This window comes from Zeugodacus cucurbitae, chromosome 5 (genome assembly GCF_028554725.1).
Source record: "Zeugodacus cucurbitae isolate PBARC_wt_2022May chromosome 5, idZeuCucr1.2, whole genome shotgun sequence".
Lineage (NCBI taxonomy): Eukaryota > Metazoa > Arthropoda > Insecta > Diptera > Tephritidae > Zeugodacus > Zeugodacus cucurbitae.
Genome location: NC_071670.1, coordinates 25891272 through 25963360, shown reverse-complemented (window position 1 = coordinate 25963360; position 72089 = coordinate 25891272). Strand labels below are relative to the sequence as shown.

General features: G+C 33.4%; 6 protein-coding genes and 2 long non-coding RNA genes across 11 annotated transcripts in view; 4 read left to right on the top strand and 4 right to left on the bottom strand.

The window, feature by feature from the left end:
* The window catches only part of LOC105219432 (autophagy protein 5), a 17826-nt gene extending 1131 nt beyond the window's left edge, over nucleotides 1–16695 (top strand). Inside the window, exons 3-6 of the mRNA XM_011195558.3 lie at nucleotides 3556–3661; nucleotides 3719–3941; nucleotides 15588–15693; nucleotides 15763–16695. Coding sequence (XP_011193860.1) covers nucleotides 3556–3661; nucleotides 3719–3941; nucleotides 15588–15693; nucleotides 15763–15884 — 557 coding nt within the window. The 3' untranslated portion in view covers nucleotides 15885–16695. The remainder of the gene's footprint in view (nucleotides 1–3555; nucleotides 3662–3718; nucleotides 3942–15587; nucleotides 15694–15762) is intronic.
* On the bottom strand, nucleotides 2418–3536 carry LOC128922269 (uncharacterized). Its single transcript, XR_008471494.1, has 2 exons — nucleotides 3021–3536; nucleotides 2418–2913 (listed from the first exon to the last, which is right to left on the bottom strand). It is a non-coding gene; the product is annotated as an uncharacterized LOC128922269 (long non-coding RNA).
* Nucleotides 16560–19232, bottom strand: LOC105219434 (uncharacterized). The gene has a single exon (XM_011195559.3). The coding sequence runs from the start codon at nucleotides 18801–18803 to the stop codon at nucleotides 16800–16802; it is 2004 nt and encodes a 667-aa protein (XP_011193861.1). The 5' UTR covers nucleotides 18804–19232; the 3' UTR covers nucleotides 16560–16799.
* A 13017-nt stretch (nucleotides 19233–32249) lies between these two features.
* LOC105219435 (mediator of RNA polymerase II transcription subunit 18) lies at nucleotides 32250–48374 on the bottom strand. 3 transcript variants are annotated; one of them, XM_054232186.1, is made up of 4 exons: nucleotides 48041–48248; nucleotides 41689–41772; nucleotides 40373–40659; nucleotides 32250–35942 (listed from the first exon to the last, which is right to left on the bottom strand). In XM_054232186.1, exons 1-4 carry the CDS (start codon nucleotides 48163–48165, stop codon nucleotides 35704–35706), a joined length of 735 nt encoding a protein of 244 aa, XP_054088161.1. In that variant the 5' UTR covers nucleotides 48166–48248; the 3' UTR covers nucleotides 32250–35703. The 3 variants fall into 3 exon arrangements, with proteins under 3 accessions (XP_054088161.1, XP_011193862.1, XP_054088162.1); XM_011195560.3 differs by lacking the exon at nucleotides 41689–41772 and having other exon boundaries at nucleotides 48041–48242; XM_054232187.1 differs by lacking the exon at nucleotides 40373–40659 and having other exon boundaries at nucleotides 35724–35942; nucleotides 48041–48374.
* Nucleotides 48375–49924: 1550 nt separating this feature from the next.
* On the top strand, nucleotides 49925–52630 carry LOC128922093 (uncharacterized). Its single transcript, XM_054231581.1, has 4 exons — nucleotides 49925–50153; nucleotides 50224–50426; nucleotides 50483–50609; nucleotides 50673–52630. Exons 1-4 carry the CDS (start codon nucleotides 50130–50132, stop codon nucleotides 51006–51008), a joined length of 690 nt encoding a protein of 229 aa, XP_054087556.1. The 5' UTR covers nucleotides 49925–50129; the 3' UTR covers nucleotides 51009–52630.
* A 6177-nt stretch (nucleotides 52631–58807) lies between these two features.
* Nucleotides 58808–61045, top strand: LOC128921957 (uncharacterized). The gene is made up of 3 exons (XR_008471258.1): nucleotides 58808–59002; nucleotides 60569–60672; nucleotides 60737–61045. It is a non-coding gene; the product is annotated as an uncharacterized LOC128921957 (long non-coding RNA).
* Nucleotides 61046–64924: 3879 nt separating this feature from the next.
* LOC105219436 (uncharacterized) lies at nucleotides 64925–66702 on the top strand. Of its 2 annotated transcripts, XR_008471257.1 has the most exons (3): nucleotides 64925–65719; nucleotides 65775–66242; nucleotides 66316–66702. XR_008471257.1 is itself a non-coding variant. In XM_054231037.1 (2 exons), exons 1-2 carry the CDS (start codon nucleotides 66201–66203, stop codon nucleotides 66484–66486), a joined length of 213 nt encoding a protein of 70 aa, XP_054087012.1. In that variant the 5' UTR covers nucleotides 64942–66200; the 3' UTR covers nucleotides 66487–66702. The 2 variants fall into 2 exon arrangements, 1 of the variants encoding a protein (XP_054087012.1); XM_054231037.1 differs by having other exon boundaries at nucleotides 64942–66242.
* Nucleotides 66703–67774: 1072 nt separating this feature from the next.
* LOC105219437 (uncharacterized) lies at nucleotides 67775–71358 on the bottom strand. Its single transcript, XM_011195564.3, has 2 exons — nucleotides 71073–71358; nucleotides 67775–69722 (listed from the first exon to the last, which is right to left on the bottom strand). The coding sequence occupies exons 1-2, from the start codon at nucleotides 71160–71162 to the stop codon at nucleotides 67953–67955; spliced, it is 1860 nt and encodes a 619-aa protein (XP_011193866.2). The 5' UTR covers nucleotides 71163–71358; the 3' UTR covers nucleotides 67775–67952.
* Nucleotides 71359–72089: the final 731 nt, after the last annotated feature.

The window sequence follows — 72089 nt, the reverse complement described above, 5'->3', positions numbered from 1 at the left end:
ATTAAAACCTTTCCAAATATCAAAATAAGAGCTGGAGTTATAAATTTATTTTATAAGCAATCCAATAATAATTTTTTTTTAAACAATTGTAAGAGTTTTAAACTGCATGTTTTTTTTTACACTTTACGACAACTTGTAAGTCCTCCAATATGTCCAATATAACTTACTTATATAACACTCGTTTTTTTGTATAGGTGACCTCAATGTCAATTTAATGTGATTTTTCTCCCCAAACAGGGGTTAGATAACAGTTATAACAACAATAATGAATATTTCCACATCAGTTATAGAGATCAAACGCAGTATTGCCGTATATCTGCAACTTCCTTATTGTATTAATCCGTTCTAAAATATTAATTTTATATATAAAACATTCTTATCTCCAATACAATGCTGAATTTTATATTTGTGGTAGGTTCAAAATGTTTATCATTAGTGTTAATATTTTATCTCGAAACATTTCAATATAATTCATATATTAACCGATATAGGCGGTATAAAGCACATCGGATGTTTGAAGAACTTTATATTAGGTAGATGGGAGAAAAATTATCCCTCTGAATTACTATAAAATATCTGCGAGATTTATCGATGTTTTCGGTAAAAAATTATCCTGTTGTTGTTGTTGTAGCGGTTATCTATCCCTGCCTGAAAAGAAGAGCATAAATCTAGTTGTCGTACGTAACGGGAGGCCCAGGAAACGTGCTGTTTCGACAGGGTTTGACCAAAGGGAAAGGGGTGTCAGATGAGAAGGGTTCATTGGGCATACAAAGAGGTGGTTAGAATCATGCGGGGACTCGTTGCATGCGGGACATGTATTTTGTATGTCGGGTTCAGTCTGGATAAGTAGGAGTTTAACCTGCTACAATATCCAGATCGAAGTTGCGCAAGGGTCACTCTGGTTTCACGTGGTTTCTACGAAAACACCCAAGTAGAAACTGCTTGGTAAGCAGTTCATTATGCTCCTTAATAGACAGCATAATGGCCTCACTATGAAGGTATGTCATTGGTGACATCAAGAGACATCCTGTTGCTGTTCGGAGTGCAGTGTTCTGGCACGTCTGTAGCTTCCTCTGCTGCGTGTCACTGCATCCAGGCGACCATACCTTGTAAGTGGCCAGCAACGTTTCTTTGTCCTTTCCCCAAGTGCTACCGGCTAGCGACTTGAGGATTTTGTTGCGGCTCTGTACTTTAGTGACTATCGCAGTCGAGTGTGGAGTGAAGGAGTGCAGACTGTCAAATGTGACTCCCAAAATTTTGGGATTACTGACTATTGGAATTGGTGTGCCATTGACATGAATGTTAAGACTTAGTCTGTACTCCTTCGTCCAATTGGTAAAAAGGGTCGCCGTCGATTTAGTGGGTGCGAGTGCTAGGCTCCTCGCACAGAAGAAGCGAGAAAGTTCGGGGAGGTAGCTTTTCACTTTCGAACACATGCTATCGATGCCCTCCATTCAAGTCTTCGGAGGCGATGGCAGTAAAAATTTGGAAATGATTTTACTGCTCAAACAGTTCACAAGCACTTCTCAAAGGCCAAGCTACCAAATCGAATAGCCAGGAAGCTTCCATTGTTGCGATGCAAAAATTTTATAATGAGGTTAAATTTAGTTTTGAAATCATGTATATTGGCCAGGAGTAAAAAAGTGGAGAAATAAAGAAATAATAAATCGGACATGGAAATCCTTTCATTATGGGCGAAGTACACTTCTCTCACAACGGTTTCCAAACAAAATAATTTTTGTTTCGTCTTTCCAAATTTTATTTCTCCACTTTTTTGCTTCCTCGTGTCTTGGCCAATAATTTCAAAGCAAAGTTTGACCTCATATTACAATTTTTTTAACGCAATAATGGAAGCTTCCCGTTTATTAATTTTAGTAGCTTGACCTTTTAGAGGTGTCCTGTGAATGGTTTGAGCACTAGCTTCATTTCCAATTTTTGCAGTAATCGCCCCGACAACTTGCAAAGGTCTTTTTTGAAAATAGTTACAATGCACAGTGGTTCGGCTTGTATGAAGGGACAGTCATAAATACTTCCCGTTGAGATATCGCTATGAAATTTTCACCAAAAATCTAGAAAAATATTTTAAATATATAGTAAAAAAATTGGCATCGGACTACTAGATCCTATATAAAATATTTAGGAAAGCGAGAAAAAAGCTGAACATGATTTGTCGTTATATATATCCAAACCCCATATTCAACCTATAAGAATAAATAACAAAAATCATGTAGGAAAACAACAAATTATCAACCAATTTAATAAAGTTTATTTTTCACAGTCATTCAACAACCATTATAATTAGAACAAAAACTTATAATGTCTCCTCTCGTAAACTGTACACAGAAGCTTTCTTTGCCCAGTTATAATGAGTTTATTCGTAAAAATAGTGAATTCATAGGGCATTAGTACTTTGAAGATTGCAAATACATCCGCAAATTTCCGCACCTAACTTTAAGACTTTTATTACCTTAAGGCTCTGATAAAGATAATATAAAATAAACCTAAAGGTGGGGGGAACACATTTAAAACTTTATGTAAACACATTGAAGACGCACAAAAATGGTACAAAAAAATTGTGATATTTTCTTACATATTTCACAAAAAACACAAATCATCACCGTAGTCTTAATTAATTTCACAAGTTACCTATAACTTCAAAATCAATTAAAATTAATCTTGATTCGTTAAGGGCCTATACCAGTGTAACCCATGAAAAATTAGTCGATTTTCGTGATTTTTTTTTAAAGAAAGCACTCGACCGATTGTTTCGAAGTTTTTCGCACATAATAAGGTATATTTTCAGCTACCTTTCAAAATTTTTTCTTTACAAAAATATTGAAAAAATAACTGAGTTATATGCTGTATTCGGAGGTGCCAAAAAAACTGCTGACATGATTCCGGCCGAATGAGTTGCTGAAACAAAAAAATTCAAAAAGGTTATTAAAGTTAAATATATTTTTTATACAATGACCTACGATACGATATACATTTTGTCAAAAAATCGTGAGGTGGGAACTTACTGAACTTCTTCAACGGTGGAGTGTGACTTGCGACCCATCTAGAATGTCCAAAAATTTTTTTTTAAATCCGAAATGATGGTGGATATACTCTCTATTAACTAAATAATGTTAAATATACAACAAAACATGTGTATTAGAATTTATTTTTCAATAATAAATGATTTATCGAAAGTGTACTTATTTTTTGAGCAGGCTGATTTCGGCTATGTAGCATGCTTTGATCCACATTTCTTTGTTATGGTTTATTTAAATGTGAATTTTTTTAACTTCACTTGTGAATATCTAAAGAATTGAATTACATTTGCACTTTTCTTAAAATTTTGATTGAAAATTATTTATGATGAGTTTTGCTTGAAAAATTTTGGTGCACCTATTATTTTGAACAGTTGTATATATATATATATATATATATGCAAGACTTTTGGGGGGGATCACTTAAGCGGGGATCACTGTGTACCGTGTAATATGTTGCGAGAGTCATCATAAATATACATATATGTAGCATACGTAGTAATATTGTCCCTTTGTTTTTAAGGTGTTCTATATGATCAATTGTATCCCGAAGAAGACAGTGTGCCATGGTATCTTACAATACATTTTTCTAAATTCCCAGAAGACGTCTTGGTAAAGCTCTCAACGAGGTTGGCGTTTTTTTTTGTTCTAAAGTAAAACTTGAATAAACAATATAATTTTTTCAGAGATCTCTTGGAATCACACTTTATGTCATGTTTAAAGGAAGCTGATGTTCTTAAGCATCGAGGGCAAATAATATCTTCTATGCAAAAGAAGGATCACAACCAACTCTGGCAAGGATTAAGCAATGATAAGTTTGACCAGTTTTGGGCAATTAATCGTCGTTTGATGGAGCCAAATGGCGACCAAGAAACTTTCAAATACATTCCAGTTCGATTTTATACTGATGTGAGTATAGTTTTTCTTTTGAACCCGTAATGTATTTTTGTTGATTTCAGCACAATAATCTTAATGTTTCAAATTTATTCATATTATAAAAAAGTTTTAAATAGTTATATACTATAATTTAATTATGAAAGGTTTGGAAATTAATGACAATACGTTGGAATGCTGGGTTGTATTTCTAAGGAAAAAAGAACAAATAGGAATGAGTTCGAGTAAAATCGAAAATTTTATATCCTCGCAATGTGAATGGTTCGAAGGTAAAGCAACATTTTCAGGTATTGGTAAAATGGTCTATATTCAAGAACCTTTTCCCATGGAATTGTAATGGGTGTTTTTTCTAAGGAAAAAAGAACAAATAGGAATGAGTTCGAGTAAAATCGAAAATTTTATATCCTCGCAATGTGAATGGTTCGAAGGTAAAGCAACATTTTCAGGTATTGGTAAAATGGTCTATATTCAAGAACATTCTCCCATAGAATTGTAATGGGTGTTTTTTCAGGCATGTGGTTTTCAAGAAGAAACGAAACGCATATAATTTAATGTTTAGGCCAGAATTTACATTTATTATAGAGATAAGGGAATTTCCATAACCCAAAGCTATAATTTGGTACATAGGATAACTTCTGATAAATTTCATTGGGAAAGTGAGCGAGGTTCCTTTGCACGCATGCTATTTAAACTATATCAATCAACTTATTGGGGACATTTCTCAAGAGTACCACATTAATCTTTATGAAAATGGGTAAAACATATGTAAAGTGCGTTAACACAGTAAACCAAAATGCCAGGAGTAGTAAATTGTATAGTAGCTGTAATCGATTGGTCACTTCTCTGCTCGCTTGTCAAACTTTTTTTCATGTGAAAGCAACAACAAAGTTATCCAGTTGAATTCGTGCAAGAGAATACGCGGATACCTCATTAAAAATTCTATCGCCGCTTGTTGAGTGCTGCCAAATTTTGTCTTACATATGTAGTCCATTCAAAATGATAAAAATGGCTCAAAGGACAAATTATGGTCAAAAAGGACAATATAAATATAGATTTTTAATATTTTTATCTCTATATAAATTATTAGCAGACCCGGCCACACGTTTTTGTGGCTAAGGTATACATTAAATTAAGTTGGTCCAATCTTGGCTTCGGCGACGATATTGATTACTCTAGGTTGATTTATGTTACGCAGCATGATGACAACTCACACTACTTTTAATTGCAAAGTGAGTGGTGATAGTACAGGCAATTTTAAATAGCTTGGGATAATTGACTACGTAATCCTGGTTTGTAGCTGTGTCAACTCTCTTAGACCGAAATTCTAAAATGTCGCATTAAGATCATCGATATCTTTTTTTTTTACCACCAATGTAGGTCATATAATCAGTCATTTATGGTTATCATATTGAGGTTTCATGTCAGGAAAACTTCTCTTTCAAGTCAATGAAGTGACAGAAAACTGTTGGAAATGCTATTAATCCATCGAGGTGTTAACTGCCAACTGCTTCTACAATCGCAGTTTGATATTGTTGCAAAAACACTCATATGTTAGTTGTTAATTGGCGATTCTATATGTGTTGCCAAAATTAAATGATTTTAGGCATGCGATTAGCCCGTCAGCAACAGTTGATCCAGGAATAATTGGAAGAGTCTGGCGTAAATCACCCGCTAACAGAATCCTGGCTCCACCAAAAACGTTCATCGACAATCAAGATCTTTTAAAGTCCTGTGCAGTACCTCCAGCGACTTCTTGAATATTTGGAAAACCTTAGTTAAAGCGCTATTTTTGGCAATTTTGCCGACTGGTGTTTCGTTCATTTGGAGTAATTTCAAGGCCGAATGTGCCGTTTGTTTGCCTACTAACAGGTGCCAAGTTGCCCCTATACCCGTTAACCTTGGTGGTGAAAATGAGAGAAATTGGTTCTGGAATTACATCAGCCCTCATATACTGTATATGATGATTTCCTATTGGACTTTATGCCGAATATATAGGCCAAATTGTGTGTTTTCTTAATAAAATTTCATCAATAAATTGCGAGAGTATAAAATGTTCGGTTGGACCCGAACTTAGCCTTTCCTTATTTGTTACAAGTTGTTTTGAGCTATCGACACAACCTTATACAATTGAACAATAACAAAAATATTTTAACAAAGCAACAATGATAACCTTCAAAATATTATTTTTTGTTTTCTCTTTTTATATTTTTCTTGTCAACTCGAATAAAATTCTCTTATTATTATCTTCCTCGCAACTTTTCCATATTTACTCACTTTCTAATCTTTTTCTGGCTTTCCACGAATATTTCAAGACTAAAATTAGCCAGATCGGTTTGGCCGTTCTCGTGTTTTTGCGGCACAAACGAACAGCAATTAATTTTATATTATATTATTATCAAGCGAAATTTTATTTTTTATTAATAGTTAGAGATATGATGTCGCGACGTTTTTTGTAGATAATGATAAGTTCTACAAAATTGTAGTACATAACTTTGTTATATCTTCAATCGTTTTCGCAGTATTTAAGACAGATATTTTAGCACAGTGTTGCACCACAAGTTCTGCCTGTTTGTTGGAATTATTGGATAGTGTGTGTTTTTGCTTATCTATAACGCTTAACCAATCAATGACAGCTAATATAGATCTTAGAGGAGAGCTGTATTGACACTGGACAATGGGCTTGATATCGCCCAATTAATGATAACATTTTTTCTCTCATCAGACAAAATTCAACGAAATTTGGTCCGATATTAATTCCCAATCACGCCTGTTCCCCACATAACAAATTTTAAATTCCAAAATATTATTGTATGACAATTTTTTGCTATTCATATTCCTGCAGAGACCGCATGGTCATTTTGGGTAAATTAGCAAATAATTTTCAAACAAAAACTCTGACTATTTGTAAGTAAATACATATACATATGTATGGCATTTCCGTCAGAAGATCCACCACAGACAAAATATTAAAAATTATTAAAATTACCAAGATTTTGCTTATTTCTATATTAAATAAATTTTAAATTTCTCCGTTTTTAAATAGAGAAGCATTCAAGGTGTACGGACGTGCTTTTTAATTCGCTCCGTGAAATCTGTTGTTTTTTCTTGTTACAAAAGCAAACAAACATCAACATAAATAGCATCGATTAAATTGTCAACAGACAATAAAATCAAAATACAGTGCACACAAATTTACATAAAAAACATAAACAAATAGTGCACAAAACAAAAATATAAAAACAATAAAATCAAACAAACAATAATGAGTGCTGCGCAGCCTCACCAGCAAAGCCGTAGGTATTCCTTAAATGCCTACTTCAGTTTTGTGTAACCAACAAAAACAACTCCTGCCAACAAAAAAAGCAACGGCGGTGATGAGTCATCGCAGCGATCAGTTGAATTGGAATCGAAGCAAAGGACGCAGTCGGCAGAAGCAGAAGTAAACAGCAATCGCGCAACAACAAATGCGAATCCAAATTGAGCAATTTAATAGGCACGAACAATTTTCATATAGTGCCTTTAAAAAAAGGTAACATAGATGAAACGAAAATACAAACGTACACTGAAAAAAGTTTCATGGATGTAGTGAAATTCTTATCAAATAATAACAAGAATTACTACTCGTACCAATTGAAAAGCTCTAAAGGTCTGGAGGTAGTTATAAAAGGTATAGAGTCGTCGGTAGACTCTAACGACGTTAAAGAAGCTCTTGAAGAAGGTGGTTTTAGTATTAAATCAGTAGTAAATATATTTAACAGAAACAAAGTACCTCAGCCAATGTTCAAAATAGAATTGATGCCAAATAATGAACAACTAAAGAAAAATGAAACACATCCAATTTACAAGTTAAAATATTTGCTCCATCGCAGAATCACCGTCGAGGAACCACATAAAAGTAATGGTCCGGTCCAATGCACCAACTGCCAAGAGTATGGGCACACGAAAGCATATTGCACTCTACGCAGTGTCTGTGTGGTGTGTGGTGATCTGCATCCTACATCAAAATGTACTCTTAAAAAAGAGGATTTAAATAAAAAATGTAGTAATTGTGGTGGAAATCACACTGCAAACTATAGGGGTTGCCCTGTATACAAAGACTTAAAAACTAAATTGACTGTTGGAATTCGATCACGCCGTAATCAAATGATAAATATTCCTTCCAACGAAATTATTGAAAACCCTGTCCATATTTCAAAACAATGTATTCTTAAAAATAATGCTGTACAAGGGAGCTATGCAAACGTGGTAAAAGGCAACACAACACAAATGCAATTGCCCCAAAACCAACCAAATGGAAGCATTGAAACAATGATTTTAAACCTTACCCAATGTATGACACAATTTATGTCAACAATGCAAAATATGATTCAAGAGGTAATCAAAGCCCAAAACCAAATTTTGCAAACTTTTTTAAGTAAAAAATGAGCGTACTTAACATTTGTATATGGAATGCTAATGGTGTTAACCAACATAAATTGGAGCTTATTAGATTTCTGAATGAAAATAATGTAGATGTAATGCTGTTGTCAGAAACCCATCTTACGAATAAAAATAATTTCTTTATACCGGAGTATAGACTCTATGTTACAAATCACCCAGATGGAAAGGCACATGGTGGAACAGCAGTGTTAGTTAGAAAACGATTAAGCCACCACGCATTAGAAACTTATGCTACAGCGCAGTTACAAGCTACAACAATATCTATAAAAAATCGTTGCGGAGACTTAAACCTGACGGCTATATACTGTCCACCTCGTTTTAAAATTGCAGAGAGTGAATTTAAAGACTTTTTTGAAACGCTAGGTCATAGATTTCTAGCAGGTGGAGATTACAATGCAAAACATATGTATTGGGGCTCACGACTTATTAATCCGAAAGAACGACAGCCGTATCATACTATTATAAATAGGCGCAATAACCTTGATATAATATCCCCGGGTAAGCCGACATATTGGCCTACTGATCGTAAAAAAATACCAGATTTAATTGATTTTGCAGTAATCAAAAATATAGATAAATCGCACATAACAGTAGATACATGTACTGACCTATCTTCTGATCACTCTCTTATACTAATAAAGTTATGTGAACAACCCATATTTATTGAAAAGAAAGTGGGCCTAACATCTCACAAAACGAACTGGCTAAAATACAAAAAATACGTGAGTAGCCACATTAATATTGAATACAAAATAAATAAAGAAGGAGATATTGACGAAACTATAAGGGAACTCAATGATATAATTATTAACGCAGAGGTCTTAGCAACACCAAAGAAAAGCTATAAGCCACTTGGTCTCAGGAAAATCAGTAATAGAGAAATAGAACAGCTTGTAAATGAAAAAAGGCGTGCTAGACAGGCAGATAAATCGCTCCCCTTCCACTCAGCTTCAATTGAAATCTGCTGTACGCAAATTAAAAAAAGCGCTTAAACGCGAGGAAGAACTCAACAATGAAATATATATAAAGAAGCTGTGTCCAAACACAAACAAGCAAAATTCACTTTGGAAAGCCCAAAAGTCCATGAAGCCATCAGTCGACTCCAACATGCCTATACGAGACTTGGGGGGAAATTGGGCTCGAAGTGACGAGGAAAAGTGTACTTGTTTTGCAAATCACCTAGAAAAGGTATTTCAACCAAATTGCCCAAAGAATAACTTTAAATTGTCAATCTTGCCTAACACAGCAAATGAGTCGCCCGAGTCCTTTAAGTCTTCACCTTCTGAAATTATTGGCATCATAAAAGAACTTAATCCAAAAAAGTCGCCAGGACATGATAATATCACCCCAAAATTGCTAATTGAGTTACCAAATATTGCTGTAGAGGTGCTCTCTTTGCTCTTCAATGCAATTCTAAGTTTCGGATACTATCCAATTTCGTGGAAAAAGTCGCAGATTATCCTGATAGATAAACCTGGGAAAGACTTGACACAGCCGTCTTCATACAGACCAATCAGTCTTCTACCCTGCCTTTCGAAAATATTTGAAAAGGTGCTGCTATCAAAGATGTCTCCTTTCCTCCACGAAAATAATGTAATACCAACGGGTTTCGTGCAAAACATAATACAATAGAACAAGTAAATAGAATAACTAACGAAATAAGAAAAGCATTCGAGCACAGAGAGTACTGTTCAGCTATATTTCTAGACGTAGCTCAGGCATTTGATAAGGTGTGGCATGAAGGGCTTTTATATAAGATTAAAAACATTCTACCTTTAGAATTGTATAAAATATTGGAGTCTTATTTAAAAAATAGACAATTTACGGTTAAAGTGGGAGACTTCATATCTGATGAACGACAAATAAGGGCTGGTGTACCACAAGGCAGTGTTTTAGGCCCAACTCTGTACATCATATATACCGCTGATCTTCCAACAGCTAATAATGTTTTGACATCAACTTTCGCGGATGTCACAGCTTTAGTGAGCCGTAACAAATGCCACATTATAGCATCAAGAATATTATCGGAGCACTTAAGATCTGTCGAAGAATGGCTAGCCAACTGGCGTATAAATGTGAATGAACAAAAGTGTAAGCACGTTACATTTTCGCTAAGACCAAAAATGTGCCCGGCAGTAAAAATGAACAATATTCTAGTGCCTCAAGTGAATGAAGTTACCTATCTTGGTATTCACCTAGATAGAAGGCTTACATGGAGAAAACATATATCTAGTAAAATAACGTGCATGAAGATAAGAGCTGCAAATTTAAATTGGCTTTTAAATAAAAACTCTAAACTTAGCCTAGACAACAAAGTGCTTTTATACAATGCGGTCATAAAGCCGATTTGGATGTATGGCATTCAACTGTGGGGTACGACCTGTGCAACTAATATTGATATAATACAAAGGTTCCAATCGAAAATGCTTAGATCAATCACGTGCTCACCATGGTACATTCGCAATGAAAATATCCATAAAGATCTTGGTATCCCTATGGTGAAGAAAGCAGTAGAGGACAGCAGATTGAAATATATATCTAAACTCCGTGATCACCCAAACCCATTGGTTAGTACATTCCTGCAATCAAACACGCCTAAAAAGAAGGGATATGCCTGCGTACTAAGGAGCAACGTTTCACCAATACAGCTCAATCACTTGTTTGAGTTTGTCTAGTTTTTTAAATAGTTTTAAGATTTTATAACTTATTGTTAGGCTTAAAGTAAAAGCAGATTCAATAAATAAAGAAATATTGAAAAAAAAAAAAATTCTCCATAACCATTTTCGAGATATATGAAGGCCTAGTCACACAGGAGGTAGTTTTCTCATTTCCATAAGAAAGTGTGCGATTGCAAATAACTGTAAGTTTTTGCTCTCATATTATCCAATATTTTAATGTCCCGCGCGACATCAAAAAGTAACACTTGTTACTACTGCATCGGAAATATAAGCAGAATGCTCAAAATTTTTAGTATAAACAGTTAATTTTTATACAATTCAGATAAAAAAATCCTTATTAAAAAATCAGAATTTGTGAATTTGGTAACTATTTAAAATTGGTGTGGAATAAAAATTGAAAATTATTTTTTGCCTTATAAAATTGACTTAAGTATTTAAATAGATACTTTTACATTATTTATTTACTTATGAGCAAAAACCGCACTTCAAATTCCACTGAACTACCTATTCAAATAGATTTTGGCAATCTTGTAGGCTTACAAATCAAAATAAGAATGCTCATTTTAACAAGGTTGTCAGGAGAAAATCATTTGATGTTATAAGTGATAAGCTAACCCATAACATTTTAATTTCTTGATGAATCTCTTATCAAAAATTAAGCAATCCTTTAGTTGCGTTTCTAAAATATTTATTTTTTCTGATAGTAAGTGCTCTCAGATTAAAAACAAATTTATATTATCAAGGCGGGTTTATTTTACAAAAAAAAAAATGAAAATACTCTTCAAAAACAAAATAGTACAACTGTGCTTAAAATGACTTTTATGTCATCAGATTGAAAATCATTCCTTAATATATAATTTAGATAAAAAATGGTTAAATGCATTCCAGGTACAGTAAAACCTATCTAAGCTGTACACCTGCGGTTCAGCACTTTTTGTCCAAGTTACGCGAGTGTTCATGTTATAAAGAAATTATTTTTTTTTCATTATATTGACTTAATATATAATAAAAAACATAAAAATTAACAAATTTTAAAATATAAATATGTATTAGCTTATATTTTGTTCCAATTTCGTTTTTAATTTTAAAAACTCCGGCAGCAAAGTTGGTTGAGGGGCTAATACATAAAGAATGACATCATTCATGTTTGATAAAGCCTCCTTTGCAGTAGGAAGATTATAGTTTTCAGTGCTCTCATCTTCACTTTCACTTGAAGAAGTTCCTTGGGAGATGTGTTTTACTTTCTCTACAACGTTTTTAAAAATAGTTTCATGAAAATCACTCACCTGTTCGTGTACTTTTATCGATTTCTCCATATTTCCACAAGTATGGGCGATACTAATACATTTCGAATTTGTTCAGGATAGTTGTGATTTATCAAACTTTCATAATTCAGATCTCTTTGCGGTGGACATTCCAGAATATCATGGCAAGGATATCCAGCACTTTGAAAACATTTTTTATCACAAGAGGGTCTAATTCGTCCCAGGAAAAACCAACCACCGAATAGCATCCAAAACAGAAATTCAGAGAAGGCATCATTTTTGATCTATATTTCGTTTTTACATTTTTAATAATTTCTTGGTGGGGAGGTTGTATTTCTATTGTTAGGTTCGGTGGCAGAAATTTTACAAACACATTTGAATATTCATTCATTAAACTGTGGCTTGTAGCGTTGTCAATAAACAAAATAATTTTTCTATTTTGCTTATTCATTTGCTCATTGATAGGGCTAAACCAATGCTGAAAAATTACAATTGTCTGTGAGCCCATTTCACAATAAAATTTTTAGTGTCGATTTTATTTCGGTGAAAAGCTCGCGGCTTCGCAGCGTTACCTATAACTAGTGGCATGAACTTTTCTCCAGTACTGCTGCTGCAAAACAATACGCTCCGTCTTTCTTTTGCCAGTTTGCCTCCTTTACAAACTGAGCATTTTGCAAAGCAACTTCGAGTAGGTAATTGATGACGAAACAGTCCAGTTTCATCCGCATTAAACAGATCCTCAGGCGCCATTTAGCAAACGATTATGTTAAGATAATAAATTGACACATAAAGATTTTGCCAACGGCAATATACTTTAAAAATCTTCATACCGAGCATAAGCAACTCATAACCTATGCCTGACTGAATATATCAGTAAATAACCTTAAGGGGCAAACCTAGTGTGAAATTAAAAAAAAAAAAATCATATTTCGGTAGATTATACCTTTAAAAATAACATCTTGAAATTTCAAATCGATATCTCAAATAGTTTCTGAGTTATAGCAATTTAAAGTGCAGCCGCTCGGTAACACTGAAAACGATCATTTTATCTTTAAACGAAACAGCATTTTGCGAATTTATTGCAGTGATTGACTCAAAAACAAATAATCCTATCGATTTTTGATCTGATCAAAAAATCTTGGCAGGCCAAAAACGACAAAAATTGTGGGAAAAATTCGACTATTTTTTTTAAAACACCGCTATATTGTTAATTTTTGATTTTTTTTATCGTAGGTCATTGTACAAACAATATTATCTAGTTTAAGGAGAATTTTATTTTTTTTTTAGATTTCATCCACGGAGAAGGCCAGAATCACTGCAGCAGTGAAGGGCCTTTTTTTCGCGCCGTTGGAGATTGACTATAACTTAAAAAATATTTAATTTTTTTCTTCAAAACTTCACTGTATATTCTTGAAACATGTATAAATATATTCTTAAAATTTTGAAATAATTGATAAAGTATTTTTTTTTTAATAAAAATTCCCAAAAATCACTTTAGGCCATTACACTAGGTGTGCCTCTTAATATTTTAATGAAATTAGAACATCTTTTCCTGATAATATGGCCTAGTGATAAAAATATAAAAAAAATATTTCCTTGGTCCATATACCGATAATAGGAGTTTTCAAAGTTCCAGTTGTTTTCTTTGTGCCGAATATATTGATCAAATTATGATTTATCTTAATTAATTGGAAACATTTTACCGAGTATAGACCTTCCCCTCCAAGTTCTCTTAGAATAATAAAGGAATTCATATTATCCTTAAAATATGTATATGGGCATTTCCGCCAGAAGGTCCAGCACAGACAAAATATTAAACATTATTAGAATTACAAAGTTTTTGCATATTTTCATAGGAAAATATTTAAATTTATTTATATTAAATTAATTCATAACAAGAGCAAAATAAAATGCATAAGAAAGCATCCGATTGCTAATTACTGTAAGTTTTTGCTCTCTTATTATCCTATATTTTAATGTCCCGTGCGACATCAAAAAACCACACTTAATCCCACTGCATCGCAAATAAAAGCAGCAAGCTCGCCAAATTTTGGGTATAAACAGCAAATTTTTATTCAATTAAAATAAAAAAACATTGTTCAAAAATCAGAAGATTTGTGGTGTTGGTAACTACTTAAAATTGGTCACGTGCGACATCGTAGGTGTGGAATTTAAAAATTTAAAATTATTTTTTGCCTTATAAAATTTAAAGTATTAAATAGTATGTAAATAGATACTTTTACATTAATAATTTGCATATAAGCAAAAACCGCACTTCAAATTCCACTGAACTACCTATTCAAATAAATTTTGGCGAAAATTATAGGCTTACAAATCAAAATAAGAGTGCTCATTTTAACAAGGTTGTTAGGAGGAAATCGTTTGCTTTTAAAAGTGGCAAGTTCACGCATGACATATTATTTTCTTAATAAATCTCTTAACTAAAATTAAGAAATACTTTGTTGCTTTTCTAAAATATTTATTTTTTTAAGGTAACAGCTCTCAGTTTAAAATCAAATTTATATTATCAAGCCTGGTTGATTTTATAAAATAATTAAAATACTGTTCATTAGAATAGTGGGAGGAGTTAACAAAAGGAAAGTCTGGCAGATAACGAAATCCAAAAATTTGTATACCCGAGGACAGCATTTTCTGAGAATTTTTGTTGTGTTTCTCGTTGTATGTTAGTTAAAATAAATAAATAAATACATTTACTTTTTCTTTTAATCCATTTTATTGGGTTTGTTGTTAAATAATTCCGTATTATAACAACAAAATCAACATAAATATTATGATGGAAAAAAATGTCCCGTGCGAATGTGGTAAATATTTAATTAAAAAAAAAAAAAAACTATAAATTAATTTCGGATGAAATTCATGCCAATTTTAAAGGCATCACTTCACAACGCTCTACAAGCAAAAACATTTGAATATTGCCTCACAATTCGCTGAAATCGGCGTTTGAATCGTTGTCCCCAAAAACGACTTCCATTTTTTGTCCCGTGCGAATGCCTTGGTTTTTTGCAATTATCTTGAAAATGAAAACCGTTCCAAAATCAACCTTTACACTAAATGTAGAGCTAATGAAGGGCTATTAAAAAATCCTACTGTCAAAATTAAAAAACATTTTAGTTCATACTTTTTTTTAGTTGAAAGTGTACGATTGTCACGTTCGACATGGCGGAAATGGCCATATGTATATATATATAAATTAAAATCTAAATAATAATAATAGAGTGTATTCAAAAATATTCCTTTTTTCATATTTATATTTATAGGATGATGTCTACGTTCAAAAATTGATAACACCACTTAATAAAAACGGGCAAAAGAAAACTGTTGGTGAAATGATGGATGAGCTGTCGACTCCACATAGAAAAGTTGGCAAGTTATAATGTACTACTGGCTAATATCGCTTATATTAATATATGTCTTCCTTTATTCTTCTTTTAGTTGAAATACGTACCCAAGGCATCAGCATTCACGGAGGAGCAAATTTACAATGGTTATCTGAACATTTAAGTTATCCGGATAATTTTCTTCACTTGTTTTTAGTTTATGATTCTAATATTTAATTGTTTAATAGATATTAAGAAATATATTAACAGTTATTACATTTAAAATACATAAAAATCAGACGTTTTCGCTCTTGTCGTAAAAAAATTATCTCATCATTATTTTGTACCCCACAACTTTATAACATGTGGTTCGAAACTCACTAGAAAAAACCATGATTTTCAGACCAAAACGTACGAACATATATACATAATTGTTTCTGATTTTTGTCTGTGAATAGGTTTCTCTAATGCGCTGGATCCATTTTTTTACAAAAGTTTTTTGGAAGGAAGAGTAAAACAAATAACAAGTCTATTTAAGTCTTTGTACTTTTATTATACTTATTTGATTGCAGCTCATTTTATTTTATAAATCTAGCTATACAAGTTTAGAAATAACGTTTCAAAAAATTACAAATCCTATATGAATACATGACATCTACAAATTTACTTATTAAATTTCCATTTTATTTAAAGCTTTAATTTTTAAGCCACTTTTTAATTGACATTTTCAAATCATTCTTACATACACTATGTGTGTATGTCAATATAAATGTATATGTACTTATATTATAAAAAAATTAATCAATTCATTATTGATATGTTGAATTATTAACTCTCAAAGTTATTGCATTTTAAATGTCATCTTGCTTATTACTTATATCACCCATGTGGGTGGTTATTTACATCCGTAGATACTAATAAATTTTATCCATATTTAATGGATTATAAGAGTAAATATATATGATGCTTCATATATATAATTATTGCCATAATTTTTAAATACAATATACAGCCTTCTATAAATCTCTATAAAGATTTTTTGATATTTCATTTTTTAATTTAAAAATTGATTACTTAAAAGTTGCTGCATATGTGTATACATCTGTATGTATGTACACAAATAAAAATTACATTTTATACAATCTAATAAACTTAAGCATACAAAACAATGGAAGCATTAGTTGCCGGTGGGTTTGAGTTTGTGTCGTGGTTGAACCATTTTCCTACGCAGTTCTCTTGGTAAGTCAAATTCTCACAGACTGCGTGTACTTGTAGGTCAATATTACATGTTCGTTCTACATTTCTTCTGTAATACTTCTCCCTATATGATGACTCGCTATATGTTGAAGAGGAACTCTCATATCCTGAAACGGGAGATCCTTCGGCACATGGAATCACTGGAGACAAAGCTGATATTGCAGTCATATGAAAGGCACTTGGAAGATTTAATGGCTTGCATCCTTGAAAGTACGTACTCTCTACTTGAAAATTATGTTCGGGAACATTTGATAGATTAAAATTGTTTGGTTTCCCATCACTTGCCACTTTATATAGTGAATATAGGCGACTCTCGTTTTCATTGAAAACTTTTTTACCAGAAGTTGGCTTACTATCATGTTCGTAAAATTTTTCATCTTTTTCGTCAAGAAGATATGGTTTAAATAATTTTACTGGTTTTGGGGGAGCTGATTTTATTTCCATTTCAACTTCGATATCATCATCATCACTTTCATTGCATTCTTTAACTTTTGTAAATAAAGTTTTAGAATCATTTTCCGAATTTCGCATGTGTTTGTGAGTTTGGTCATTTCTCAAAATAACCTTGCGCTTCCTAAAAGTCAAATCAACTACATTCTCGTTTTTATTTTCAGCCACATCATCAGCACTTGGTAAATGTCTCAAACTACAATTTATGTTCTCAGCATTCTCACGTCGAGAGCCAATAGATAGATCGATTGGCGTAACAGTTAGGCACGGTGTGTTTGATGATTCTTGTGTTGCGTTATAGCTTTGCAATGCATATTCCTTTTGATATCCATTCTCAATACATGTACTATGAGAATATTTATTTAAAGATTTACGGATACAACAATCTTCAACGTTATCCACAACAATTTTCGTTTCATGTTCGTTAAATTCAATTGAATTATTGCCCTCACTTCGTTTGTATAGGACTTCTTCCGGCGTTATGTTTGGTTGTGGCGCACTCGAAGAAGCCAAGTCGGTTGAAGACAAAACAGTCACAGGTAGACAAGTTGACGACATTAATGACGGTATTGTTGACACCCGAGATTGTGGTTGTAAAAGTGTGTGGGTATGCGGAGGTAAGTTGTATGGGTAGTGCCGATGATGTTGCGGGGAAATGTGTGTTAGAACGGGCATTGGTATAGACATATTTGAAGAAGTATGTGTGTATGGTGTATCGTAATGATGATGATGGTGGTGGTGGTGAGGCTGAAGGTGGTGAGTATGAAGAATAGGTGACGATATCCCCGCAGTGTTGCCACTTACTACAGTCTGACATAAAGGTGACGATGTGTTTGTAGTTGAAGTGCTGGCAATCGCTATAGCACCAGCTGCAGCGGCGGCAGCCACAACGGCGGCCAAGTTCGCCGCTGCATACACCCCTTGTGTTGATGCATTCGTTGATGGAACCACAACTGGTATTGATGGCACTGTTGTAGAATTTGTAGCGACACTATGTCTGGCTGTGTCCAAGGGCAGTTGTTGAGATTTACTTTCAAAGTGATGGTAGCCGAACTGACTATTACTATTCGTTGGGATCATAATCGGCACTTGCTGTTGTTGTTGTTGACTAACATTATGAAACTGATGTTTTAATCCACTGTGATTTATACTTGCAACTGAAGATCTTAAATTCGATTCACATTGTAACCACTTTTGAATTTGTCTCCTATGTATATTGTACTTTCTCGCAGTTGCCCGTTGATTACCCTTGCAATCACTATCTTTTCGATATGATTCTAATACTTGAAGCTTGAAATGAGGTGTAAATATTCGGCGAGAACCCATTTTCGAATTATTTGTGAGGTTGTTCGCACCGCCATTACTTGCCATATTTATTATTGTATGTGTGTTTGGTAAAATATTTATTGCTGCTGTTGGCACTTGTGTATTATTTGACTTAGATATCATTATATAAATATCATTAATATTTTTTCAGTTTTTCTCATCCAAAATTAAAGCGTTTGGACGTCCACATTGAAATTATACCGCTCGACCACTTTTATTGTTCTCAAAAAATACTATATTCCCGTATGCAATAATGCGCCTTCCTATGATACACGTTCGATTGCGCCGTTTCTTCTTTCTACACTAAACGATTAGCAGCAAAATTACTCTAGCATTTGCCAGACATTCTGGCTCGGTTCATCTTCTATGTATTTGTAACTACATGGCGCTTATGTGTACATACAGGCATACAAAAGGTATAGCGGACGGAACAAGTGAACGATGCAAGCAAGCATTTGTCGTTCTAACCAATACAGAGGCAATTCAACTGTTGCTTTAGTTCAAATACGTACAAATATATATACACATATGAATGTATGTATGTAAGTGTGCAGATAGTGTACACTGTATAGTCAGAACGTGTTTTCCCAATTCTGTATGGTGCTTGTGTGTTTAGTATCTGTGAGTCATGTCGTGTAGGTGTGTAGGTGAGCGTGTCCAGTGTTGTATTTTAAAGGCAGCTAAAGATTTAATTTTTCAAAGAACTCACTGAATAGCAAGCAAACATCTACACATACATATATATAAAATATGGACGTAAATTTGTAAAAATCATATTTAAGCACATACAAGTTATACATATATACAAGTAGGTAAAATATACATAATTATATTCGAGCATCTTCCTCCGATTTATATGTAAATACATACATTACTTTATTCATTTATTATATTTATGTTATGCTAATTCTAATGTATTCTAATAATTATTTACAAACTAAATGCATATGTAACAGATATATGTATTTATATTTGCAATTTTTAATTTAAGACTTTTATCTGATATTCCCCATCCTAATAAAATGCTAACGCTCTTCCACACATTTTACACGTACATATGTATGTATATACATAAATATTTCAAGAAAGCGAAAGAAATAAGATTTTTAAACGAATCATATAAAAATATTGTCTCCAATGCGAAAAAGGGCAGGTTGCAACATCAGCGAGTTTTTCTGCATAACAATGCAATATATGACATACATATGTACACATATCTACATATGAGCATATGTCCATACATTCAAACATTTCTTATATTCATAAAATAAAAAAAAATGTTCATAACGGGTGATTTTTTTGAGGTTAGGATTTTCATGCATTAGTATTTGACAGATCACGTGGGATTTCAGACATGGTGTCAAAGAGAAAGATGCTCAGTATGCTTTGACATTTCATCATGAATAGACTTACTAACGAGCAACGCTTGCAAATCATTGAATTTTATTACCAAAATCAGTGTTCGGTTCGAAATGTGAAATCCGCTTTTTTATCGACAAATTTTGTTCAGCGATGAGGCTCATTTCTGGTTGAATGGCTACGTAAATAAGCAAAATTGCCGCATTTGGGGTGAAGAGCAACCAGAAGCCGTTCAAGAACTGCCCATGCATCCCGAAAAATGCACTGTTTGGTGTGGTTTGTACGCTGGTGGAATCATTGGACCGTATTTTTTCAAAGATGCTGTTGGACGCAACGTTACGGTGAATGGCGATCGCTATCGTTCGATGCTAACAAACTTTTTGTTGCCAAAAATGGAAGAACTGAACTTGGTTGATATGTGGTTTCAACAAGATGGCGCTACATGCCACACAGCTCGCGATTCTATGGCCATTTTGAGGGAAAACTTCGGAGAACAATTCATCTCAAGAAATGGACCCGTAAGTTGGCCACCAAGATCATGCGATTTAACGCCTTTAGACTATTTTTTGTGGGGCTACGTCAAGTCTAAAGTCTACAGAAATAAGCCAGCAACTATTCCAGCTTTGGAAGACAACATTTCCGAAGAAATTCGGGCTATTCCGGCCGAAATGCTCGAAAAAGTTGCCCAAAATTGGACTTTCCGAATGGACCACCTAAGACGCAGCCGCGGTCAACATTTAAATAAATTTTATGCGTTTTTTTTTTAAAAAAAGTTATCAAGCTCTTAAAAAATCACCCTTTAGTTTATGTAGAACATACTTTTTTTTGCTGAAGTAATTTCATTCAAAGTTTCATACTTTAAAAATACACAATTAATTATGTAACTGTTTTACTAAAAAATCGATACAGACCTTTTGAAACAAATATTGGATCACACGGTATGCATAACTGATCAAAAGAAATACATACATATGTACATGTTTAAAATCTGGTTAAAATTTGTAAATTTAGTTTGAATATTTAAATCTTATAATAATGGCTTTCGGCATTTTGTAATTGTAACAGATTCGGTAGCGGATCACTGCCCTCAAATTTAGAACTATTTTTTTTTTAATTTCATAAGCCGAAAATGCAATATTGGGATTGAAAGTTATTTTTTGCAGTTGATCTTCTGACACAAAAATATCATCCTTAAATAATAAATATCTACGTACATATATATGTACATATGTACGTACATACATAAGTATTTATTTCAAACTAGCAGACGCGGACACACGTTTTGTGGCTAAGGTATACATTAAATTAGTAAATTGTTGAGTACAGTAAAAAAATTCTTGCGCATACAGACGAAAACGTTATAGCCGGTAAATTTGAAAATGATTGGTGCACCTTATTGGATCAAATCAACAAAGTTTGTTAAACTTTCTAGTTTTATTAATATTATATTGAATTATGCAACAAATGAGTAAATAACAAAGATGTCTCAATCGTGTCTTCGAAGACGATATTGATTAACTTCTTAACAGCCAGTGTTATTCCATTGCAAAGATGAGTTTGATTTATGTATGTTATACAGCATGATGGAAACTGATGTTACTTTTAAATTAAAAATTAAATGGAGACAGTCCAGGCAATTCCAATTATTATAAAAATTCTTTGAAATAGTTGACTGCGTCATCCTGGTTTGTAGCTGTGTCAGCTCTCCTGGAACGAAATTCTAAATTGTCGCATTGGCATCGACGACATCCGAGTTTTTTTGCACCAATATTGGTCATTCACTCAGCCCATTATGGTTAAACTCTTTTGAGTTTGTGAAGGGACAGAAATCTGTTGGAAATGTTATTAAACCATTGAGGTGTCAATTGCGACGTTACCATTTCCATCTATTACAAATGAAATGATCTTAGGCATGAGATTAGTTAGTCAGCAACAATTGATCGAGGAATAACTAAAATAAATAACTTATTAATATAGATTTTTGTCGCAGTATTTACTTGAGAATAGTGTTTTGTTTTATATAATTTATTTTTTTCGTTTATACATATGTATGTATGTACATAATTTATTACTATATCAATTCTACAAATTACTGTGCAATAGTTTCAAGCGCTTAGATTCACACCTTACAAATTTTATCACTCAAAAAACACATTTTTGTTGGCTGGAATATTTTAAGCATATATTTTTGAATCATAAAAACAAACAAAAATAGCTGATTTGGACATTGTGAATTAAAACACTTTTTACAAATAGTTTTGGGCTATCAACACACAACTTTATAACCTTCGAAATATTTTTATTTTTTGTTTTCATTTTTTATATTTTTGCTGTCAACTCAAATAAAATTCTCTTATTATTATCTTCCTCGCAATTTCTACATATTTATTCATTTTCTAATCCTTCCACGAATATTTCAAGACTAAAATTAGCCAGATTGCTTTGGACGTTTGTATATCTTTAGATTACAAATTGTTTGTATGGGAGATTAAAAAAGTGTGAATTTTAGACTTTTTCATGCAAGTTTTTTAAGAACCTCCGTAAGAACCATCCTTGTACTTCAAGGAATATTCTTCTTCTTAAAAAAGTATTAGCGAAATTGGTTTAGCTGTCCCCAAGTTATAGATAATACAATAAAAAAATTAAATGCGGAAATTCCAAAATTTGCCAGGATAACAAAGAATTCCTTCTCTTGCGATGCGTGCGCTTTTAGGCGTCTTTTGAGTTCTAAGCAGCAGCGCTACCCAGTCGGATAGCTTGACTTATATACATATGTACATATGTATATGTGTATGTGATGTACAATAATGAAAAACATTAAAAAACAAGGGTGTAGTTTTAATATTAGTAGATATAAGGATTATAAGTTGCTTGAGATTTGGCCGGAAGTCACACCCACTTTATTTCAATGAGTTTTTGAATATGTAGATCCATGTTTAATATAAAAAAACTCTAATGCCAGTTATTAGCCTTAAAATCTTCTTCGTGAACAATATTCATACATATGTATAAACATATGTACATGCAAACATACTAATGTACTTATGCATTCATTAAATTGATCAACCGCCTATGAGGACAATTGACAGACGTGTAAAAATATTATTTTATGAATGAATTTAAAAAACATAAAATTGTTTTTTTGTAGTAGTTAATTTGTTAAATATTCAAATAAGAATTTACGGATAATTATGCATATACATATGTACTTTCATAAGAAAATGTATGTTTTTATGTAATATATATATGTACATACATATGATATTTAATTATTTGTGCCAAAAGGGTCGAAATTCGCACATACATATACATATGTACATACATACAAAAATAAATACTTCATTTCAATTATTTCATACGAAATTGTTTTTATTGAGATTGTATTTATAGTGGCACAGATAGCTACATACATATGCAGATATGTACATAGCTATATATGTATATACAGACATGTGAGTAAAATGTGTATAAATACTTACGTACATACATACATGCATATGTATATTCATAAATTGTGTGGGTACTTATTTCAGACCAACGACACAAAAAACGCCTACATGCTCGTATGCAAGTAATACACTCGCAAATACACACCCATTGGTAAATACGAACATATACCTACGCTTACACATAAATATGCATAAATGCTTACATACAAATGTATATACACCATGCCCAACGTAAGCGTCTATCCGTGCTTCTGTATGGGCTAGTAGTATATTACGAATGTTCTTTCTTTTTCAAACAGGTTTTCCGACCAAATCAAACTAACCGTACACTGTTGTCACATTTCGTCCACGGTGCTGAGGTAACGGCCGCAATGACTCGTTCCCTACGCTGTTAAATTGTATTAAAAAGGCAAACAAATCAATCCCTCGATGAAAATACACATATATACACGTTGCTAGTTTCTTTTTATCACATCACTTCTTGCCGCAGACACTGTGCATTTACAGATAAACTTGTTTTCGTGTTTCACGGCGGCGTATGCATGCATGCACGCATACAAAAACGGGTACGTGTTCATTCCCATACTTGTAGCTGTGTGTGTAGACAAGTGCCAATGAGTACTGCTGTGTAAAGAAACTCGTATTTTCAATTGCAGCTCCACGAAAATGTGGCAACAACGCATGATCGGCGCAGACAGAATGTCGCCAGCTCTGGCGGTTATGCCAGACACTTAGTCGGGTCTTGTTTTCCCCTCTTTGGTGCAAACAAAAAAAGCGTTGTACAAACACCCGAACGTTTATGCGTGCACACACAAATGTATTTACGTTTAAAGTCATTTGAATTTACATACACAAGTACATACATACATATATGGACTTTTATATTATACATACATATACATATACATATCTATATACATTTGCTTAAGTATGTACATAAGTACATGTGCATTCGCATATGCACAAATCTTTGTGGATGCATGGTCGTATTGTGAATATTCTACGAATATGCGATTATAAGCGAGCTGAAATTATGGTAAATGCATGGATGAATACACCATACTTATTTACATACATACATATGTAGTTATAAGAATATATGTATATACATATATGCAATAATATATGTTAATATTGCACATATGAATGTTTGTATTTATATAATCCCATTTTTAATAGCTGAACTATTACAATTACCGGCGGATACATACATACATATGTACATATGATAATATATTCATATCAATTTATGGTACATATATTCAAACCACATATTTGGTGGGTGTTTTAATATATGTATGTATGTATGTATGTATTAAAAAATAGATCGATATCAAACAAAATGCAAGAAAGGTCTTTGCAAAAAATACATTTAATGGGTGTCTGTTATAAAATAATGAACACTTAAGAAGTTACAGGCATACATAGTATGTATGTATGTATTATATACTTACATACTTTGGTAATGTGTATTATATTTATACTTATTTTTTTTGCTATCTACTGCTTTCTTAGCGTACTAGTACAATTTTGCAATTCTAAACCTTCATCAAAAATAAATATCAGTTCTTAATAATTAGTTTGTTTTCCTGTTGACTTTATGGTTTCCAGCAGGCGGTTTTGCAGCGAATATACAAATTTTCTGGTGACATCAGATCCGATATATTTATTTATACTCTATTGTGTTTCTATCAGATGTGATCAATACATACCTACATACATACATACATATATATGTGTATTCCATAGGTTTTCTATCAGATTTAGATCCGCTGATTGAGGTGATGTTTTAGTTTGCGAGGTATGTTACATATGTATGTACATATATATGTATATAAAATCCACAAGCGAACTGTTTCGTTTATACTTATGCATAGGGTCATTGTCTATTGGAAGTGGTAATCGGACTCAAGCTTTTTCGTGCACTTTTTATCAAATTGCTTCCAAATATTACAATATACATGCCTTTGTCCATTGTATTTTCTATACAATTTTATCAGGAGTATATGTACATATGTAGAAATACAGTTAAACTCACTAACTCGAATCACCATGATCCACAAAAAAAATTCGAGTTATAGAAGTTTTCATTCAAACATACTATTTTGCAAAAAGCTGTAAAATTTAGTTATATAGACAGTTTTATTTATTTATTTCGAATAAAGTTTTATGTAAATAAGTTAAACATGTATGTATCCTGTAATTTTGCTATTGGCTTTGTTATATGTTTTATGCAATCCATAAGTGTAATATCATATTTTTTTGTTCACCTCCTTACGAGAGGAACTTTTTCAAAATTCTGCCTCGATAGTCAAATTAAATTTTGTATCAGGTATGCCCGGGTCGAAGAATTCGATTTATGGAAGGAAATTTATATGAAATTTGACTTCTATTATCAATTGAAGACTTCGAGTTATGGAAGTTCCACTGAATAAGTATATACATATGTACATACCTACATACAAATATACAGTAGTTTTCCGAAATAACGAATATTCGTTTTAACGAAAACCGCTTATAACGATCAAGTAAATTTGTTACATGAGTACCCTTAATAACGAACATCGGGGATTTGTAAGTACTCGGTTTAATGAACAACATGAAGAAGACATATGAAGAAAGAGAAAAAATCAAATGGCATCGAACCAAATATAAAATAAAACTTGAAAAAAATGCACAAAATGTGCAAATTGAAAAAATGTTGAATTTTATAAAAAAAAGCTTAAAATTATTGAACAGCAGCAAATAAAAAGTATAAGTGTCAGAATTAGTCCATTTTGGAAGAATTTATTGGATTTGAATTGTTTTGTTATGGTTTTTCATTTTTTAACAAATAATTAATAAAAAAATTTATTAAACTGCAATTTACGGATATTTAACTCATTTTTATTTTAAAACATACCTCTAAGTGAGTACTGGAATTAACGAAAAAATCGATGTAACGAACGGGCCTGACAATTAATGTGTTCGTTATTTCGGAAAACTACTGTATTTTTTAAACGATTTTTTGTAGTACTTCTATACTTCCATTCATAATTTTGTAATTCAAAACCTCCATCACAAATATGTATTAAAATGAAGAAAAGAGATTGCAGATGTAATTTTTCTCCATTTATACTGTTTTGACATAATGTATAATTCTCTGTTTAGTAACTCTTCTTTACCTAAAACTCACATATGATAGTTATACATTTCCATTAAAAAGAAAAACATTAGTTTTTAATATTTGTCAAATAAATAGTTATTGAGAGCTTTTTCATCTTTGGTATTATAGTTTTTGCAATACTTCAATCCATATATTTTCCTTCGCACAAATGACTTGGGCTATTATTCCAAATTTCAAATATATATAGAGCAATTTTTTTTTCAATTGTGATAGTAAAAGGTTATCTTTAATAGTAGTCAAATATAATTGAAATGTCCCAAAATTATAAAAGTGAGAGTGAGCAAATGCACTTCGATAGCTTGAGTTGCTCTGTTCACATCAGTGTGCCTAGTTGTTATTTCACCAAAGCATCCTTTCAAAGAAAGCATGCAAAGGTTTACAAGAGAACAACTTTATCGCTCCGTTTTGACATAGAGTGTTAAAAAATACAAATGTTAGTAAAAAAGATTAAGCAATGATATTGTTGCATCTTAATAGCTTTTTATTTAAAAAAAAGGTTTTGGCGTAAAGAATCGTCATCGATTGGGGAATCGGGTTCGCCATCTCATGGTGTTGTACTTTCATTGCCATTCAGCAGGTTGTAGAAGTTTTCCCTCTATAATCCCAGTATGCTCTGGACATCCGTTACCAGATTACCTCCTCGGTCCTTACATGTTAATACTCCGGTCTTGAAACTCTCTCCACTGCAAAACGACAATTCTCATCGTACCAACTGGTTTTTTGTCGTTCCCGAAGACCAATTGTTTCGGCTGCAGCGGTATGCAATGAGTTTGAGATGCCGTTCCACAGCTCCCTTATATCGAGATGCTGATGAGTGCTCTCAGAGAGCAGATTGCAGCTTTTCGTCGTCGAACCTTCATTCTGTTTGTTGACGGGCGTTCTTTGCTGCACAGAGGCGAGTGCGTATCTTTACTGCTACTAGATAATGGTCCGAATCAATATTTGGTCCTCGGAGCGTACGCACATTTGATGAATTTTCTTGTGCTGGAATCTGTTACTACAGACAACCATATATCGGGCCCCAGCGAAGTCGATCTGCCTCAGGCCGTTTGGCGATGTTTCGTCATGGAGGCTGAATTTTCCGACTGTTGTGCCAAAGACACCTTCTCCAAGCACGATTTTTACATCGTGGCGGAGGCAGCGCTCATAGGTGCGTTCTAGGCGCTCATAGAAAGCGTCTTTGGTCTTCTCTTCCGTTGGGGCGTGGGCGCAAATCAGCGATATGTTGAAGAACCTCGCTTTGATGCGGATTGTGGCAAGACGTTCATCCACCAGGGTGAATGCCAGGACTCGGCGACGGAGTCTCTCTCCCACCACAAATCCAACACCAAATTTGCGCTCCTTTATATGGCCGCTGTAGTAGATGTCACAAGGACCCACCTTCTTCCGTCAAATAGTTTTAGTTAATTTCTATCAAAACTAAAGAACTGAAATTTTTAGTGATTTTTAATTAATAATTTTTCTACTAAATAAAACAAAAATTTTCATATTACCTTTCTTCAATATTTCTTTACGAAATCAATAGAAAAATTAGTGATTTAAATTTGGTTATCCGAGTTAATTTTTGTACCATTTTCTGCCAAGATCTTATTTTTGAATTTTTGTCATCATTAATTTCAACATTTATATATTTTTTTAGAGACTTATATCACATCAATGATTCGATTGAGTACCGATCATTCAATTTTATAATAAAATTTCAGGAAATTAATGACCATGGCTCTATAATGCTTTGAATATATTCTTATTTGGTGGAAAATTGTCTGTGAGACTCGTAAACTTTCCCAACCAATGACATCCACACGTTTTCTATTATATTGATGTCCGGTGAGTTAGAAGACCATTGCGTTAAAACACCATTATTATGATGGAGACACCATGGCAAAGTTCCAAACAAATTAAAAAAAAAGGAGTTATCAAAAGCTGTAACTCTTATAAAGTGAAGGAATAAGACCGATTTCATCCTTTTTCCACACGTGTCATCAGGGTGTCCAGAAAATATTATATACCGAATTTCATTGAAATCTGTCGAGTAGTTCCTGAGATATGGTTTTGGACCCATAAGTGGGCGATGCCACGCCCATTTTCCATTTTCAGTCTGAGTGCAGCTTCCTTCTGCTATTTCTTCTGTAAAATTTAGTGTTTCTGATGCTTTATATTTGTGAGTTAACGCACTTTTAGTAATTTTCAACATAAACTTTGTATGGGAGGTGGGCGTGATTATAATCCGATGGCCACGCCCACTTCCCCAAAAAAAAGCACATCCAAATATTCCTCTTCGTAGTGCGATCCTTTGTACATTTATAACTCTATTTATAGCTTAGTTATGACACTAGATGTGTTTTCGGTTTTCGCCTCCTCAGGGTGCCAAGGAATATGTGTAACAAATATCATTAAGATATTTCAATTTTTACTCAAGTTATCGTTTGCACGGACAGACGGACGGACGGACAGGCATCCGGATTTCAAATCAATTCGTCATCCTGATCATTTATATATACATAACCCCATATCTAACTATTTTATTTCTGGGTGACACAAACAACTGTTATGTGAACAAAACTATAATACTTTCTTTAGCAACTTTGTTGCGAAAGTGTAAAAACATATCCAAGAAATTGTTTCTGTTTATATTCCAATTTATTTGGACTAACTTATGATAATATTTCCAAATTCTAAAGGAGTTTTCTTTATAATAACTATCAGGATGGATATCTGTCCATTCCTTCGGCTGCTGCAAAGCATTAATAATAAGTAATGGAGGTACGAAACAATACTGTGTTTGAACCATCTAAAACAGCTTTAAATATTGATAAAACGATTTCGAATTGTTTGAATTCTAACGCTGATTTTGCCTTACGAAATCGGTCCATTGCCACGCCCACAAAATGGCGAAAACCGAAAACACATAAAGTGTCATAACTAAGCTATAAATAAAGTTATAAAAACAAAATTTGGTACAAAGGATCGCACTAGGAAGGTGCATATTTGGATGTAATTTCTTTGGGGAAAGAGGCGGGGCCACACCCACAAATAGGTTTTTGTATATATCTCGCAAACCAGTAAAGCTATACAAACCAAACTTTCTGCAGTCGTTTTCCTTACGTACCCCATCATACATCACGAAAATAGTGGAAATCGGATAATAACCACGCCCATCTCCCATACAAAGGTTATGTTGAAAATTACTAAAAGTGCGTTAACTCACTAACGATCAACATCAGGACCATAAATTTTGCAGGACAAATGGCAGAAGGAAGCTGTACTCAGATTTTTTTACAAAATGGAAGATCGCCTTCGGGTAAATTTTCACCGAAAATATCGGAAAATCTCACAGATATCTTATTTAATTTCAGAGGGAATCGTTTTCTTCTAATAGTGTGTCTCTGCAGCAAAAATGGTTAAATTCGGTTCATAACTTCCCCTTGCTCGTATATACCTAATTATAGGTTCTTCAAAAATATGATGGGATTAATAGTGAAATCGGTTCAGGAATTACCTCAGCCTATATACCATATATGATGATTTTCGTTATTCTATTGGACTTAATGCCTAATATATGGGTCAAATTGTATGTTATCTTTAAAAATCTATATCAATAAATTGCGAGAGTATAAAAGGTTCGGCTGCACCCGAACTTTCCTTATACTATGTTTACATATAACGAGATTATCTCCATTTACGAGCTTAACATGATAATCTGTAATTAAGAAAAAAGATTTCCCATACAAAATTCCTCTCTGGATAATCCGAGATTATAAAATTATCTTGTTTTATACAACTAGATTTTCGGTGTTATTCCTAGGTTTATCGATAATTTTGCGAAGAAAAGGAGAAATGTCAAATGAAAATGTAAACAACAATGGCCGACAGCGAGAGAAATATGTGTAATACAACAACAAATGCAACACATTTGACAATTGATAACCTCATTTGGCTATATGTAAACGGTTAGATTATTGAACGAGCTTAGAACAAGGTTTTTTTATATGTAAACATACTGTAACGGATTTCCAAAATTTGTCGTTTACTCTAAAACTCTACGCTGAGTTCGATTACTGGATTGTCAAATAAAAGTCACACTTTAATGGATATACACTAATCTTTATTTCTAATTCCTTATAACTTAACACTTTAGTACTCAATACTCTACGTTACAACTCTAACTTATAACTTGTTTACACTTTGCTTGACAACTCACTCCTTAGAATTGTCCTCACACGACAACTCTCTTATCAGAACTGTGTCTTGCTGCCAGTCCGATAGCCCTTATATAGTCGATTGTTAGCGATACATCGCCACTCGAACATTCCGGCAACTACGAGTATCGATGTCTAGATACATCTGGCAAGTTATCGATTTCGATTGTCACTTCTAGATTGTTCTGGTGCCATTTTCGTTGCAATATGATGCATTGAAACTTGACTTCGTTGTAATGCGATGCATCAAATAAAACATCGATGCGACGAAAGTATCAGAAAAAATACAAAAATTGCTTTAAAAAATAAAACTGCAAATTAAGTATACATTTTTTTGTTTTATGTTCATATTTACGAAATATTACTTATGCAAACTCTAAAATAATACTATTTATTACACAAGTAATAGTATTGTAACGAAAATGGCACTAGAATTGACTATCGAAATCGATAACTTGCATGGGCAGATTTTGTCAACACAGTCGGAAGCGAATATCGTGTCCTCACAGGTGGAAAAGCAGGAGGAGGGAGTCAATGGATCTAACCTCAAATAGAGCAGACATGTTAAGATAGCTGGAAGAACATGGTAAGAATATGTGCACACAGTTGGAAGCGAATCAGACATATGTTAAGACTTATAGATACGCATGGAACGATTTTGTTAACACAATTGGAAGTGAATGTGGTGTCCTCACAGTTGAAAGAGGAGGAGTCGATGGAGGTGACCTTTAAAAGAGAAGAGGTGTCAACACAGCTGGGAATGTATGGAGAGTGTATACCATCGCAGGTTTCAGCGCAGGTATCTACACAATAGAAGGAGCAGGAGGCACATATATTGACGGAGGTGACCCAGAGAAGACAGACGTGTCATGGACAAAAGATTGTGATATGAAGGAACAAGAATCTCAAGATGAAGCTCCAGTTGTGAAACGTCCAAAGTAAGAAGAAATGTCTGCAGAACCTCTAATCGCAAAGGCACAGTGGAGCAGTTTTAAGTTGGTGGCTGGTTGCTGGTTGCTTATGTCAAGTGTGGAAAAGAAGGACAAAGCTCCCGATCTCTCATGATTGCTCGGAGTGAAAGATTACCTATAGATTGAAACGAGATGCACTAAGGTCCAAATCAAGAATACTTGAAAATCACGAAAGCCTAGGTAAAATTGAATAATCCATTTTATTGGGTTGGTTGTTGTCAATCAATGAGGGAGTGCATTGCATCTAAAGTGTCGAGTTTCAAGAGTCTTGGTCCAAGAATGATAGAAGACAAGATTACGACAGGCGTTTACAGTTAGTTATTTTGAGTTTTGAGTTCCTGTTGAGTGACAAGTTTCACGACCACGAACACGCGAGCAAAACAAAATTGCACGGTGGTACAAAACAATAAAACCAAAACAAAGAGCTGAAGTCAAGGCTTGTGCTTAATTATTATTTAAAATTTTAAGTGAAAAATGTATTAATTTGAAAAAGAAGTCCGCAATGGCGGAATTAAACAACAATAGTACAAAAAAGTCGTCTATAAAGATTTTTTTCTCACTTTTCCAACCAACAAAAAAGTTGGCAAAATGGCGAACTTTTTGTAACAAAACATATAATTTTAATTATAAATATGCATGATTATATTAGATCATTTTATAAATGAAGATTTTAAGAATTACGTTCATTGTGATATTTTATCTGCACATTATTCAATTTGGTTCACTATGTTTCACATTTCCGTTTTCCATTTGACAATTCTTCTGTTGCCTATTCCCATTCGTTGGTCGTGAACGCTCAGCCTGTCGTAATCTTGTCTTCTATCATTCTTGGTCTTGGTCAAATGAAGCATTACAGTTTGGGAACTCCTTTTGAGCGATTCGCCATGGTTGTAGCAGTTCCATTACCTACCAATAAATCAGGAAACAAGTGTGCCCAATTCGTGGTAAAAAACTGACGATTGGGCGGACGTGGACATCAAAAGTTGGGAGATGTGCCAGAAGCTATGTGTCCGGAAAACACTTGCAGTTTTATTACATCCAAAGTCCGAAAGCATCGTGGAACGAATCATCCGGAAGAGCGTTTTAGAAGGCTGGTGGACAGGTATCACCACAGGTACAGAGGATGCCCATATACCCTTGTTCCTGGCTTATCGGCCTGCTGTCCAGGAAACAACGGCGTAGACGACTGCGAAGATTAATGCCAATGGAGAAAGAAATGCTAAGGAGAACAGCAGTGTCCTAGACGAGTTTAAAGAAAGAAATGCGAAGCGTTTAGTTCTGGGAGTGTGTCTAATCGGGACGAGCAGATTTAAGTTATAAGGAATTCGAAATAAAGATTAGTGTATAGCCATTAAGGTGTGACTTTTGTTTGACAATCCAGTGATCAAACTCAGGGTGGAGGTTTAGCGTTAACGATTGATTTTGGAAATCTGTTACTCTATATAAGCTGCCATATATTGGTTAAGTGGTCATACACGATACAGTACTCGTTCGAAGGAGATTTACTGTATATGGGCCTGTGCGCATACCAATCCATGTTCGTGAAAATTTTTGATATTTTACGGTCTATGTGCACACAATTAGAGATTTGGAGAAGAAAAAATTACGAAATAGGGTTAATTTTAAGAGAAAACAATTATTTTGGTCAAATAATGTATTGTCTAAATATAGACAAATACATAAAATTACTAATATAACAAATTTATAAGATAATTACAAGAAGTGTTATTACATCATCCGCTTGTTCTCTCCCATGTTTAGCGAAACGGAAATCTGTAATGTTTTAGTCTATTCGAACAACACGAACTTGCCAGCGCAACCGTTGTCTTTTTATTCGCTTAACTATGTCTATGCCGTCGAATAACTCTAACAGCACATCGTTCCATCGTATGCGGTATTCGCCTTTGCTATTGTTCAAAAGTCCATAAATCTTTCGTAAAACCTTTCTCTCGAAAACATCTTGAATTGTCTGATCGAATGTCAACTTCGCCCATAAGGACGGGAACAATGAGCGACTTACAGAGTTTTGTTTTGGTTCGTCGAGAGAGGACTTTTCAATTTCGTACTCAGTCAAAGTAGCACCTGTTGCAAAAGTTATTCTTCGTTGGATTTTGATGGTAAAGAAATTTCAATTAATGAGGCATAGAATTTATATATTTCTTCTGTTTTTAATTCAATGTATTCTGTGTATTCTGCTTACAATCATCAAAAATATTTAAAATCGCAGTACTTTTATTTAGTTCGTTATAAAACTCACCAAAATATCTATGCGTATCACTAATATCACACATGAACATGATTTTGTCTGCTATAGCCCAGATGTCATCGCAGATGTCGTCACAGTTGCAGGCACAGTCATTAGAAATAAAGGAGATGAAATCCCAGTTTGAAGGGCAGGACGCGCGTTGGTCAACGCGAATGGAAGAACGGGACACACGCTTAACAGTCAACGCAAATAACAGCTCAATTTTCTTCACAGTTAAAAGAGCGGAAGTCGGAAGCGAGTGGGTTAGATTTTGTCAACACAGTCGGAAGCGAATAGGGTGTCCTCACAGCTGGAAAAGCAGGAGGAGGAGTCAATGGATGTGACCTCAAATAGCGCAGACATGTTAAGACAGCTGGAAGAGCATGGTGAGAATATGTCCACACAGTTGGAAGCGAATCAGACGTATATGTTAAAACCTTTAGAAACGCATGGAGAGAAGTGAATGTGGTGTCCTCACAGTTGAAAGAGGAGGGGTTGTTGGTTGCTTATATCAAGTGTGGAAAAGCAAAGAAGGACAAAGCTCCCGTTCTCTCATGATTGCTCGGAGTGAAAGATTACATATAGATTGCAACGAGATGCACAGAGGTCTAAATCAAGGATACTTGAGAATCACGAAAGCCTTGGTAAAATTGAAGAATCCATTTTATTGGGTTGGTTGTCGTCAATCAATGAGGGAGTGCATTGCATCTAAAGTGTCGAGTTCCAAGAGTCATGGTCAGATGAAGCAGTACAGTTTAGGAGCGACATTTGAACGATTCGCCATGATTGTAGCTGGTCCATTACCTACCAGTAAATCAGAAAACAGGAGTGTTTTGGTAGTCAAGACGGAGGAATACCCAATTCTAAGCCAAGAGATTGACGAGATGGCGGACGTGTGCATCAGTAGTCGAGAGATGTATCAGAAGTTATGTGACCGAAAAACTCTTGCAGCTGCATTACATCCATACATACATTAAGGTAGCTGGTGGTCAGGTATCACCACAGGTACAGAGGATACCCATATATCCGTGTTCCTGGTTTATCGACCTGCTGTTTAGGAAACAACGTCAAAGACGACTGGGAGGTTAATTTTGGAAATGCTAAGGAAGCCAACATTGTCCTAAAAGACGAAAAGAGATGAAGAAATACTAAGCGTTTGGTTCTGGAAGTAAGTCTAATCGGGACGATCAGATTTAAGTGGAGGGTAGTGTAAAGAAAGTGATACCAGAACAAACTAGAATCGACAATTGAAATTGATAACAAGCCAGACATCGATATTCGAAGTTGCTAGAATATTCGAGAGGCGATATATACTTCCAGTTGTTTGATATCAATTCCACCTGTATTCACTTTTGTAATTCACTTCAATGAAAGATTAACTCACCACGAATGTTTATCCGAACATTGGCCCAAATTATTGTAACCACGATGGGCAATAGCTTTTCCCACTATTAATTGATCAATTAAATTTTTTATTGAGAAACCAGTTTTTTCCCTTCACACTGCCGGCAACTTGATAGCTAATCTGCTGTTAGAATTGGGTAAGAAGAAAATAAGTTTATAACACTTTTATTTAACCAGTAAATACAATTTTTTTATTATCTTAATTGTTTTTTTCTTTTTCAAACAAATTTTCATGGTAAACCACCAAGCCGCTTGTAATCAATTTTTTCTAACTGAACTAACGGTTTCAATTGTTCGGCAAATATACGCATTTCATCTCCGATAGAATCTTGTCCATTTGGGGCAAGAACAGAAAGTTCAACGAGATAACTTTGAGATACTGTTTCCGAACCAATTTCCTGTTGTTTTGCAGACACAGCCTTGATTTTAGACACAGTTATTTTCATCCTTCCTTTCCGAAAAATATAACCTGAAATATATAATAATGCTGTTAATACTTATATTTATTTTGGTCAAATTCATACAAAGAATTAAAATGGGCACAGACGAACTTTACATCGATTACATATGTTATATTCTTTCCACGTTATTATTGGAAGTCCCGAATTGCTATTGGAAATTAAATTACAGATACATATATGTAAATAAACTACCCTTTTCTGTGCACTTGACAAATTTATAAAATATTTTAATTTTTTTTTAGATTTTTATCAAGAAATAAATTGTTTGGTATTCAGTGATAATTTTGATAAAAATTGTGTGGTAAACAAAATAATGTAAATAGAAACAGCTGATTTCTGTCTAATTATATTGATTAGAATTTAAAAATTTAGTTGAATTATGCCGAAAATACATGTACAGATATTCAGCATGTAGATCTGCACAATTTTTTCGAGCCAAAATACATGTGCAGTAAATTTTGACAAGCAGATCTTCGGGTTGTATAAGATTGTTTCTTTACTGCTAATATCTGCTGGTTATCAGAAAGGGGAAAAGTGCCATTGACGAGTTACTTTTACAAAGAAGAAGAGTAAAAAAAAAAACGGAAAAATGGTAGCTATTTGCAAGGTGTGTTATTTTGGGCCACTAAATCATATTGCATCTTAAAAATTAATAAATAAAATAATTGTTTAAAAAAGCAGAAACTTGCCTAATTGTCACTAGCTAGCAGCAGATAAAAATAACTTTTGTTTATTTTCAATGGACAGTCTCAGCTGTTGTCTCTCAGTTGCCCAAAAATTAAATTTTTGAATGTTGTCAGCACTGCCTCTGCGCAGAGAAATTCAAATTTCACATGCCATGCAGATCTACATTGAGGTCAGTGGTCGGCACTGCTTGGCGCAATTGTGGCGAACTTACATCACACGTACGCTCTATCGATCAGTCGTTGTCGAACCAGCAACGAATGAACATCGCGCATGACTGCGGCACGATGCATAAGTGCCCTGCGCGAAATCCCTTACTGTTATGAAAGTCGTTTGATGTTATGTATTAAATTTAAGGTTTTAAGCTGTTTAAAGACAATAAAGTTAGGGCTTTTATGATCTAACATATTTGTTTTAATAACAAAATAACTTAAATGAAAAAATGAGCACCAAAATGCATGTTTTATGAAAAAATGGAAAACATTCTCAAAATGTAAGGTTCCAGAGTTCTCACTGGGTATTTTTCATTTCGAGCTCACCTACACAGTTACAATTCCTCTCGTGCCGACCACTGATTGAGGTGCAGAATCCGAACTGTCAAATCAGTATAATTTTTTTCTGCATGCAGAATTCTGCACATGTATTTTCGGCATTATTCTATAACGTAGCTTTTCACATGCATTTCAATATTTGTTGCAAAATAGTTAATAATTTAACTTCAATTTCAAAATAAATCCTTTGCCCTAGGGCTAGACGTGAAGTTTCTGAGAGTGCGCAAATATTCCATGCCCCGAATCTGGACCTATTTTTCATGATAAAGGTCGTTATTTGGATGAGTGTTTGTTTTATCCGAGCCTTCTTTATTGTGGCTTCGTTGATAAGTTTGGTTTTTGTTAAGGGCGGGGTAAAGGTTTTCACTTTCGAAAAATTGATTGTTTAATTAGTCTCGGGGCCTTTAACGCTCTAACTCTAACAGCTACGTCTTTAAACGCGTTTTTCTCAAAACTACTTCTTCGAAGTCCCTGTTCACTGCCATTTGAAAACTACTCGACCTCTTCATTTCAAACTTTGAACACATTTTCTTCATATAAAATACCTCCTCCCTACGTTTAGTAATAATTAATTACGGATAATTTCCGTCCGAGTTACAGTGAACACCGCAAATTGATTTTTTATTTCAAGACGTCCTAGGGGAAGCTATGCTCAATAATGTATAGGTTTGAATAAAATTGCTTAATCGATATTTGAGATAAAAAATCACAAAAAAAGTGTTTTTTATTTACGCTGAAACCCTACCCCTCCCTTAAGATTGACCGTTTATCAGCCTATCTATCCGATTTTGATGTCGAGATATCGACTGAAGCCTCCCAGACCTGATGCAAAGTATATGGTTTGGTTTTACAACCCCATTTACTCTATACATATGATAAGGTTATAACGTCTTTGTTCGGACGTCAGAGCCTCGTTAACCTCGCTAACTAAACAGGGAGTGCCGCGCGTAAATGAGGGTGATGGAATATCGGATGGCAGTAGCTACATATTAACTTTTTCATCCCAGATCCCTCCTAGTGTTTTGTTCCCCCGCAGAGTTATAGATTACTATATAATATAATACATTGAAATAGGAATGCAATATTGATTTAGTTGGTTGTTATGCTAAGCTTCAGAAAAGTTCCTTGTGGACTATGAAAATCTAAACTTTGTAATGTATTGCCAAAAATTTGCTATCTGCTGTAATCGTATGCAATATATGAAAAACAATTTCGTCAAAGTTACCCTTATTATCTTCATTTCTTTTATACAAAAAAGGGAAAAATAAAATAAAACGGCTCAATAACGTGAACCATCAACATGTTCATATTTATCTTTTTTGTATGAAAATAACGACAAAAGTAAAATATCTCTATTACAACAAATTCACTTTCACAATATTTTATTTGTAAAGAGCATTTAACTTTCTTACAATTTATAAAGAAAAAGAAACTTTTTATTTTATGCCTAAGCTAGAAACCATGTACCAGCATAGTGACACACATGTAGTATTGTACTATGTTTACATCCATCAGCTGATACCAATAAATTCAAGCAAAATATAATTATGAATAACATGCTGATTTTGTTATTACTTCAAGCAATCTTAAAATATTATTTTCCATTATAATTATTACTTCTCAACATATTTTTCACATCATTTTTTTCAAATTTTGTTGTTTGATTTCAGTTTATTTTGAATTTAATTTATTTTCTGTTTGCCAAAATGTCAGAAAACATATGATTGTGGCAGAAGATGTTAAAGCATTGTAGTACATTTCACAACACCACAAAATGTTCAGTGGTTTCTAGAACTGTATTGTATTACGTAACACCATTTGCTTCCAAGCAAAATTCGGAACAACGGTGATACACATATGGCTTCTGAAGCATACTACAATATGTACTACATGTACATATGTCTCAGATGTTATGAAATGATTTATTTACATAACAAAATAATATTCTAGTCATTATATGAATTTATCATACAAGACATCGAAATCATAAAGTTTATAGATTTGCCTATTGGTAATATAAACTCTTGAATGAATTGCTAAATGTTTAGTAACTAAAAAGCCATATTACTCTTTTTGACATCCATTCTAGCAAAACAATGGATAGGCAATACTATTTCTTTTCCCTTTGTGGTTTTAGGATTTTAATTTGTGGACACCTAAATATTGAAATTTTGATATCCGTTTCACTTATATTACTCGTGGACCTACCAAAAAAATAGTTATGTAAAATTATACCGAATTCGGAAATATACATCGTTTTGCTCACTGTTGATGTTTTAAATATATTTCCATAATGCCACTGCCATGGGACATATCTTGCACCCATACTCAAGCTTATTTTTGTATCCAGCCTTCTTCAAATGGTTCCAAAGGCTTTTTTGTCCAATGTTTAACCATGTTATAGAGGGAGTAGAGAAACTATCAGCTGTAAAAACGTAAACAATCCACAATTGAGGGTGTTAATGGAAAACTGTCAAGTAGTCCACGGGGGTGATTTTCTTTGGCATCAAGGAATGATTTTAGGCGAAAATTATTGAAATGTTGTACAAATAATACTGATTTAATACTTTTTGGTTATAAAACGATTTCCTCTTTTCACTAATTGTTACAGCAGCCTGTTTTTCTTCCAAATTTAAAAATAATGAAAGCATTTATTTTCGTCACAATTTTACGAATGTGGTGGTATAATTATTCACCACAGAAATTTGGTAGCAAAAAGTGAGCATCAATGTTTCTCCCCGCTTACGTGCCACTGCTAAAGATGTAACATTTTTGAGGCACTAAAACGGAAAGGAATCTTAATTAATTCCGCTTAAGTGTCTCGAGGTACTTACCAAGCTTTTACTCAAATACTTCGATCTACTATTTTACACTTATTTCTTATTAATAACAAAAATACTTATTAATAACAATAAATATGAAAAAAAAACATTACAAAAATTTATGTTTTGCTTTTGATAAGCGCATTCAATGCAAAAAATATTAAAAGGCACTAAAAAGAGGAAAATTGCCAAAAAATTTTATTTGTGGCTTAAATATTACAGTCATTTAAGCGGAGGCTCTTAAGCGGGGAACTATTTATGTATGTGTTGTGTAGAGAAAAACAACGATATCGTAAATATTGACACATAGGAGGGAAAGGCACTAAAACGGGATGGCACTTAAGCGGGGTTCCGTGTATCTTGTTTTATAACGAAACATACCTCGACTGACGTATTCGAAATCCAATCTGCAACCCAATTCTGTAAGGAAATCTAGAATTGTTGAGGTACAACCAACATCTATGCTGGATCGAACCAACGTTGGACGAGATCTATCTAACTCAGGCTGACCTATGTATCGTAATTGGAAAGGAGAATCTCTGTCTAAGGCTCTTCGAACACGAAGCATTAGCGGTGCGGTCTGCGTTGGCTGCCTTAGACTTAAGCACACTTCCAAATCATGAAACGGTTCTGGTGATGCATCCACGGTATCACATAGTCCTCTTAATCTGTAAAATAATGTATATTTTATTGTATATTGTAATTATCATACACTAGCAGACCGCTCCGGCTTCGCACGGGGTTAAACAAACATTTCAAAAGTTATAAGTTTTTACACACTTATACACACTCTCCCATACATATGTATGTACTTTCCCGTTTTTTGCGTAGGTTCATTTTAAAAAAGTAAAATAAGGAAAATTCGAACATGAAATTATATTTTATTCTAAGCTAAAACTTGATTACGACCTCTAGTCTTTGATGACCGTTTTCTTTTACTCTGATTATGAAGTCGACGCTCTATTTCGAGCTTGTATGTTACTAATATTTTGTTCTTCAAGCCGCTGCACACGTTCCATACTCGACTCTCAAGTGCGTACTTGGGAGATTTTGAAATTTTGATCAGCGAGAAGCTTGCAATGCGAAGAGACGAGAAGGAATGGCTTGCAAGACGATTTTCAGTTTCAGATTAAGATTCTCCATCAAGGAGTCTTTTTGATACCCTCACCTGGGAACTATTTCCATAAAGTTGAGATTCTAGCAATAAATATAGCCTATGTTACTTGGGGTGAATGTAGCTTTACAATGGTGAAAGAATTTGTGAAATCGGCACAGTAGTTTTTGGGTTTATTCATTACAAACATACATACAAATCTTTCCTCTTTATAATAGTAGTATAGATGTACGTCAGAGAGCTGCAACGGATATATCATTTTCGTGCACACTCGAATGTCCACTCTGATTTTGTTTGATTAAACTTTTCGGTATGAATACACGTATTGATCGCTTGGAGACATGTTCAAAACGAACGAGCCTTTCGCGACACTCGAAACACAAGCATATATGCTTGTTTTAACAGAGTGCCGAGTTGACACTCGTTTGTGAACGAGCTGGCACTCTAACCCGATCGTATTGATTGTGATCGAGTCACACACGAGTGTGCACAAAATTTCAGAATATGTATGTATGTATTTGGCAGTCATGCTATTATTGCGTAGTGATTGTCAACGAATATTGGTTTTGTTTGTTTTGTTTACTTTTTATAATTCATAATGACAACGATAGAAAATTCGGGTTGTGAGAACATTTCCAATGGCACAAACACCTTATCTGGTCTACACCTGAAATTTGTGATTTAAAAAAAATTAAAATATTTAAGTGCAATGAAATGTTTTTTATTTATGATTTATGAATTAATAAATAAAATAGGTTTTGAGTGAATTCTATTCTTAAATTGAATTATTCTTTTATAATATGTACTATGTACGTCTAATATTCAAATTATTCAACCAAAAAAGCTAAGACAGAACGCGTCATCCCGACGCCAACATACATACATATGTGTGTACGTATGTATATCTATTATTTTTTGGTTTTCGAGTGCCACTCGAGTGTGTCGATCACAATCAACACGTGCACGACACACCCGAAAATATAATATACATAAAATCCGAGTTTGCTGCTTGCACTCGAAGATAGGACCGTCTTGATTGTTCGTTTGCGTTATTTTCGCTTCGGGTTCTAAACTCGATCGAACACGTGTTTGAAGAGTGTTACGACACACTCGTACCGAATTTAAGCTAGTGTGATTGAACACACTCGAACATACCCGAAGCTGCTCTCTGATGTACGTACACTGACGGACAAAAGTTTTGGCACAGCGGATGTTGGTTCCATTAGTTGTCTGTAGTTCTTTAAATATAAAAAGTGTGTTCAAGTAGCTCACTAGTCATATACATTCCTGTTATCTATCACTAAGCTCAATTTTGTTTATGTAATGTCTGTGGTTTGTTTGTTACAATATTTTTAATAAAAAACGAATATATTTCAGTGGACAAAAGTTTTGGCACAGTTAGAATTTTTATTTGAACATTTCAACATAGAAAAGAAAAAGCAAATTTAATAACGGGTATTTAAACCTTTTATTTTAATAATTTCATTTGGACGATTTGGCATGGACTGCACCAAGTCACCTCAGATCCAATATTGACCAATTTATGTTGTTGTACCTCTTTTAATTGGCTTTTCCTTGTTAAGTTATGCTTTTCAACACTTTATTTAAGTTCATCCCATGTATACTCAATCGGATTTAAGTCCGGTGATTGAGGAGGAGTTGCAAGAACGTGGGAACGTGATGAATCAACCACAAGATTCAGCTTTTCTATGATTTACTACAAATTTTCTTTGAATATATTTATATATAAAGTTTGGTCCATTACTCATGAATAAATACTAGGTTTCCAACGCCTGACATTTGAACCTACTTTTTATATTAACGGAACTGCAGCAGAGAACTCATTGAACCAAAACCCGCTGTGCCAAAACTTGTGTCAGTCAATGTGTTTAAATCAGTATTAATTGTAACTCGACAATAGGCGACGCCACGCCCATTTTGCATTTTGCAATTTTCCAAAAAAAAATTACATCCAAATGTGTCCTTCCCTAATGCGATCCTATGTTCCAAATTTTATTTTCATAACTTTATTTATGGCTTAGTTATGACACTGTATAGGTTTTCGGTTTTCGCCATTTTGTGGGCGTGGCAGTGGACCGATTTTGCCCATCTTCCAATGCAAACTACTCAGGGTGCCAAGGAATATGTGTTCCAATTTTCATTAAGATATCTTAATTTTGACTCAAGTTATCGCTTGCACGGACAGACAGACGGACAGACATCTGGATTTCAACTCCACTCGTCATCCTGATCATTTATATATATAACCCCATATCTAACTCTTTTATTTCTTGGTGACACAAACAACCGTTATGTGAACATAACTATTACACTCTGTACAACATGTTGCGAGAGTATAAAAAGAACGTTTGTTCGGCGGCCTTCTTAGACGTGACACAGGCTTTTGATAGAGTTTGGCATTCGGGTCTACTGCTGAAATTGAAATGCATGTTACCCAAACAATATTGCGGAATAATTGCTTACTACCTAAAAGATAGATACTTCCGCATAAAACAAGAGGACGCATACTCAAACTTGCAACCGATAGAAGCGGATGTTCCCCAGGGAAGCGTGTTGGGCCCAGTGCTTTACATGCTTTTTACAAGTGAGGTAATCTGGTAACGGATGTCCAGAGCATACTGGGGTTATGGAAGGAATACTTCTCCGACCTACTGAATGGCAGTGAAGGTACAACGCCAGGAGATGTCGAACCCGATTCCCCAATCGATGACGATGGAATGGATGTTCCATTACCCGACCATGAAGAAATTCGAATAGCAATTGGGCTGATGGATTACCGGTCGAGCTATTCAAATACGGCGGCGAAGAACTGATAAGGTGTAAACATCAGCTTCTTTGTAGAATATGGTCGGAAGAAAGCATGACTGACGATTGGAATCTCAGTGTGCTCTGCCCAATCCAAAAAAACGATTCCAAATCAATGTACGTATACTTCACTTTAAAAAAGAGATCATACCATCCCATTTATATAAATGGTACTCCTATACCACATCACGCTAGATGCTAAGCTTCGCTGGAAAGAGCATGTCAAGAAAAAAAGTTGTGAGCTTGATCAAAAATTTGCTAATAATCAAGTACTAAAGCCAATTTGGGCCTATAGAGCTCAATTAAGGGTTTGCTCAAGTCAAAGCTGTATTGCCTGCATTCAGCGCTTCCAAAATAAGACACTAAGAAGTAGTTAGTGCTCCTTGGTATGTTAGATATGCTGACCTTCACCGTGATCTTGGTGTGGATTCGGTAGTAAATGAAACAACCAAACTTGTAAAGTCTCTCGAAATGAGGCTTAGACAGCATGTAAATAATAGCCATCCAGACTCATCAAAATTGTGTGTTATATTTATAAAATTACATCAATAAATTGCGAGAGTATAAAATGTTCGATTCCACCCGAACTTAGCCTTTCCTTACTTGTTGAATCATGATATGAACCTACATAAGAAGTTCGACAACATCACTTCGAATAAGTCAAGGATCAAACATGCCTTTTTGTTTCGTCTTGTTCAATGTGGGTTGGTCCATATGAAGCTATGGGCTGTTATAGAAAGACATTTTTAACTGATCCGGCGTGGGTTGACCCTAATATAAAATATAAGACAGGAGTTTGCATTGCAGATTATCGGAATCAGAATAGTGGGACTGCACACATAACAATTTTAAGTTTACATCGCAATAATTTCGATAACAATAATACATTCGTCAGCACTTCGATTATTTTTAAAAATTCAATTTATTTTGGTCACCTCGTTAACTCGTAGTTTTTTTGGCAATGCAGAATATTTATCCTCCTAAAAATTGCTGTATTGTTTCATAACCAATTAAAATTTCTAGTTCATTACCCAAATCTTCTATTTATGCTGTTTGCACGAATGTGTTAATCAGGACTGCTTTGACCTTTGGTTTTTGAATAACTTTTATTTGTTGAAATAACAATTCACTTGTTTAGATATTGAATAAAATATTTCGTGTATTCAAAACTGAATCGGGAAATATATACCTACATATTGATTTGTTTACTAGCAGTATAGTTAAATATCCAAAAATTATATATAAAAAAAGCTCTAAATTCCGATAAATCGCAAATAATCTCTTTTTATATTATTTATTTCTCGAAATTCTTATGCAAGCAGTTCATTGTGGTTTAAGGTTTAATTTAAATTAAAATGATAAGAACAGTTTTCAGAGAAAAACTTATGAATACAACGATTCAACTTAAAAACAATCAGACTTATTGTAAATTTCAAGTGAATAAAACATTGCCATTAATATTTTTTCCACACGAAATAATATTTCGTATAATGAATTTCGTGTGAAAGAAAACTTTTATTCGAATTTCGGTATTCTGTCACAAATATTTTTGTTTTGATTTTTTTGTTGATTCGTATTGGGGCTACAAATGAAGATTCAATTTATAAAGCCAATTGCGCGACTATTTTAGCATAAAAGGATAAATTATTACTTTTACATTTTTCAGTGCTGGCTCGACTTGCTTTCTCCACCACGGAAAAGGATGTAACATCATATTCGAAGGGATAATGCAATAAAACAAGTTGAACGGACCCACATTGGGTAGCAACTTAACAATCTTGAAACAATCAGAAACTGATTTCGATGGTAGCTCCGTGCTAATCAAGAAATCATGTTCCTATTCCTAAATGCATGTACTTTATCGTTATTTTCTTTGTGAAAGCTCTTTACTATATCAGGATTTTCCACCAAAACCTTCAACTGTATTTTGTTAATAGACCTCAGGTTAGGTTTTATGACTGTTCCCACAAGAAGGGGAAAACACTCAGACTGTTGACTCAGACAGTCCTTTGTGAAGTCAGAAAAAAACCCAAATTATATATTAAGACTCAAACAAACCGCTGTGAACTTACTGCAAATCTGCATAGGTAGTTTACTTCTACAGAAACCGATTCGCGAGGACGTTCAAGAAGTGAGATCCACGGAATTTTATTCTTAATCTTGACTAAACGGAGCATTCCAGCTCAGCTGAGGCCCAACTGTCCAGTAGATCACAAGGGCGTAGGTGCTCCTACTTGTTCGCATTCTACTGTAGTTAAGACTGACGTGCCTAGCCTTAAAAGTTCATTATTCTTACGTTATTACCCAGGATTCTTCTGTGGCCAGGCACCCAAACTAGTCTAATTGAAGATATAACTGGTATCGACTAAAAGTGAGGGTAGACACTTCTTTACCAGTCACTGAAGCTTCGAAGCAATACATCCGCCGCTATCTTTATAGCAGCCACTTACGCCTTACAAACGCTGAAATAATCTTGAAGCGCCCTCCACCGCACAAGGATCCCACCGAATAATAATTTAGCTATGGTTTCATATAGCCAAAGAACTACTAAAAAAGAAACTAAAAAAGTTGTTAATATAAATTAAATTGATAATATTGATACTTGTTTCCTAAAATTGATTTTGTGAACAAATTTTACTGTTTCACAAAATTACATTTACAATAAGGGAAAATTTTCGAAGATGTGAGTTTTTCCCCATGTGAAATTCATCTTACAAAAAACACAAATGTAAGTTTTTTCACTGGGAATGTCGTTCACATAAAATTTACAATAAGGCTGAATATGAATTTCAAAGTATTCGCAAAAGTCTAAATGAGCTTCAAGGCTTTCCCTTGACGAATTCCAAATTCCACGCTCTCAATCGGCCCAAAAGTGCACAATCGGATTGAAGTCCGGCGTCTGGGGTAGCAATTCCAAAACATTTGGTGTATAATACAATTACAATGTTTCGTATTGTGAGCCGTGTGCTTTGGATCATTATCTTGCTGAAAGATATAACAATACGAAATCCCAAGATGATCCGCATTAAGTCACGACTCCGATTACTTTGGCGGTCGGGGTTTGACAATTCCGATCGGTATAAATGGGGTATCGGGCGAAAGAGGAGGCTTTTCAGAGCAGGAATATATATAAATATTCTTGATAGGACTTATAGTTGAAATATTTGAAATATTCCAATTTTTTCTATAAGTAACACATGGTATTTCACACACTGTATCACTATTTTTTCAAATTTTTCACTTCACATATTGAAAATTACGCTATTAACATTCAATTTAATTCAAAATATAGATTTATTTAAGGTTTTTTAAGCAAAAATTAGTTATTTTAAAAATCACTTAGCACACTAATAGCTGAAAAGGTTTCTGTGTTTACAATTATGTGGAAATCGAGCATTGCCACATGTTAGAAACAATAGATGATAGATTTTTAATCACTGTGTTTTATTTATTTGCATATCATAGTTTTTTGCCGTAGAACTCTCTTCTGCATCAAGTATGTATACAAAAGATCATTCCAGGGTTGTCCGAAGTTTTTTCGTGTAGAACTCCTTTCTGCACCAGCGGCCTTCGGCTGCGCTTTAAAAAAATAACCCTAGTCGAGCCAAAACCGGGGTGTCCAAAGTTTTTTTCGCGTAGAACCCCTTTCGATACTGGCGGCCTTCGGCCGCGCTTTAAAAAAATAAACCTGCTCGAGCCAAAACCGGTGTGTCCAAAGTTTTTTTTCGCGTAGAACCACTTTCTGTTATTACAATTTGTTAAATAAAAAAAAAAGGAATTTTCGCAAAAAGAGGAATTTATGGATGAATTTATATATATGAAGTGAAAAATGAGAAAAAAGCGTTACCATGTGTTACTTATAGAAAAATTTGGACTTTTAAACATGAATATTTCTAAAACTAGTCCAATCAAGAGCCAATGGTTAGCCTCCTCTTTCACTCGATACCCCATTTATACCGATCGGAGTTGTCAAACCCCGACCGACAAAGTAATCGGAATCTACATACACTCATGTACCCCAAAACATTATTTATAACCGTTTATAATAAGGATATTAAGAATTTTATAACAAGGTACTAAAAGTATTTCAGAGATATTTTTGAACTTACCGATGTATTAAATGATCAACTGCTGAATCTAGAATAGATCCTTGCAATAAAAATTCTTGGTTCGGAATTATACGACTTTGAAGCGCTGTTGATAATAATTCTTTGGAATTTGTTATCTGAGCCATTTTTGCTGTTTAAAGTTTGATCCTATCTAACAAGTTGTTTACCTTTCAATTAATTATGCTTCATATTAATCATTATCGATAATTGCAATTATAGTCCCCATTTCGTTACACTATGTTCACATGCACAGAGACCTAAAGATCTCACAATGGCCAAATTTACGCCACCGGAATTGAACAATTTTTTTTTTCATGTTTCTAACTTGATATAAATTAATAAAAAAAGGATAACACTTTTTTTGCGCAGATTAAAGTATTTTTTCATCAAAGTAAAAAGTGCAGCACTATTGCGCATGCTTTAAGTGCCTTGGAGACGATCAAATAATTGCGTCAAACACTTTAAGTGTGTTGGTGTCGTCGGCTCTCTTCGGCTACACGTACGCTACACCGACCTGTTGTCGGCTCTGTTTGATGAAAATCAAAAATTTTTGATATTTCTATTTGACGGACGATAATTTGATCGTCTCCACTCATGTTTGACAAGCATGAGCTCATTTGCAGGGAAGATTTCAAGCTGAGAGCGCATAGATATGTGAAGTAAAGCGAAGCGGAAAAAATAAAATAAAATAAAAAAATAAGATAAAATAAAATAAAAAAAAAAATAAAATAAAATAAAATAAAAATAAAATAAATAAAATAAAATAAAAAATAAATAAAATAAAAAATAAAATAAAAAATAAAATAAATAAATTAAATTAAATAAAAATAAAAATAAAATAAATAAATAAAATAAAATAAAATAAAATAAATTAAAATAAATAAAATAAATAAATCAAATTAAATTAAATTAAATTAAAAAAATAAAATAAATAAATAAAATAAAATAAAATAAATAAATAAAATAAAATTCAAAAAATAAAATAAATAAATAAAATAAAATAAATAAATAAAATAAAATAAAATAAAATAAAATAAAATAAAATGAAATGAAATGAAATGAAATGAAATTAAATGAAATGAAATTAAATTAAATTAAATTAAATAAAATAAAATAAAAAAATAAAATAAATTAAAATAATAAAATAAAATAAAGTAAAATCAAATATAATAAAATAAACTAAATAATATAAAATAATACAAAAATTGAGAATTTTTTTTCATAAGAATTGCAGCACATGCCAATAATAGATCATCATCATCCGACGATGACATGATGACCGTTCGTTACGAGCTCAAAACAAAACTGATGTTTGACGTGTTAATTTGAACGTTTGCGGGCAACACATGATTGAACATCACTAACACATATGTGTTGTTTGACGCAATTATTTGATCGTCTCCAAGGCACTTTAAACATCTTATCACACACTAATCCGTAATTCAAACGACAGACAGCACTTATGATGCAATCCTGCATTAAATGTCCTCTTAATGATGCGCAATAGTGCTGCACCATTTTCTTAGGAGAAGAAACACTTAAATCTGCGAAAAAAAATATTTGTTTTATCCGTTTATTTCGAGCTTCGGCTATGCTTTACGTTTTATTTAATCAATTAAAAACAACAAAAATATATATTTGTATTGTCATTTTTGTCAAAAATTTGTCCTTTGAATCGTTTTTACCATTGTGAATAGTCTTCATTTGTAAAACAAAGTTTGGAAGCACTCAGCAAGCGGCGACAGGCAAGCAACGCCCAAAGATAGCTAGCAGAGAAGTGACAAATCGATTACAGCTATTGTTTTCGCTTGGTTTCTCTCCAACGATTTGCAAATCAAAGAGAGCTATTATTTGTATTGTAACGGATTTACTAATAGCCTAGACAGACGACATCGCTAATTTGCATTAGCGGCGATGATTTGCTTTAACTCGCGCATTAATTCATTTTAAAGCAAATTAGTAATGCACAAAAATTTCGTGCATTTAGCTGAATTTACCACATTTGTGCTGGCAATGCTGCCCAAAAATGCCCGATTTTTGCTATTGTGAATGTTAATTGATAGAAAGAAGAAGAAGAAAACGTCAACAAATGATAGAAAGGAAAGCGTTAGAGGTAAGAAGTTTTAAATTTCTTTTTCAATTATGTGCAAGTTTATTGACAAAATCAAATTTTAATATTTTAGAAGATGGCAGAAATTAAGCAGCGAGTGGTTTGGACTAGCACTGATGAATGTGTGTTAATTGACTTGTGGCGTGAGCGGGCCGATGATTTAAGACGTGCCAAGCGCAATTTGCATATATATGCCGATATATCTGTGCAAATGGCACATAAATTTACTCCGAAGGAAGTCCATATTAAAATTAGAAACTTATCACAAAGATACAGGTATACTATGCTATTATAAAACATTTTTAACATTATTAACCTTTGTGAAATTGTAGAGAAGAAAAGAAGAAAACTGGCCCATCGGGGGGCAGCCCATCGACGTGGAAATATTTTGATGCGGTGCATCAAATCATAGGGCTGACTGCAGCCAATAATGCAGAAATTTATGAATCATTAACTGTGGTAAGCTTAAATTTCATCTTTTTATTTCTTTATCGTATTAACTTAAAACAATTTTTTCTTTAGGACATATCGTCATCAACATTGCTGCCGTTACCGCCATCTGTACCTGCAGCATCACCAGTAACAATGTCCCCGGAGCCGTTGTCGCCAGTAATACCATCGACCAGCTCGCCATTGTTGTCGCCACTGGATACCTCGTCCACATCCATGAGCACTTCTAAAAAGAGAAATTATATGGGTGAATTGGTGAAAGTGGCAAAACAACAACATGAATTGCTTAAGGTAGTGGTGGAAGATGGAAGAGATTTAAAAGAAAGAATCATTAATTGTATTGAAGAACAAAATAGTTCTACAAAAGAATTTATAAGTATTTTTAAAAATTTGTTGGAAAAAATGTAAATATTATATTTATTTTGTATACTATTAGTAGTTATTTATTTTTATTATTATTAATATAAATGTAACTGAATTAAATGTTAATTTAAAAAGGAAATATTAAATATTTAAAATAAAATGAAATGAATTAAAATGTAATGTAATAAATTGAATTTATTAATAATAAAAATAAATTTAAAAAAAGGAAATTTGAAATGAAAAATAAAATAGCTACCGTGGTATGTAACATAATTTGTACCGTTTTGAAATCTCATTGCTATGGCATTCCTAACCGCTGTCGCAGTTTGGTCATTTTCTCCTAATCTTGTTGTGTGATTGGGTTGATGTCTTCTTTCATCTTCTGCTGCTTCTTGTATCCATGCGGGAAAAACTTCATCGTTCTCAATCTTTAGAAAATTATGCAAAATGCAACATGCTCTAATTATAATATTAACATTTTTAGGAGCAACTTGCAAGCCTCTTCCAACTTTACGGAAGCGCGCTTTAAGTTGACCAAAGGCATTTTCGATCACTCGGCGACATTTGGACAGTCGATAATTAAAGTGCTTTTCAACAGGCGATTGATTAACCCCATATGGATATGGTTTCATCATATGATGTGATAAACGAAAAGCTGAGTCGCCAATAAGAAGCACAGGTACATTGATGCCTTCAATTATTTCGCTATTTTCCTTAAAAATACGAGCGTGTTCATGAAATTTCTTAAGTGAACTCCTCTCAAATATGTACGAGTCATTATTTCTCCCAGTGGATCCTATGTTTATGTACGTGAACTTTGATCTGCAAGTTATAAGAAATGTAAACACATGTGTATGAGAATCAATACAGTCATAAATTTACCTCTGATCACAGCTTGCCAACAAAATGACTGAATACCAGCCTTTATAATTGTAATAGTCTATGGCTTCCACTTTTTTGGGTTGCACTTCGATGTGGCAGCCATCAACAGCACCAAAGCATTGTGGGAACCCCATCAGTTTGAAACCTTCTACAATTCTTCTTAATTCTTGCGGATGTGGGGGGTATGCATTAATGCAATCCGAAAGAGTACCACATACTTCATGACAAAAATCGATCACAATTTCTCCAACTGTGCTGCGCCCAACGCCAAACAAACTAGCAACAGTCCTATATTCCGCTGCCGAACCCAAAGAAAAGAGTGCTATAGCTACTCTTTTTTCAAGTGAGATACAGCGCCTCATGTTGCTATCCATTTTTCCAATACTCTTTACCTTTTCGCACACTTTTTTGAATGCCCTTCTATCTAGCCGAAAATTTTCTTTGAACCTTGAGTCATCCATGGTTGGGACATCGTGCTCCCAAAATATACCACCTCGATCCTTAAAATATGCAATTTTTGATTTCAATCCCAAATTGAAATAACTATTTACTTACGAATTTCCAAATATGTCGATGGTGCTCCTGAGCGAATACAAGTCCAGCATGTATGATTTCGTTAAAATCCACTATTGCTTTTAATTGCACTTCATTATCTTGTAATGTATTTAATAACAATTTAATTCTTTCATTAAATTTCTTTTTGTTTTCCAAAAATACCAAAATTGCCATTAATAACTCTTTTTTATCCATTTTTATTTCACGTTTGTAATAAATAAACAAATTTCTCAATCAGCTGTATAAATGCACAAAATTTGTCGTCTGTCACTATAAAATTTCAATGCGCATTATCATTTCTTAATGCCAATTAATTTTGTTCGTCTGTCTAGGCTATAAATCAATCATCTACACAGAAACACTACTCTGAGTTCGATCATTGTATTGTCAAATAAATGTCACAATTTATTGGCTATACGTTCATTTTTATTTCGAATTCAAACAACTCAAGACTTTAACACAACAGACGGCAGACAAATAAACAAATTTATCAGCACATTTTCGTCGCTCTTTATCTTTTTTGTTGTCGAAACTGTTCTCTCTTTGCTTTCTGGCACCTAAAAACATTAAAATTAGTTAATGCTAATATATTTGTACATAATTTAATTTGAAAAATAGAAACATAAATCATTTGTTTACGTTTTCTTCTTCCTTTTTCATTCATTTTTAGTCGGCATTGCCAGCTGAAATTTGGTAAATTTAGCTAAACACACGAAATTTTTGTGCATTACTGATCTGCATTAAAATGGGTCAAATGTGCAAGTAAAAGCTTATCAACCCCGTTAATGTAGGCCGTTTGTCCGGCCAGATAGAAACGTATGCGAAGCGTGAAGTTTGCTAGAAATTAATCTCAACACAGATTTCATCACAGTCGAATGAGCAGGAGAATAGTCAATCGAGGCAGATGAACTCACACAGAGCGTATGTGTGAACACGGTTTGAAACGAGTGAGGTGCGTATGTCAATATCTTTCGAAGCAAACGGGGAGATTTTGTCAACACAGCTGGAAGTGCATGGGAAGTTATGTCACGACGGTTGGAAGCTGGAAGTGTATGGGGAAGTTATGTCAACAGGTTTCACCATAGACACATATATCGATCCAGGTGACCCCACAGATGCCAGAAGTATCATGGACAGAAAATTGTAATCAGAAAGAATCATAAAAATGTTTACAGGAAGCTCCAGTTGTGAAACGTGCGAGTAGAAGAGCATAATAAACGTTCCATGAAACGCTGCAGATCGTCCAGTCGCGGAGGCACATGAGGTTGCTTTATCTCTCATTGGTTGTTCGGAAGTCCAAATCACGGACAGTCAAGAAAACTTTGTAGAAATTGAAACAACGAATATATCAATTTATCCTTTTTTCTGATAGTTTATCAACTTGCTGTACGAAAAACGATAGGGTATACTCCTCGATAATTTTTGGTTACCTACTCATCAAGTCTATACCGGCTATAATCGCTTAAAGCGGTTCCTACGCCAAATATATATATATATATATACTCATCAAGTCATGGGTACTGAAACTCCAACACATTGAAAGATGTTTTAATAAAACCACTACATACACACATATGCAACAAAGGGTAAAATGTGCATAAACATTTACCTCAACTCTTTTCTCGTACAAGCACGCTGAATGAGAGAAAGAAGCAAACAAACTTCTAGTGTGTTTGGACAAGTTTTGTTTTAAGCTATATCATGGCTGCTTGTGAAGTATTATTTTGTCTGTTTTATTTAAATCAGTGATCAATTAAAGTTTAGATTATTGAACCACTCATTATTCACCAGAATTATGCCCGCCAACGTTGATACATCGAACACAAATTATTTACGCATTAATATGATAATCTTTCCACTTGAAATTCGTCCTGGTTCATTTATATGTAGTTGAAGCGGGCACTAGTTAAGATTCATTGCCACATTTTTATGTCCAATTAAACCATTTCGCCATTTCACATTTCACGTAACCGTTTATCATAGCGACTAGTGACAACTGGGTTTTGCCAATGAGCTAGAGGGCAAAGCAGATGCAGTATTTTTGGACTTACTGGGACCTCAGTTGGCATTAGAGGGTATATTTAAGTGAATGTTTGTGATCATAAAAATTTAAAAACTTCTTATATGTTTATTTAGGAGGACTTGTTTGATTCATTTTCACCTTGTATTGAGGAATCATAACGTCCCAGCAGATTTAAAAGCGAGATCTCCTGAAAGGAGGAATGAAGGAGTCCTCCTATTGACCTCTTTTAGGAGCAGTAAAGGAGATTTTTTAATTTTATTCTTATATTGTGTTTTTTTTTATATTTTATTTTAGTGTTGACCTCCTTTTGTCATCTTTTAGGAGCAAAAAAGGTTTTTTATTATTGTGATTTTGTTTACTTCATTTTAGTATTGATCTCCTTTTGTCCTCCTTTAGGAGCAATAAAGGAAATTTTTTAATTTTTCGTAGCTTAAAAATCGTACTTTTGATTCAAAAATTACTATTTAACGGGAAATAATAACTGTTAATTTTTGTCTTCAAGCAATTGTTGATTTCAACTGTGTTTTTTAAAGCGTGCAGACGTAAGTGTTTTATATCTATTGAGTATTAAATATTTTAAATTGATAATTAAATGTACCCTAAAAGGCATTTAAAACGCCTAGTGAATAAATAATTTATATAAAAAACAAAATAAATAATTTATATAAAAAACAAAATAATAATACACAAAATGAAAATGATGTGGAAAGTGTTAATGAAATTGAAAAACATGGAACAAAGAATACGGAAGCTAGAGGAAATATCGGCGCAGAGTACTATACTCCTGGAGCGGATTATTGACATATTTTCACCGATGAAGATTGAATTAATGATATTTCCTATTAAAAACATGAATTAAGCATCTACAGACTCCTTGCTTTTGAATAAGCCTGAGGCAGAAATTGTGAGTATGATGAAATACATTTAATAAGATAATACTAAACAATTTGAAACAGGTGGCGTATCTGAAGCAAAAATTTTCAAAGAGACCCCTATCAAAAATTTTGGATGAAGTGATTGCGGAGTCCCTGCTCTTAAAAGTGAATTGGGATGGAGCCAAAAAAAAGTTGCATTGAAGAATTATGTACATTCATTTAATTAAAAAACTTTAATAAAAAATAAAATTATAAAAATTTGTTTTTGTTAAAATAATTGCAGGTTGAAAATAATATAGGATTTATCATAGAGATCTCCTATAGTAGTAATCATAGAGATCTCCTTCAGGAATTATCATAGAGATATCCTATAGTAGTAATCATAGAGATCTCCTATATCAGTAATCATAGACATCTCCTTTAGGAGTAATCATAGAGATCTCCTATAGTAGTAATCATAGAGATCTTCATTAGGAGGTTAAAAGGAGTAGTCGCGTTCCAATGACATGCAATGTTAAAAACGAGTATACAATTTTACGTGTATTTACACACCAGTATTAGGAGTAATAGGGAGTATAGGATATCTCCTAAAGGATGAATCCAGGAGGTCTCAAACAATCATCCTAAAATCTGCTGGGGTTGTTGTACGCTTTACAAGGACATGGATTCACCGAAATTAGTTCAATATAAATACTACAGTAAGAGCATAGCTGTTAAGACCACAGCCATATCTAAAAATTTGTAAAATGAATCAAAATATATAGAAAGAAGGGATTATAGCCCATACAAGAACCACCATACTATGTTAGGAAAAGTAGTTCAGTATTTCTCTTACTTTGATAAACCCCTGTGTTGAATCGACCAGGGTTATTTTTTGAAGTGCGGTCGAAGGCAACCCTGGCTCGACCAGGGTTATTTTTTTATAATAAGAGCAAAATATAAATGAAAAATCCAATATAAAGCGAGAAATTGCGTGTTAAAATTTGACAAATTTTAAACTTTAAACGCGAATATCTCGAAAACTATAATATCTCCTGCGGCTATAATTATATATATTCTTAATCTGGAGGATCCCCTCTATCCAACCATACACATTTTATCCCCGAAATCTTGGGATGCTATACTAAAGTTTTCCCGCTTTCTAGCACAAAAAAATGTGCGCAGCATAAACGTCCAGTCCACACGAGGTAGCCTTCGTCCGATAGTAAAAATTGTTCAACTATTCAATACTATATATATATTTATATAGTGTAGTACGATAATACATGTATAATATAAATATAATAATAAACACCTAAATAGCATGATATTTTCAATAAATATGTAATATTATTGATTTTGTTATTAAATGCTAATAAGGGATTTTGGTAGAACTAATTGAAAATGGGTATAGTTTAAGAGCTTTTGTGAAAGTACACGTTGGGATTTAGTTCGTGTACTTTCATGTAGTTCTCGTTCGCTGTTGTGGGTCTTTCATCCATGATTGGACCAAAATCATTCCCCGAATTGTTAAAGAGGAATATATACTTTGCTAAATGATGAATGTAATTTGCAAGAAAGGGATAAATGATCACACGTACACAAAAGTTTCGAGTACTTTTGTCAATTCGCTTTTAAGAATCGCATAGACACTTTCAGTGAAACTGATAGTATCGCTGCCTGATTTTTCACAGAAGAATTCGCCGGTACCTGACTTGCAGGGTATTGATTTAATGTTTAGAATGAAGGCAATGGACGAGAAGAGAGAAAGAAACCTTATCCAGAAACTGAAAATTACAATCGGAATCGATAACTTCCTATATTTATGCAGAAACCGAAATTCGTTGTTGGCAGAATATTTTAAACCAAACTATAAATCCGATCAACATTATTTATATATTTTCGTTTTCTGGATAGCCTCCTTTTTCCCCCGATACCCTATTTATACCAGAATTCGTTGTCAAACCCCGACCGCCAAATTAGTCGGAATAGGGCCGTTGCATTGTAACTCACCTACAGTATACAAAAGCCGCCGGAAAATTTAGATAATTAAAAGAAAATAAATCATTTTTTTTTAATATTCGTATCTCATGGTTTTTTAAATCAAAATAGTGTAACGAAAATTATACCAGAACAAACTAGAATCGACAATCGAAATCGATAACTTTCCAGATTTATCCAGACATCGATAATCGTAGTTGTCAGAATGTTCGACAATCGACAATATAAGGGCTGACGGACTGGAAGCAAGACACAGTTCTAATAAAAGAGTTGTCGAGTAAAGGAGAATTCTATGAAGAGAGTTGTCAGGTAAAGTGTAAAATTGCTATAAGATATAGTTGTAAAGTAGATTAATGAGTTATAAAGTGTTAAGTTGTTTGATTTAGAAATGAAGATTAGTGGTAGCCATTCAAATGTGACTTTTATTTTACAATATGCTCATGTGTGAGCTTGTGGGCATATCAATCCATGTTCGCGAAAATGTTTGATATTTTACGATCAGTGTGCATAAATGTTTGTCATATATGGCGCTGTGTGCACACAATTGGTGATTTGAAGAAGAAAAAAATGACGAAATAGGGTAAATTTTAAAACAAAAAGCTGATATTATTCAAATAATGTATTGCCTAAATACTGTGGAACTTCCATAACTCGAAGATCTTTATAACTCGAATAGAAGCGTTCAGAAGCCAAATTTCGTACAAAATTCCTTCCCTAATTCGAATTCTATATATATAATTCTATAAATCAAAGTTCTCCAAAAACTCGAACTCTTGAAGTGGTAATAGAAGGCAACTTTCACCCAAATTTCATCCTTTCATTTCTTTTTGCCAAGTAAACAAACAGTGTATAAATCCATATTTTACAGCTTTTTGAAAATATATATATTTAAATGAATATTTTATAACTCGAAGTTTTTTTGTGGATTATGGTTATTCGAATTAGAGAAGTTCCACTGTATATTAAATCTAAATAAATATTAAAATAAAATATATTTTTCATTAAAGAAGGAGCGTAAAATGGATTTGTATTTCGTGTATGACGAAACGTTTTCATACAGATCGAACACACATCTGTTATGGCAACGACATAATTTGGATATCACGTATACTATTTTTACATATATATCCTGTTATATGTAATTTACAAGCTTAACCCGATAATCTGTAATTAAGAAACGAGATTTCCATACAAAATTCTTCTCTCGATAATGCAAATTATAAAATTATAATGGTTTATACAACTAGATTTTCGGTATTATTCCTAGGTTAATCGATAATTTTACGAAGAAGAGGAGAAATGTCAAATGATAATGTAAACAAAAATTTACGACAGCGAGAGAAATATATGTAATATATGAAATGCAACACATTTGACAATTGATAATCTCATTTGGCTATATGGAAACGGTTAGATTATAGAACGAGCATAGAAAGGGATTATTTTCATATGTAAACATATTATTAGAATAGTTTAAAAAGAACGCCTGTGGGTACATTTAGTAATAAGATAATCGATAATTTTATATATTAATTTGTATGATCGCCAATTTCACATCTCAAATCGTCGATAAATGTACGAAATGTCGCTATTGAGGAAATCTTTTAATATTTATAAATACTTAAGAACGTTTTCTGGTATTGCTTTATTGAAAACTAGTGCAAATGAGCAAATTCCTTTCTATAAAAGTCACACATTGAGTCGATTTGTTCGAAGCTATACAAGTAAACCATTAGGATATGTTGCAAAAAATATTAACTTAATTTATACGTGCAAAGTTTGCCAAACTAGAAACTCCAATATGATTTCTGATGTGTCTTATCGGAAAGGTGTAGTAATAGTTCGATGTGGAGGTTGTTCAAATAACCATTTAATTGCCGATAATCTTAATTGGTTTACTGATCTTAATGGGAAGAAAAATATAGAAGAAATACTTGCGGAAAAAGGAGAACGTGTGTATACTGAAGTATCTAACGTCACCGATATATTATCTGACGATAATAAAGAGTTCTAATTTAATAACATTAATCGAGTTAATAAATAAATATAAATTTTTTGTAGTAGCAAAGTTATTTGAGCGTTTCTTTATATGAGGAAAATTTGGTTTTAATTTAGTTTATTTGAATGAATTTATTATAAAATAATGTTGTCCTATTTTTTGTAGTAGCAAAGTTATTTGAACGTTTCTTTATATGAGGAAAATTTGGTTTTAATTTAGTTTATTTGAATGAATTTATTATAAAATAATGTTGTCCTATCTGAGGGGTTAATTTTAAACATTATAGAAATATAATAGTTTTGTATATTTTCAAAGGGATAATAAAAACCAATTTAGAGAATACATGTTTTAATGTATTTAAATAAAACTTTTTGCGAAGTAAATAACTAAAACTGTGGATAAATCTATATTTTACAGCTTTTTGAAAAATTTTTGTTTTAATGAAAATTTCTATAACTCGAAGTTTTTTTGTGGATTATGGTGATTCGAGTTGGAGAAGTTCTACTGTATATTGTACAAAAATTAGCCACATCGAGCGACTATATCCTATAGCTCCCATAAGAACGATCAGGACAAGTTATAATAATTTTGTTACTTTCGATTTTAAACTTTGTCAATTTATTGTAATAACAGAGATATTAATATATGGAGAGAAAAAAGGAGTGGTTCATTCCCGCTCGCCCAACTTCTTTACATGTACACATATACAGTACAGTTGGTCGAGTAGTTTCTGATATATGGTTTTTAACCCATAACCCATTTTTTATGCCAAGTTTAAAGCAGCTTTTCCGTACCATCTTTACTATAAAATTTATGGTTTCTGGTGTTTTTCTTACTGGGTGTGGGTGTTATAATCCGATTTCATCCATTTTCATGCTGTATAATAAAGTGCTTAAAGGAAATGACAGGAGAAAAATAAATGGACGCGGCCATGCTCACTTTCCCAAAAAAAAATTATCTCCAAATATTCACCTTCTTAATGTGAGCACTTTACAAGCCAAATTTTACCTTGAAGAAAAAAAGATGGCGTTAGTATATTTTAGATTATGTATATATCTGCAAATTTCTGCAGTAATCTTTAACTTTTATATTAACTTAAGGGGTTACATGGGTTTTGTCGCGTAAAAAATGGCGCGTACAAAATTATTTATTTAATTCAAACTTTTTTCTGTCTATACTGTCTGTACCAACATTATAAAGCTGAAGAGTTTGTTTGTTTGAACGCGCTAATCTCCGAAACTACTGGTTCGAATTGAATAATAACCATAACTTTGTTGTATCGCTTTACAAGGACATAAATTCACCGAAATTAGTTCAATGGAAATACTACAGCAAGAGCATGGATGTTGAGACTTGAACGGTGCCATGTTAGATTTAGAATTCCTGAAACATAAGGTAATTATTACCAACTTTTATTACAAACTTTATAAAAATTCTAATTTTACTTTATATTTTATAGAAACCCTCCTCCCAGATGAATCTAGTACTACTGAAATTAATGAAAGAACAGATCTTATAAAAACTCCGAAAGAAACCAAAAGAGTCCTCACATAATGTGCGCAGCTTACACTTCCAGACCGCACGGGGTATTTGACATTTTCCACTCTTCCTCCAGCATTTGTCCGATAGCAAAAATTGTTCAAATATTCATTTTCACCTCCTTTATACATATATATATAGTGTACTACGATAATATATTTATAAAGTAAATATAATAATAAACAACTAAATGGCATGATATTTTAAATAAATATGTAATATAATTAATGATTTTGTTATTAAATTCTCATTTGGGATATTGGTAGAACTAACCGAAAACAGAAGGTATAGTTTCTGGGCTTTTGTGGGTCGCAGTACTGAAAGTACACGTGGAGTTTTGGTTCGCAGTATTCGGTCTTTCATCCGTGATTGTACCAATACCATTCCCCAAATTGTGCAAGAGGTATATATACATTGCTAAATGATGAATGTAATGTGCAAGAAAGGGATGAACGATCACACGTACACAATAGTTTTCGGTACTTTTGTCAATTCGCCCTTAAGAATGGCATAGAAACTTTCATTGAAACTGCGGGTACCGCTCCCTGGCATTTCACCGGAGAATTCGCCGGTACCTGTCTTGCAGGGATATCATGTATAATTTTTTGCTTTGTGTAAAACCTTTATAAGGGTACGAAGAGCAAAATAAAATGCATAAAAAAGCATGCGATTGCAAATAACTGTAAGTTTTTGCTCTCTTATTACCCTATATTTTAATGTCCCGTGCGACATCAAAAAACAACACTTGTTCCCACTGCATCGCAAATAGAAGCAGCAAGCTCGCCAAATTTTGGGTATAAACAGTAAATTTTTATACAATTAAAATAAAAAAAACTTGTTCAAAAATCAGAAGATTTGTGGGTTTGGTAACTACTTAAAATTGGTCACGTGCGACATGTGGGTGTGGAATTAAAAAATTGAAAATTATTTTTTGTCTTATAAAATTGATTTAAGTATGTAAATATATATATTTACATTAATTATTTACATATGAGCAAAAACCGCACTTTCAATTCCACTGAAATAGCTATTCAAATAGATTTTGCTCATTTTAACAAGGTTGTCAGGAGAAAATCGTTTGGTTTTAAAAGTGGCAAGTTAACGCATGACATATTATTTTCTTGACAAATCTCTTAACTAAAATTAAGAAATCCTTTAGTTGCTTTTCTAAAATATTTATTTTTTTTAAGGTCACTGTTCTCAGTTTAAAATCAAATTTATATTATCAAGCCTGGTTGATTTTATAAAATAATTAAAATACTCTTCAGGGAGTGTGAGCACTTATCAAAAAGAAAGTCTAGCAGATAACGAAATCCAAAAATTTTTATACTCAGGAATTTCTGAAGAAACTGTATTTCACATTTATAATACTATTTTCATTTCATAGAATTTTTGTTGTGTTTCTCGTTGGATAAATTAAAATAAATAAATAAATACATTTACTACCATTTTAAGCCATTTTATTGGACTTGTTTATTAAACCGTATTATAACAACAAAATCAACATAAATATTATGATGGAAAAAAATGTCCCGTGCGAATGTGATTAATAATTAATTAAAAAAAAAACTATAAATTATTTTTGGTTGAAATTCAAACCAATTTTAAAGGCATCCATTCACTACGCTCTACAATCAAAAACATTTGAATATTGCCACACAATTCGCTGAAATCACCGTTTGAATCGTTGTCCTCAAAAACGACTTCCATTTTTTGTCCCGTGCGAATGCCTTGGTTTTCTGCAATTATCTTGAAAACGAAAACCGTTCCAAAATCAACCTTAACACTAAATGTAGAGCTAGTGAAGGGCTATTAAAAAATCCTAGTGTCAAAATTAAAAAACAGTTTAGTTCATACTTTTTTTTAGTTGAAAGGTGTACGATTGTCACGTTCGACATGGCGAATATATTGAATATTCTTCGTGTTTTTTTTTTTTTTTGATATGTTAACTCATATAAAACTCAAAAGAAGGTCGTAGAAATGGTTTACTAGAAAAATAATGAGAAATGTTAAATATATAATAAAGTAAATGCGAGTAGTATGAGACCAAATACTTATCCCTTGCCTCGATGTTTTGGTCTACGTTGAGAATACAACTAAGACGGAAATCCAACATAAAATCAGATTATAATATGATATATAAATAAATATATTTAAGACAAACTTTTTGTTCTTCTTATTCAGAGACTTTTTAATCTATACTACTATTATAAAGAGGAAATATTTGTATGTATGTTTGTATTGAATAAACTCGAAAACTACTGTGTTGATTTAAAAAGTTCTTTCATTATTGGAAAGCTACATTCACCCCGAGTAACATAGGCTATACTTATTGCTAAATTCTTAACTTTCAGTAAATAGTTCCCAGGTGAGCATATCAAAAAGACTCCGTGATGGAGAATCTTAATATGAAACTGAAAATCATCTTGCAAGTCATTCTCTTCGCATCGCAATCGCGTGCCAGAGAGTCGAGTAACGAACGTTCGCAGCTGCTTGCTGAACAAAATTTTAAGTACGCGCTTGAGAGTCGAGTTCGGAGCGTATGCAGTGTCTTGAAGAACAAAATATTAGAAAAATACAAGCTCGCACTGGGGCGTCGAACTCTGAGCGTTCCCAACGCCTTCAGAGAGAAAGACAACGGACACAAAAGACTAGAGGTCGTAATGAGGTATTAGCTCATTGCAAATAAAATATAATTTCATGTCTGAATTTTACACATTTTACTTTTTTTTAAATGAACCCACACAAAAAACGGGAGACGTATGCACATAAGAATGTAAAAACTTATAACTTTTGAAATGTTTATTTAAACCCGTTCGAAGCCGGAGCGGTCTGCTAGTAGATACATATTTAAAGAAGAATTTCTGAAATTTTCAAAAAACAAAAAGTAAAACTCCTCCATTGCGACGACATTTCCGGTGACCCCTCGGAAAAAAGGTGCCTCTGCGTTGTTAACATAAGTCCTGACAGCTTCATCCAAAATGAAAAAAAAAAAACAAAAATAGGTGTTTTAGGTAAGACCATGTTTGACCGAAGAAAAGACAAAAAAAGTGAAAATTGGAATTTTGGCAGACAAAAAAATAAAAATTTCGGTCAAATTTGCTTGACATTTTATTTTTTTTTAAATAGTTGTAATGAAAAAAAAATAAAATCCTTCATTCAAGCACGAGTAAATTATATCTCGAACACCTGTTCAAAATTTCATCAAGAACGGTTGAGTAGTTTTCGAGGAAATTTGACAACCGACTTTGAAAACACGGTTCCGAGAAAAACGCGTTTAAAGTTTTGAGTAACAATAGTTCTTGACTTGGAGCGTACACCTTCCAAAGGCTGTATCTCTGAGACTATTATTCGGATTGACTTGAAAATTTAGGACAGTATTCTTGAGATGTTGTAGAAATTAATAAGCCAAAAAAACAAAACAACGATTTTTGATTCCACGAAACCCATGTAACCCCTTAAGACACCCACAAATATACTGGACTGGACAGGGGAGAGGGGAGAACACAACTAAAACTTTAACTAAATTTAATAAAGACTCGTACAAAATCTACAAAAAAACATTGTAGCATTAATTTAAAAAAGTACAACACGAATTAGCTTTTATTATTATTGAAACATAAAATATATACCTTTCACTTAAAAATACATTTACTTTGAATTAAGAAGTATTCGATGTACTGTGAAAATGAACTTATACTCACGTCTTCGATTCTATTTTTAGAAAGTCCCGTTAGATTTCCAGATAAAACTGTTCTACCATATAAAATTTTAGTAATTTTAGAGACAATTCGTTTACATAATAATACAACTGATATTGGCTCACCAATAATGGGAGTAAAATCAATTAATTAAAAGTCTACCCTTTGGCTATGACAATAATCCTTAGTACGTTCCGAAAAAATTTCCTGCAGTGGCAGTTTTTGTACTTCTTCGTTGCAAGATTTCAGTTTTTTTGCTTATCAGTTATACCATGTTTGCTTTTTCGAACATGTTGCACTAACCATACTGTGCAGTATATAAATACATACAGCGCACACTCGCTAATGTGAACACTCTATAGTTCGAACACCCCATAATGTGAACAGACTTTTTTATGCATTGACTACTCTATAATGTGAACAAACCCAAAAGGCTCTATAATATGAACAAAAGACGTTAAAGTATTTGAATGTAGTTTACACAGATCTCAGCTAATTCTGAATTTGGGGAATCCCCTAATTGTAGAATAAGACTCTCATTTGTATTGCATGTAATGCGTAGAATACTTCAGTTGCAATTTTGTACTTGCGTGGAATTTTTCTTTTTAGATTTTCTGTTGAAAATGAATTCTAAAAACCACACGTTTACTCGCGACCTGGACAAAGAAGAACTCTGCGTCCTTCAGAGCTGCCAAAAATGGAGAAAACTCTTTATCGTTGGTTTATCAAAATGCGGAATAAAAACTGGCCAGTAAGTGCCTTAATGTTGAAAGAAAAGGCCAAAGTTCTGCATGCACAAGTAAAGGAAAATGAACCTAACTTCAACGCTAGTGATGGATGGCTTCAAGGATTTAAAAAAAGGTACGGAATTCGACTGCTGCAAATATCAGGCGTAAAACTATCTTCGCTGCCTCAGCTCGTGGATCCATTTAAGGAAAAACTTAGAGCTAAAATGGCCGAGCTGGAGCTGTGTAACGATCAGTCATATAATGCTGATGAGTCAGGCTTATTCTGGAAACTTCTGCCAGAAAAAACGTACGTGTCCAGTATGGAAAAGAGAGCCCCAGGCGTTAAGTAGGAAAATCAGCGAATCACGCTGCTTTAAAAACTTTCAATGCCCCACAGACTATAAGAGCTCAAAATGCGCCTGGATGACGTCGGCTGTTTTCAAGAAATGGTTTCATGAGTCCTTCGTTCCACAGGTGAGGATTTATTTTGTATTTTTTTTAACTTTTTTCTTTTAAATTTGTTTTTTAGGTAACGTCATTTTTAAAGGAGAAAGGTTTGCCAATTAAAGCTCTTCTCCTAATCGACAACGCTCCTTCTCACCAAAATGAAGCTCAGCTGGCAACGGAGGATGGACAAATTTTGGCAATGTTTATGCCACCAAACGTTACTCCCTCATCCAACCAATGGATCAAAATGCCATAAAGATCACAAAGTTGCATTACAGAAACAGCCTTTTAGCCTCATAGCAGCTACAAACTCCAATTTACTCGATTCGATGAAAAAAAATTACTTTACGAAGAGCTATAAATCTTTTGGTTGCTGCTTGGAGTCGTGTCAGCGAAGTAACATTAGCTAATTGCTGGAAAAATATTTTAAATTTTACGGCAGATGATGACGATCCCGAAGATAGTGTTCCGCTCGCAGTTTTAAAAGAAAAATGGGGAGTTGAACTTGATGAGCAATACCGTCGATCTCCTCAACAGTTTGAATGCTGAGGTTTGTTCGTTTTCGCAGAATCGCACAAAGATATGCAGGTTATTGAAAATGATTTTCCTATTAACCATTTCAGGCTGAATTAACGCTACCAGGCGTTCATGAATGGAACGAAGATATTGAAGATGATAATGCAAATGACGAGCATGAAGAAGAATACGTTTCCGATGAAGGCAGCGTATCGGAGGTAGAGGAGAAAATTAAGCGGACTGAAGCAGTTGAAATTTTCAACAAGGCGATAAGGTAGGCTGGTCATGAAGACGTCGATCCAAATGATGTAAATGTACTAAGACGTCTAAGAGAGAAAGCTGTGCTCCAACTTTTAGAAACACAGAAGAAACGAAAAGGATGACTGATTTTTTCAAATAAATCCAAGATTTTGTATAATATGTGTTACGTAAAAATGTATATGTAATGAAAACATGAATAAAATGTGAACTCCAATATATAAATACGTACTATTCTATTCTTTTGGAGCATTCCATAATGTGAACACTTTCGATAATGTGAACTGCCTTGGTTTTAATTAGGTCAGATTATCGAGCGTGCGCTGTATATATATAATACAGCAGTTTTCCGAAATAACGAACACATTAATTGTCAGGCCTGTTCGCTATATCGAATTTTTCGTTAATTCGAGTACTCACTTAGAGGTATTTTTATCAATAAAAATTAGTTATATATCCGTAAATTGCAGCTTAAGAAATTGTTTTATTAATTATTTGTTAAAAAATGAAAAACCATAGCAAAACAATTCAAATCCAATAAATTCTTCCAAAATGGACTAATTCTGACACTCATACTTTTATTCGGTGCTGATCAATAATTTTAAGCTTTTTTATAAAATTCAACATTTTTCAATTTGCACATTTCTTTTGAATTTTTTCCAGTTTTATTTTTAATTCTGGTTTGATGTTATTTGATTTTTTCCTCTTTCTTCATATGTCTTCTTCATGTTGTTCGTTAAACTGAGTACTTACAAATTCTCGATGTTCGTTATTTACGGTACTCAATGTAACAAATTTGCTTGTTCGTTAAAACGAATATTCGTTATTTCGGAAAACTACTGTATATCGGACAAAACTATTTTTTTTCTGGAGATTGAGTCATAAGTTAATAAAGTATATTGGCAGCTTTTAAGCTAAGGTAGCATCTAAATTCAAAATACTCACCTTCGAAAATCGAAGTATTATTTTTGATGATTTATATTGAAATTACATAAATAGGCATACCAGGAGATAGCTCACTTAATCACATTCACAACCAAACAAAGTTTTCCAAATTGGAAAATATTGTTTAAATCCATATTCTAGATTATTTAGTAACTGCATCCAGTAATTAATAATGTTTTTTCAATTACCCTATTTTCGAACTTCGAAGGCAAATACCGAAGTATTGTGAGCTAACGAAAAATATACTTTATTTTTTATTTAAAACTAGTTTGGTCCAATCCCCTACAAAGTGTTGTACAATGTAATTAATAATCATTTTTAACACAACAATATTTTTTTCACACCAAAATTAAAACATTTGAATTGAATTTTTTAAATGCTGTTATTAATTTTTTATAAAACATGTATACAGATATATTCATATGGCGCAAATACAAAAGCATGAATTTACAGATTTTGCAAATCGATCGAATTAGATCGCTCTAATTCAGATACGACAATCACAGTTTTTAAAAGGAGATTTTTATACAAAATTTCAGTATCAAACTCTTTTAGGCTTACTCACTATCGTATAGTTTATGCCGCTAAAATTTTCATGGGAAGGTGATACGTTTGCACTCTGATACACTTGTTGCCCAACAGACGATTCGAAATACTTTGATCCAACTATGTTGCAGTTTAATGCCATCGACGTGGGGCATAATGGTACATTCGAATTCGAAGTCCGTATGCTTCCAGTTTTGTCGGTATCGTTTTTCTTAGATAATTCAATTTCCGGATTGCCTATAAATTCATAATCACTGAGAGAGGGAGAATCGCAGCGTTTACGAATGGGCGATATGACAGATATAATTGTATTGTAACCGCTGGATGTTTTGTTATTAGGTGACATAAAATCCAAACGATCATATGAATCATCAAAGCACCTGGCATTACTTGAAATGCCACCTCCTCCGCCTCCTTCTCCGATATCAATATCTATTAATCGCGGCACTTTAGTTGGTAAAAATGTTTCCTTTGATGAACGATTACAAATACTGACGGAACGTTGCCAACTTGGTTCTATAAAACCGTCATCACAATTGTTGGTCAAAACACGTTCCTTATGCTGTACGTCATCTATTCCAAGTGTTTTCCAGGCATCAGTTACAGTTTCTATGCTTTCATAGTCTCGTTCAACTCCTAACGTTTCATTATTAAGCAGTGCTAGATTTTGTTTACGAACACACTCTGGAGAATTCGGTTTTATAACAAGTGTTGACCCAATCGTTTTATTAGGATCACTTGATGTTGTTATCGAAACTGCCTCATAATTCTGATATTTGAATAGTTTATCAGAATTTTGTTGAAAGTTTAGATTTGTTGTATACATTTGTGTTTTATTAGAACATGTGGAAGTGGGCAATGTTGATTGTATTTTTCGGGGAGGTTTATTAGGCACTTGTTTTATAACGGAATTTAGTAATGTTGATATGGAATTGTTAGAGTTTGTAAAGCAACTGTTAACTGAATCGCTAGATGTCGCAAACTCTCTATAAGAGACACTACTTTGAGAATTGTTTTCGATGCTCATACACTGTTGGTTGTTTGATGTCAAGGGGCTACGGGAACCCGCCTCCATATTTGCGGCGACTGTCCAATGGTTTTCGTTAATGTCATTATTGTGATTGTCGCAATTTATTAACTTTTTCATAGATTTCATTTTCGCGGCCATACAACGAAATATTTCTTGAGGATTGGTGTGATGAAGTGTAAATATTCCCTCTCCAGTGCAGCATTTCCTACCTGCTTCGAATGTGAATTTACCATCACGATATCCGTATTTACGTATAAATCGATATGGCCATTTTGCTCTTATTTCATTAAGATCTTCAGTGCATTTTAGTTGAAGTTCGGTTGCAGTCAGATGAAGAATATAAGATTTGGATTCAATGTTACAACGAATCGACGTTTCTGAAGGAATAAGTGTAATAATAAATAAACCATCTCCAAAAGAGCTGCAATACAAATCATTATCTTCTTCTATTGCAGCTTGTGGAATGTTTATACTGTTTTTATTTCGAAAAGCAACCATTTGTAACGCATTGGTCCACTCTTTCAAATCTTCCTCTGATAATGCATTTAAAGTCAAGGACTCTGTTTTCTTTATAACTTGTATGAGATTGGCTGGAGCTACTTCTTGTGTTATCTTAACGCAGTTTTCCAGTGTTACTATTTTTGGGTTCTTGTCGTCCTTAGATTCGCAAATTTCTAGCCGTTCAATACCATGACGACTTGAATTGAATAGTTGACAATATCTGTGACAATTTTTCTGTCGTTAAAAAAATACAATAATTTGTTAATATTTAATAATATATAATATATCTACACATATGTATATAAACGATAGATTACGAGTGGTTTGTTAAAAAAATAAGCAGAAATTTCTATCCGGATATACCACAATTGTAATGGTCAGTCGGCCATTCAAAATATTGGCTGAATTTTACCAGATCATAAATGATCGTTACATACAAAACTTTTAGGTGAAACAAAACATGTTGGCCATGGCAGACCCCCGACCTCACTCTTATTAAAAATGCCAGAGGTCTATTGATAATGACCAAAAAACGCAGAAATTTATAAAAATTGTTCAAAATTAAAAGTTGACTATTAGGATAAATAAATTCGAACCAGATTGTAGTCTGTTACTGATGCCAAAGACGATATAACCTAGGCTAAACATTGAATTTTAAAAATATCATTAACTAAGAACAAGATAATAAAGTTTAAGTTTTGTCTAAATAATTTTGCCTACTGCTGCCTTTTAGGCATATCAATGTCTACAGCAACATAGGATTTTATTGTACTGGAAAAACATTAATTTATTGGCAATAAACGAGTAGTCACATATAATATATTCATGAAACTTAATGAGTCTATAGCTAACAGTAACTTATATTGTATGATTGCAAATATTATTATAATAATTGCAAATATTATTATAATAATTACAAAATAATAATAATTGCAAATTGCGAGAAATACAATTTTTGGCTCTATCCAAATTCCTTCCTAGTTTTCATAAAAAGGGCTTATACCCTTTTCGATAAATCTATTCTTAGATTCAATGAAAGACATGTGAAGCCGTAAAATATAGAAAATCAAACGAAATTTTAAAAATGTTCCGAATTTTGATGCAACCACAGCTGTCCTTTCGGCGATCTCACCGTTTGGATCGGTAGTTTCTAAGTTAAAATTGTTTGCCTCTGAGCAACACTCACCAGCAACGATTTTCCACCCTACCGTTATTGCGTCCTAACTGGTCTGGAATAACTTCATGCAAACTTATTTCGGTAAAATGTAAGATATGCATCTTTAAATATGATCAGGCTTCAAGACGTATAGGAATTGGGACACAAGTTAGGTTAATATGTTTAATGACAAGTTAGATATATTATATGCTCATAAATTGTACTTGAACTAATTTCTCAATTACTAATAACTAAAATATGTAAGACGAGAATAACAACCATTGTTTCAAAGTTGTTTCAATTAAATTACTTCAATATTATCATCATAATTTATTCACTATAAAAGCGAAAGCAACTTTCGATATTAACAGTTAACATAGATTTTATAAATATATAAGAGAATATACAATTTTTAGTACAGAACTAACCTTTTTAGATATACGGTTTAAAGCAAAACTAGATTGCATTGGCACATTAAGATATCCGGCTAGAACAGGAACTTCGAAATCCATTTTCATATCCAATTCTTAGAACGACAAATGGAAAATTCCTGACTTTTCAAAACCTTTTCTTATTCTCGAGCAATTTATTGTAATACTCTTTAAAACGAAAACAATTTTAATATGAGCATATATACATTATAACCATTTAGAGATGGTGTTCACCACTACATCGATTATTAACAAACACTAAATTCGATTTTTGATTACTATAAGTTGGTAGTGTACGATCACTGGATTGTCAAATAAAAGTCACTCTTTAATGGCTATATACTAATCTATTTTTAAAACTCCTTATAACTTAACACTTTATTACTCTACTTTACAACTCTAACTTATAACTTGTTTACACTTTACTCCACCACATTGTCATCACTCGACAACTCTCTTATCAGAACTGTGTCTTGCTGTCAGTCCGGCAGCCCTTATATAGTCGATTGTTGGCAATATTACGCCTCTCGAACACTCTGGCAACTACGAATATCGATGTCTGGATAAATCTGGCTTGTTATTAATTTCAATTGTCGATTCTAGCTTGTTCGGGTATCACTTTCGTTACACTGCCCTCCATTTAAGTCTGATCGTCCCGATTAGACATACTTCCAGAACGCTTAGTTTTTCTTCATCTCTTCTCGACTTTAAGGACAATGTTGGCTTTCTTAGCATTTCCAAAATTAACCTCCCAGTCGTCTTCGACGTTGTTTCCTAGACAGCAGGTCGATAAGCCCGGTATATGGGTATCCTCTGTACCTGTGGTGATACCTGTCCACCAGCTTCCTTAATTGCTCTTCCAAATTTCGGCTAAATCGTTCCACCATGCTATCGGACTGTGGATGTAATGCAGCTGCAAGAGTTTTTCGGTCACATAACTTCTGATACATTTATCGACTACTGATGCACACGTCCGCCATCTCGTTAATCTCTTGGCTTAGAATTGGGCATTCC

Excerpts from the sequence above, each read along its gene's own strand:
- LOC105219434 (XM_011195559.3), bottom strand. The coding sequence starts at position 18,803 with ATGATATCTAAGTCAAATAATACACAAGTGCCAACAGCAGCAATAAAT.
- LOC105219435 (XM_054232186.1), bottom strand. The coding sequence starts at position 48,165 with ATGGCTCAGATAACAAATTCCAAAGAATTATTATCAACAGCGCTTCAA. Across the intron at positions 40,660-41,688 it reads GTCATTATGAATTATAAAAA|ATTAAGAGGACTATGTGATA; the intron begins GTAAACAAAACA and ends ATTATTTTACAG. Across the intron at positions 35,943-40,372 it reads TTTCGAATACGTCAGTCGAG|GTTATATTTTTCGGAAAGGA; the intron begins GTATGTTTCGTT and ends TATATATTTCAG.
- LOC128922093 (XM_054231581.1), top strand. The coding sequence starts at position 50,130 with ATGATAGAAAGGAAAGCGTTAGAG. Across the intron at positions 50,154-50,223 it reads TAGAAAGGAAAGCGTTAGAG|AAGATGGCAGAAATTAAGCA; the intron begins GTAAGAAGTTTT and ends TTAATATTTTAG. Across the intron at positions 50,427-50,482 it reads AACTTATCACAAAGATACAG|AGAAGAAAAGAAGAAAACTG; the intron begins GTATACTATGCT and ends GTGAAATTGTAG.
- LOC105219436 (XM_054231037.1), top strand. The coding sequence starts at position 66,201 with ATGAGCAATACCGTCGATCTCCTCAACAGTTTGAATGCTGAG. Across the intron at positions 66,243-66,315 it reads TCAACAGTTTGAATGCTGAG|GCTGAATTAACGCTACCAGG; the intron begins GTTTGTTCGTTT and ends TAACCATTTCAG.
- LOC105219437 (XM_011195564.3), bottom strand. The coding sequence starts at position 71,162 with ATGAAAATGGATTTCGAAGTTCCTGTTCTAGCCGGATATCTTAATGTG. Across the intron at positions 69,723-71,072 it reads TAAACCGTATATCTAAAAAG|AAAAATTGTCACAGATATTG; the intron begins GTTAGTTCTGTA and ends TTTTAACGACAG.